This window comes from Aulostomus chinensis, chromosome 3, assembly GCF_037954235.1.
Source record: "Aulostomus chinensis isolate RoL2024-O1b breed Wild chromosome 3, RoL_Achi_v1.0, whole genome shotgun sequence".
NCBI lineage: Eukaryota > Metazoa > Chordata > Actinopteri > Syngnathiformes > Aulostomidae > Aulostomus > Aulostomus chinensis.
This window is the reverse complement of record NC_141322.1, coordinates 4,109,671-4,181,759: the sequence shown is the minus strand read 5'-3', so window position 1 is coordinate 4,181,759 and position 72,089 is coordinate 4,109,671. Positions and strand designations below refer to the sequence as shown.

Genomic DNA, 72,089 nt, shown 5'->3' with positions numbered 1-72,089 from the left:
TACACAGGAGCAAACAAGACGCAGATGGTGCAATCAAACAGGTGAGACACAAGAGGTAATCACAGGAGGGAGCACAGGAAGACAGGACATGACAACACAGGAAACAAGACAGGGTTCATGAATGTGACTCTGGTATCTGTCTAACAAACCCTGCCTGACTAGCATTAAAATAGCTAAGAGCGTTGCCATGCCTACATGTAATGATTCAACCATCAATGAAGATGCTGGGTCGTACCGTCTGAGGTTCCTGGACATTCCTGCGCATCTTGACTGGGTCTTTTCATCCCTTTAGTATATATAGTATGGCTCAATAAAGTTCATGTATATAGAGTTTTGTGCCAATTCAGTTAGGTTATAAATAAAAACATTTCTTAGCACACTGACCAACTTTTGTCTGTGAGTGGATGAGGGGCTGCTCTTCATCAGGCTCACTGTCTTCACTTTACCCAGAATCACTCAGATTATTTCATCTGACAAAAAATCAATAAAATAAACATCAAATGAGTTAAACATAGCAAATGTTCATTTAGTTACAACCATAACACATCATGAATAATCATTAAGTTCAATGAAGATTAGCTTGTTACAATTAGAGGGGTTGATCAGTTGTTTTTTGGGGGGTTGGGTGAAGGACAAATGTGTGGAGGTTTAGTTGCTGAGCATAATATTTTAGAAGTTCAATTATATTTTGCTACAGTAAAAATGTCTGTTAGCAACTCCTGTAAACCTAACTTTGATAGCAATCTACAAAATACAAATGATAACAATAGCAATACCTTGAATGTCAATCTCTTCAAGTAATTTGCCTTGAAGATTTGTCAGGCACCCTCTCTCAATGGCAAGTAGCTTTGATACTTTGGCCAGCTGGGTTGTAGCTTCTGGAAGCCTGTAATATTCTCTATGGATTTCATATCCGAATTCTGCAACTTGGTCCAACTCGTGATTTTTGAGGTTCAGGATCTGTGACAAAGTTGCAACACTCTTGTGTCAACCTGAGGAGTTCAGGCTTCTGTGCGCCACACTCATTTCCATAAAACCTCAAACAATCTTGTCCTCTGTAAGAAGACAAATAATGGGGTGATTCTCCTCAGGAACTCCACACTCTGTTCTTTTGCTTATAAGATGTGTGAAGGCATCAACCATGTCTGGCGACAGCAGCACAGCAACTTTGCACCCTCTTTTGCCCCTAATTTCCACATGACTGAAGTGGTTACAAAGTTTTTGTTTGAATTTTGTAAGGCCACTAGCAACATCTTCCTGCAAGGCAGTAGTGTCTCTTTCAAGGAAGCCTTGGAGTCGCATTTTTGCAACTTCTCCACCGCGTCGACGGTATTATTTTTGCAAGAGTTGCTTTCAAAGTCCACCATAGAAGACCGGTGATGGTGTCTTTCCCAAGTTTTCAGATGCTACATCGGCAGTTTTTTCAAGATGTCGGTGAAGACGTTGCACGTCCTCTGTGAAAGGCAGAGTAGATGGCTTGTTAAAGTGTCCCTCAGTCAAAGGTTGTTAAAGCTGTGTGTGAGATGAGTTCAGACCACTTTTTGGGACACAATGTCTTGAAGGTCTGGGTTGATCGTATCAGTTGACTGTCCTCTGCTATCAGAGCCCTGCAGTGTATGATGTCGCAAATCTTTTGCAGTGAGTGACCAATTTTGAGTGCAAAGCTCTGAGTTTGGTAGCTGTTCTTTTCTTCATCAAACCCAGACACCTTCTTAACAGCTTTGATAACCACATGGAAATTTGCGGGTTTTACAGCATCTTCAAAAGTATATACTGCAGAGTCTTTGCACAGTGCCAGCAGAAGTCTTCAAACTTCGCAGAGTTTCTGGCGAATGTATTCATATTTAGCTGGATCCTGTCCAAGTCTATTAAAAATGACTGGGCAAGCTGAAGTATGGAGAAGTCACTGCACAAGCAGCAGAAATGTCATCATCTTTCATGGCAGTTAAAAGCTTCCAAACACCTTTCGATATCTGTTGACATACCGTTGACTCCGACATTCTGGCCAAAGACAAGACCCAAGTTCTTCCAGACTCTGCATTGGCCTCCACTGGCTTTGAGAGACATTTTCAAACATGTCGCCACAGATCCCTGCGAAGATACAGAGCCTGGCAATCTTTTGAATGAAAAATTTTCTTTGGTTGGCATCCAAGTTACAGTTATCCAGTCCCACTCGTTATAACCTCAGTGTTGTGTTCATAGTTCCCTTTATTCCCCAGCTAGTCCAGCATTTTTTTGCAATCACTGGAATCATGTGGGAGAGCCAAAAGTTGTGCAACCTCCACAATTGTCTTCTCGTGGGTTTTCAAGTGACGTGTAAATTTTGATTGTGGTTTTCCACAAATGTAACAAAATGTTTTTCTCCTTAGTGAGGAGGATGTATTTGAAGAATCTATGCACTGATCTTCCACTGGTTCCTTAGAACAGGTGTGCCTTCAGCATTGACATTGCTAACCTTTGCCTATTTGTCTTTCCTACTCGTCCTTTGACACTGTTATGGTGATTGTAGAGTCACTGCAGGGTACAAGACTGTATTCTGCATTTCTGAGAGTTGTTTAACATGCATATATTTTGAAGGCCCTGCTGTGCTCCTGTCTGAATCACTGTGAGAGTCAGGTACATATTCCTCCTCTGGTGATATCTCGTCGCTTGAATTTGTTTCTTCAAAAAGCTGTTTCAAAAAAAAGGAAGAAATTACAACATTGTACTTTTCACTTATACTTATTATTTACACGAATACACTTACCGGTACTTGGGGTTCCAAGCCAATCCTCTGACTTTTCAAATAACAACTTTTGTGCCAGGAGAAATAACAAACTAGACAAAAGATAAGGCGGCACGGTGGTGCAGTGGTCAGCACTGTTGCCTCACAGTAAGAAGGTTCCAGGTTTGAGTCCTGGCTCGGGCACGGGCTCTTTCTATGTGGAGATTGCATGTTCTCCCTGTTCCTGCGTGGGTTCTCTCTGGTACTCCAGCTTCCTCCCACAGTACAAAGACATCAAGAGGGACCAGGTTAATCCAGACTCTAAATTGACCGTACGCGTGGCTGGGAGAGCCAATGGTTGTCTGTCTATATGTGTTGGCCCTGCTATGGACTGGTGACTCGTCCAGGGTAAACCCCACCTCTCGCCCGAAAGCCGCTGGGATAGGCTCCACCCCCCCTGTGACCCTTAACAGGATAAGTGGAAGAAAATGGATGCATGGATGGACAGAGGATAAAGACAATTTATGAATAAAGTTGATGCATGTATGCCACTTTAAATAAAACAAAACATTACTCTATTCAAAAGTTTAAATTATGCATGAGAAGAGAACTACACTGTGTGTTCATTAAAGGATAAATTTACAACCTGGAGATGATTTCTGGCATAAATTTCGGTCGTTTAATCACCCATATAACTTGTCATTCATGTCATTCAGAGTCCATCGGTGTCAAACTGGTCCAGTAAAGGGCCGTGTGGCTGCAGGTTTTCATTCCAACCAAGCAAAAGCAACACCTGATCCAACAAATGAGCTGTGTGGACACAGCTTTGTTTATTTAATTCGAGTCCCTTTTGCTTGTTTGGAATGACAACCTGCAGCCACACGGCCCTTTACTGGACCAGTTTGACACCCCTGGCTTAAAGCAAGGAAGATTTCTGTGCCTGAGTTTTTGTGGGCTGGGTAGGGATGACATAATAACATAAATGTAAGCCATAATAACTGATGCTTGTGGGTATTGATCCATCACCACTTCATGCAGCCATGCACAGTTAAAATACCATTTAGATTTTTTTTCATGACTGCTAACTGACTAACGATGGCATTAGAATGTCACATTTTGTCACAGTTATATTGTCACATTTTAACACTTTTTGTGCAACTAAACACTAGGCGAGGTGCAGGGGAGACAGCTGGAGAGTAGCGTCATCCTTTGTTTTTTTCATTAATAGCAGCGCCGTCATCACTGGTGACGCACATGCAGATGTCCGTGTACGCTGTCATCTAACCCTCCTTCACGGTTACTGCATTGCACTATTGGCACATGAATGTCCGTGTACAAGACTGTATGTCTGCAACCATACCTGTCTCCCTGTGGAACTTTCTCCTGCCAGTGTCTGCACGTTATTTTTATTGTAAAATGGTTAATCACATGGATCCCTAAACTGCACAACCTTCACTTTTGACAGGCCCATCATTTCTTATTTGTGGTGTTTAAGTTATCAGATGAGCTAGGGGCGGGGCATTGCATATGACCCTGGTGTGTCTATGAGTTGTATACTGAGTGAGGGGGTGGAATAAAAAGAAGCAGTGGCTGAAAAAAACTCATGCCGACTCAGCGCCACGTCAGAAACCCGGTGCCATCCTGGAGAACTTTACACCCTGGTATGCTGTAGCTTCCGTCCACATTCAGGGTGCAAACATGCAAACAACGAGACAGGACTTTTTTAAATCATCACTTATTTACCTCATAAATGCTGCTGGTCGGAGTGGCAGATGGGACAGGATCTGTCTCCTGCGGACCTTTCTGGGGACAAAAATGGACAAAGTTTTATCACTAAACATCCACTGTTGAACATTCTAAGTGTAGCTGCTTATGTTGTGAAATAACAACACAACCATGCACTGAGGGAATAACAGACGTGACATCTTGTCCATAGAAAGTCAAACATTTGTTTGTTCTTTCTCCACATGTTGCAGCTTGACTTTGCTGTGAAATATTGTTAAATGATAGTAGACTGACAAGTGTTGAATCTTTGTGAAAATTAAGCTCCATGTATGTAAATACTTTTTGTCTCCATGGCCAATCAGGATCTCCATAGTTATATGGGATCTCTTCTGATGTCCTTTAGTGCAAATAAACATAGATGGGGCTTTCCATCCACTTTGATTGTTGTCATTTTGCTGTTCAGGTTCACATGCTCATCATTGACAAGTCTCCCTCGGGAGCCGTCCTCTCTGGCAGCATCAACACTGAAACGGCAAGAACATAATTGTCATGACAAACTTCGTTTTTCTCTTATTTCCTGTATGGGTTATGTCTCTTGCCATGTTTCCTTCCACATTTTTGTTCACATTAACCAATAATGAATCAAAAAAGCCTCATGCAAACAGTCAAATTCGATTAAATGTCATAAATATTGATAAAAAGTCAATACAGTCGATTTCATCGGATTTTCTCTTGATGGATGCAACGTTTACGTGACAAATTCTGATGGAAACAGTTCTTTGCTGGATAAATGAGAGCTCATGTTTTATGTCAGTTCCACTTCATATTCCCAGCTGTTAAAGACACAGTGGGAGTAAACAAAGAACGATGCTGGTGAACAGGCAATAGACTGGCTTTGTGTTAAGTGTCCCCATCTCCTGGAACAGTTTGCTGTTCACAAACCACAGGTGACAAGTCCCTCCGCTGTCTGTAGGATTTCACATCTGTGGTGCATCTGTATTAACATGGTGTTTACATATTAACATGGTGTTTACATGCCACTGTCTTCTGATGACATGCATGTTGCATGTGTAACAGCCTTTTTACCAACTTAACTTGGTGGGTGCATAGCTCAGTGGTTTCCAGGAAACGACTCCAGCAGGTCTTCACACTTTTCTGGTGCGCAGCCCAAACTCAGACAACCGTTTAAAGATGAAGTATAGATGTCCTTCTGTTTTGTGATTCACAATTCGACACAGCGATATGATCGCAAAACAGCACCAGACATCATTAGGTATGGCTTTTTATTCAATTTAAAGGTCTTAGATGGACACACACTTGAACCGGCATTATTCGCATTGATATTTTCAATCGATCTTCAGATAATTTGATTGACAAGTGGATGGAAATGGTTTCTGTTTCCATATCATTCACTGCTACTACCTTTGCTAACACTTATCGGGTGAGAAACATTTTCTATTCCTGGATGAATTTAGAAAAGGCACAAACTTAATTACATACCAGAACTGTTTTCCATTAAATTGAAATTCAAACATGAAAACCTTCAGTGAATCATGATAGATTTGTAGCCTGTTTTCATGTCCATGTCCTTGCTGCCATCTCTTACAAATGCCTGGTGATCACAGTCCAACATATGATACAATTTTTTTAATCACAGACATTTCATTATATCATAACATTTGTATATTATAACATATTTACACCTAAATGGAGACAGAGGTGATTGAGTGACTGCAGACTGCAACTAACAGCTTTCCAACTCTCTGAACGTGCATGTCAGCCCTTGAAAAAATTATTCTTATTAAAAGATTCTCCACAACACACAGATGCCCAGTCCGCCCCTGGTAAAACTGCACTTGCCGTTCAGCTTTTTGAGAGGAGAGACAATGCTGCTCTGATGTCTGCTTCCTCCGCATGCACATCGCAGAGCCACACTGATGGAGGCTGCCTCTTGGGAATTATGTCAGAGTCGCAACAAAATACTCGTGTAATAGTCTGTGCAAAGTGCCAATCAAGTACATTTAATTGTCCCAAGAAAAAAAAATGAAAACATTTTCATGAATTTATAAAACCCACCTGGAGGCTTCCGATGGGACGTACACAGTGGACATGCCCGTGCAAAAGAGGATGCTTGGTCACCCTACGTGAACGTTACCAGCAAACAAACCTGTTACTACTTACCGTTTGCGTTACATTTTGGCTGAATGTGATACAGTAAACACAATAGCTTTCACCAGCTAGCAATGCAAAATACAAACTTGGTAGGAGTAGTTTCTTTAACTGAAGTAGTGCTGTATTTTGAGTATTTACGCTGATTAGCCATACCAGGTGCGACCGGATGCGATGGATGAGTGGAGAGGAAGTCATGTTGCGAGATCTCACAAGAGAAATAAGCACTTGTCAGGTGGTGGTAAAATAAAATGAAATAAAATAAAATAAAATAAATAATAATGATAAAAACAAGTGATAAGAAAGAAAGAAAATTAAACTTTGCATACACACATAAATATCACTTCCTTTTTTCTTTTGGTTCCAAAAAATATAAACATGAATAAATAAATAAATAAACAATGTCTTGTGGAAAATGAGTATGTGGAGTACATTCTTCAATAGAGGCCCTTTAATTTTCTTTAACTGTTGAACCGATCCAGCTTTATTTAATTATCTATTCATTTTTGGGTTGCATTCTGGCTGAGAATTACTCATGGGTTCGAGCTTCCGCCCGACAGACTCAGGAGGGTGGTGGGGGTCTGGAGGAGGGACAAGGCAGAACAACACAAGAACATGAAAAAAAAAAAAACTAGACAAGAAAATACAACTCTTGAGGGAATCAGGAGCAGAGTGGCACTGAGACTCAGTCGGACAGCCCAGGGGCCGAGCAGAGGAACGTAGGGATTCTGGGGCTTGGCCTGGAGGCTGGGCAGACGAGCATAGAAAGTCTGGGGGATGGCCTGGAGGCCAGGCAGGAAGGCAACATTGCTTGCGTGTCCTGTCTCGGGGAAGGGCTGGGGTGGCAGCGCCACTTGGACCCGGACCTTGCCAGGTGGTTGACACCGTTTCCGGGACTGGAGACAAGGAGGCGGGCCAACCGCCCACTGTCAACACAGGGGGAGGTGGACAGCCCCCTGAAAAAGCCCATAGGGCACCTGTTCACCAACTGGAGTCCCAGGATAGATGTGGGCAGGCCTCTAGCTGGACGCTAGAGACAGGAGCCAGGCAGAAGGACATAGGGATTCGGGGGGGTCGGCCTGGAGGCTGAGCAGAAGAGCATGGAGAGTCTGGGGGACAGCCCAGAGGCCAGGAAGGAGTGCAACACTGCTTGCATGTCCTGTCTGGAGGAAGGGCTGGGGGGGTCCCACGGGTCCTCTCCGGAAGCCGGGCAGGTGGTCGACACCGTTTGCGGGACTGGTGACCAGGAGGGGGGCCAACAGCCCACTGACGACCCAGGGGGAGGCGGACAGCCCCCTGCAGTCCCAGATAGCACCTGTTCGCAGGCTTGAATCCCAGGATAGATGTGTGCATGCCTCTGGCTGGACGCTGGAGATGGGGGCTGGACAAAACTGTGCTTTGTATCACTTTGATATTCAGTAAAGGAGGAGCGAACACAGCGAATTGTTCTTTCTGTCATTAGAAGAGATTCAGATGTATGAACATGATGATAAACAGCACTGGTGATTAGAAGGGAACTTTAGCCAATAACAGGTCCCACCACTTTTTTTCTTTATCTCCGCGGGGTTGCGTTGCTCTGAACCCACCGCGTTCACCCTCTCACACTTCTTATCCCACTCACAAGGTTTATTGTTTATACTGACACCACTGGACAGGATGTCAAACAAACTCTGCTGTCTCTCCTCCACCTCTCCTACCAGCACCTCCAGCTCGCACGCTGTGAACCTCTTTTTCTTTGACATTGTTTTGGGAGTGTGGACATTGGAGACCCAATTTAAATGAATTTGCGTATTTATAGGTGGGCATAACGTGGGCGGGCCCGGTCGCTCCGACATCTTTGCTCAATTCTACGCTAATTGGGATGTATCAATGTGTATGTATCGGACATATTGATACATCCGGATTTTTTTTGTGTGTACACAACTTTCGCAATTCTTGCGACCGCAGTTTTTTAGTATGAGATCCATGCAAGTATTGATACATGAGGCCCCTGAGAACCAACATGATTGTGCTATAATTTTTCTAGTTCGGCTGTGACGATGCACGTGATTGGCTGTTCATGAAAGGATTTGGGATAGGATATGCGCCATCTTTGCCCCAGTCAATATAATCTGCATCTGTCTGTCTCTACAATATACAATGTCTCTGGTTAGGGTCCTTCCAATAGATCAATTGACCATATTCACAGCGTCGCTATCTTTCCAATTGGGTTGGGTAAAAAAACTTTGTAAGATGTGCTACTGTTGGGTCCCTGGCTGCAAGTCGCACAAATATCAGGGATCTGAGTCTAGAGTAATTAATTTGCTGCATATCTAGCTTCCTCACCATTAAAACCAATGTGTCTAATACATTTTATTGCTTGACAAGATATTTTTTATTTTATTTATTTATTTATATCCCCATTAGCTACTGCCTTAGCAGCAGCTATTCTTCCTGGGGTCTGCAAAAAAAATCATTACAATACATACATAAAAACATTTTCATGAGTGTAAGAGATAACAAAAAAAAAATAAGAAAAGAAAAGTTAAGTCAGTTAAAATGCACCCAATTGTAAAAAACAAAGAACTAGTAATAATAATACTAATAATCAATCTTAATTTAAAAGATGATTACATCAGTTACCTCACACACATCATTGTATAAGAACTACTATTAGGTTCGCCAATACAGTCAACATGACAGACATGATCAAAAGTGATTACTGCTGAGTGAAATATTTCTTTAATTTCTTTTTAAAGACAGATTTGCTCGTATTTGCTTGTATGAGTTGTTATGGTAGACTATTCATCTCTTTCATTGCTCTGTACATGACTGTGTTGCATTGCATGAGATCGTGATTTTGGAAGTATAAAGAGCCCCTGTACAGCATGTCTAGTGTTGTAGGTATGTTCGTTGGAGCTAAACTTGAGCTGACCATACAGGACAGTCGGAACTCTGGATGCAATGATGCCTCTGACAAATGACACAAGGGACGTACAAAGTTTGTCTTCCACCAACGGCCAACCCTAAATGGCATGCATTCTGTTGGTATTTGTCCTTTTTGAGCAGCACAGGGCAATACGTGCAGCTCTATTTTGGACCAATTGAAGTTTCATTAAATCCTTTTTGGCAGCACTAGACCAGACCATTGGACAATAATCCAAATGAGTGAGGGCTAATGTTTGCACAATTTGGGGAATACATTGCTGTGGCATATATTTACTGCATCTCTTGATGACAGCCAGACTTCTTCCCATTGCTGCAACAGTCTTGTCAATCTGTTTTGACCACGTTAACCCACTATCTAGTGTAATGCCTAACAATTTTGTCTCCTCTACCTATTCTATTTGCATTCCTTTTATACATATATTCAATTGTGGTTTATCTTTCAAAGCAAGTCTTGATCCAAATGCAATGCCTTTTGTTTTTTGAGAGCCAGTTTATTATTTTCGACACATGTTGAAACAGATTCTAATTCTGAGTTCATAGTTTCAGTTAAATAACCAAGTGATTTTGCTGGCATGTACAAGGTTGTATCATCAGCATACATTACTGGTGTTGTACGATTAAAAACTAATGGTAAGTCATTGGTAAAAATAGGAAAAAGAACTGGCCCTAGACAGCTGCTCTGTGGCACACCACACTGTAGATTCCCCACTTGTGAATAACTTCCATTATAAAAAAAACACAGTTTCCTGTTTGACAAATAGCTTTTAAACCATTCAATTGAATTATTTGTAAAATTGTAACATTTCAATTTGTTCAGTAATATGGTATGGTCTATAAGATCAAAAGCTGCACTAAAATCAAGTAATAATGCATCTACTACCTGTTTATTATTGATATGTCTCAGACAGTCATCTGTTATCTGTGTTTGTGCTGAACCAGTCGAGTGTCCTTCTCGGTAAGCATGTTGAAAATTTGAAAAAAGTTTATTCACCGTAAAAAAGTCTTGAATTTGTTCGATTACAATTTTTTCGAATAGTTTGCTGAGAATTGGTAACAAACTGATCGGACGACTGTTTTTTCCTCTGAAATTCTCATTCATATTTTTTGGAAGAGGAGTTACTTGAGCTTCTTTGCACCGCACAGGAAATACACCACTTGCTATACTGGTATTGAATATATGGCAGACAGGACCTGCCACATCACTGGCCACCATTTTTAGAAGTTTACCATCCAAGTCATCTTTACCCGCAGGTTTGTCATTATCGATGCTTAATAGTAACTCTTGCACTTTTCCCACATTGACTTTCTTTAACTCAAAATGACAGTTCTTATCTGTCATGATCTTTTGTTCTATATTAAAATATGATGATGCGTTTCTTGTGTATGTCACTTCACTTCCCAATTTATCTACCTTATTAATGAAATAACTGTTGAAGTAATCTCCTATTTCACTGGGCTTTGTTAAGAATGATTCACCAGTATCAATAAATGACGGAGCTGAATTGGGCTTTTGTCTCATTAACTCATTTAAAGTGCTCCACAGCTTTTTTCCCATCATATTTACATTCAGTTAATCTTGACTCAAAATGCATCCTTTTGTTTTTCCTATTTATATTGGGGACTTGATTTCTCAGTTTACAGTGGATTTGCCAGTCATCTTTGTTACCAGTCATCTTTGCCACATGTTTTGCTTCATCCCTTTTAACCATGCACTCTTTCAACCCTTGATCAATCCATGGCGCCCTAAATTTGTTCACTCAATTTTTTCACTTTTGCATGTTTAATAATAATTTCATAAAATATTTTTTCAAAAGCTTTAAGTGCCTCATCTGGATTCTTCTCCTCATATTCTTCCGACCAACAAATATAGCCTACATCTTTACAGAATGATTCTTGACAAAAACCCTTATATGATCTCTTACAGATCAGCTCAGGAGCCACTTTTGGTACTTTTGTTTTCCTTGCAGTGGCCACTATGTTGATTGTCTGTGTAGGTTCTCATTCATCCAGGTCATCGTAGATCGAAGCGAAGTAAAATCTGGTCAACTGGACGTAAGTTTATCTTGAAGACGTTTCACCTCTCATCCGAGAGGCTTCTTCAGTTCTAGTGAAGAGTGTGGAAACTCCAGCTTATAAACCTATGTGGGAGTGGTCAGTGCTATTGTGGTGGAAACGACCCTCCCGAGACTCACCTGGCCTCCCCAAACGACAGTGGTTGTGAGGTGTCAGGGAGTTTCAGGGGTGGTCGTTAGGGAGTTTCACCGACCACTCAGATGCTAATGGGCTGTGCTGGCATCAGCCGTTCCACATGGGTCTGTCAGCTGAGCTCTTTGGGGAAGCTTTGAAAGGACTTGGTTGTAAATAGGTGAAAGGAAATGTCGCAGTCCACCTCCTCTGTTCAAAGATGGTTTCTCTATCCTGACGTGGATGGCTTCTTTAACTCCTCTTTCAAACCATCTGTCCTCTCTGTCGAGGATTTGGACATGGTCGTCCTGGAAGGAGTGGCTTTCCTCCTTGAGGTGGAGGAAAACCGCTGAGTCCTGTCCTCCAGAGTTGGCTCTTCTATGTTGGGCCATGCGCTTGTTGAGGGGCTGTTTGGTTTCCCCTATGTAGAGATCCGTGCAGGCCTCACTGCATCTGACAGCATATACCAGATTGCTTTTCTGGCTGTGAGGGGTGGGGTCTTTGGGGTGAACCAGTCTTTGTCTCAGAGTGTTGTCTGGTTTAAAAGACACAGGGATGCGGTGCTTGTTATAGATTCTCCTTAATTTCTCAGAAACCCCTGCCACATAGGGGATCACTATGTTTTTTCTCCTGCCTCCTGCCTTCTTTATCTTCCCTCCTCCTGGAGCTCTCCTCCTTTCTGGACCTGGAAGAGGCCACTATGTTGATTGTTGTGATCGCTGCATCCAATAGGAACTGACACTCCCTTCGAGCAGAGGTCAACAGCATTAGTGAAAATGTGATCTATACATGTCGATGTCATTTTCCCAACACTATTTGTACATATGTGTGTATTTTGTGTTATAACTTGGGTTAAAGAACAGGCATTAGTTACAGACACAACTTTGTTTTTTAGTGGGCATTCATGAGATAGCCAATTTATATTCAGATCGCCCAACAAATAAACCTCATTTCCAGTGTCACACACATCAATCATCATTTCACACAATGTATTAGTCTCAGTTTAGCTGGAATGTGGCTCTGAATAAATAAAGGCAACCCCTCCCCCATATATACTCCTGTCTTTCCTGTAAATGCTATATCCCTGTATATTCACAGCATTATCAGACACTGTGTGATCAAAATGCATTTCAGATATAGCCAGAACATGTCTATTATTTGAAATTAATAAGTCATTTATTTCAATTAGCTTATTCCTTGTTAGGGATCCTCCCTCCCATGCTCTCCATGGCCCTCCTCAGGCTGATTCCAGCACAGGTGCTGCCTATCAGCAATCAGCCATGCCTGCAGGCAATCGCCGGGCCAGCTATGAAAGGAATCCAGGACCTTCAACCCGGGCTTGATCATACTAACCCCACGTGGTAACTTTGCCGACAAGCTCCTTTGCTTTCCTCGCAGTTTACTATTTCATTGTTCGCTTGCTTCTAGCCATTCGTTTGTCACTCATTCCGTTTGACTTTGTTTTTTTCCCAAGATTCCCCCTGGCTCCCAGCTGCCTCTGAGAACCCCTCCGTGATTTCTTCCTTTCCTCCGCGTCTCTCGTCTGCCTCCTCGACTCCTCGACCCTCCACGACTCCACGCCATAACCTGGACCATTCCCTATCCTCGACCCTCACCTTCAGCCCCATCTCTGTCTCCTGGACAAATCCCAACTCCCTGCCTTTGCCTTCCCTCCTCTGGACCCTCGTGCCTTCTGTCCCTAGCGGTAGGGTTCCCTTCCCCACGGACTGGTTAGTACACGCACACGCAACATTTCACAACGCACACCCACGCATACACATAATTAAATTACACATCTCAGTCTTACACAGCTACGCACCACATTCCCCCCATTTTTTAGGTCCCTAAGTTAGTGTAGATTTTGTTCCTTCCCCTTTTCTTCCATCCAATAAACAGCCTTCGGGTGGTTTAATCTTGCTCCCTGTGTTCTGTCTGTCTGTGGTTGTGCTCCCTGGGTCCAAACCCGTTTTGGGTCGCCTTATTCTGAGCGTAACATTCCTGAGACTACATATATCAATATGAGCTAATCTCAGTCCTTTCCTTGGTAATTTGTTTGATATTGACATGGTTTATGCATAAGACAGTATTTTCACGTTCTCAAAAAGAGAAAAAAAATATTATGACTCAAACCTATGCATGACGGTTCTGCCTATTGTTGCGAAGGGTTACCTCCACTTCTTCTTGGCTGTGATGGTGGGTGAGAGATAAGTTTATCATAACGAAGATAAGCTATATCCCCCCTCTCTCTGGCAGCTCTCAAGGCCGGCAGCAGCTCCTTTTGTTTCTGCCGCACAGCCTCTGGAAAGTCCCAATTCAAGTAGATGTTGGTCCCTTTCACGTGTTTTGCTCTCTTCAGTACAGCCTCCCTGTCCTTAAACCAGAGAAACTTCACCACAATTGAACATGGCCTGGTGTTGGTGTCCTTGGGTTTCCCAGTCCTATGCACTTTCTCCAGACAGATGTTACTCTGGGTTAGATGTAACTTTTCTTGAATCATCTGTCTCACTTTCTCTTCTGAATCTGACCATTTCTCATTGGGAGACTCGGGAATGCCATCCACAATCATGTTGTTTCGTCTGAGTTGGCTCTCTAGATAGTCTGATTTTGCGTCTATCATCAGTAAGGCCTCAGCCAGTTTGTGGGTATCCTTTTCATTAGACCCATATTCAGAGGAGAGCTTAGTGCAGGACAATTTCAATTCATCCACCTCCTTTTGAGTGAAATGGAGGTTGGATTTTAATTCATATACCTCCTTCATGAGTTCATCCAAATGTTGGTTTGCAGTATTCATAATCATTTGAGTGAAATTTTTATAGCTGATTTCCTGTTGCTGCATTAAATCTTTGTAGTAAATTTTTTGCTGTTCAAGCATTTCTCGCAACTGCTGTGTAGAGACCATGTCTTCATTGGTATTGATATTGCTCTGATTCTTGCCAGCAGGCATGGTGGCTGCCTGGTGGTAACTTGCTACTGCCTGAAGGTAGCTTGCCGCCTGGAGGTAGCCTGTTGCCAGGCGTAGCCTGCTGGCCTGGCAGCTGCTTGCTGCTGCCTGGAGGTAGCCTGCTGGGCTAGTGGTAGCTTGCTGCTGCCTGAAGGTAGCCTGCCACCTGAATGTAGCCTGCTGGCCTATGTTTGTGGCTCTTGCTGCTCTCTTTCTGCAGCCAACATGCACAGGAGAACATAGTCAGGGTCACATAGAATGATATTCCTCTATACCGACACTGGGCAGATCTAACAACATGATGGACCCACCACCCATTTCTCTGGCACTTTATCTGTTAGATGCTGTGGGCAATCACAGAGCAAAAAGTCAGTTGTGGCTTCTACAGCGTAAATGTGCAGCAGCATGGTAGAATGTGTCACAGTGAGAGTGCCCGATTCTCTGTAAGTAGTGAAATGAAAAAAAAAAGCAAATGACCATGCTGCTTTTGTTTTGTCCTTTTACCCCACTTGTTGTGATGTGATCTGCTGATGTGTTTGGCAGGTGAGCGAATTTGCGTTTTTGTGCGAATGACACAAATGGACACTAAAATGATCCGGCATCAAATTTGCGCGAATAACGCGACGCGAAATTCGCATTCGCGTTTGGTGTGAACACACAGTTATTGGCCAATGAAACAGTGCTGTGTCACAGTGATAATGAGACTGTGAGCCCTATGAGTGTTGCTATGATGCACCTGGGATGTGATCTCCAGAGTCCAGTTACTGTGTCAGTGGTGGCGACTGGTCATTAGGGGCAGGTGGGTCAGTTCCCCGCCGGTTATCAAGAGAAAAAAAAAAGGGCAAACAAGCTTATGACATGGGATATTAGAGTCTTTATTTAGGCTTGTTTGCTCCAATGCATGGATCTGTGACAAATCAATAAAAAAAGAAAGCACTGTAGTTTTTTTTCCGGTGTGCAGCCTATGAAATTCTAGTACACCCAACATATACCATGTATGTATATGTACCAATGAAGTTTTTCAATCAGTGGATTCCGTGACGCAAGGTCATATGGATTAGAAGAGGCACACAACAGGAACAAGAGGCTTTGAGGAAGTTTTTTTGTTCACCAGGAATTCCAAAAGCTGACATGATACCTATTAGTAATGGCTAGGCCAGATTAAGTATACGGGTAACAGGGTACCGGATCAGGGTACAGGTCCTGCACAGGGCCTTGGGATGAGTCAAAGGATTATATTTGATGGCAGTCAAATGGGGCTGTGTCCACCAAACATGCTTTTCCGACTCACAAAATAAATCCGAGGACTTGCTCAGCACCCTTAGTGGCAAAAATGCTCCCAGTGGTGATTATATGTTGTTGCTATGATCACCATGGTCTCTCTTTACATCCTTCCAAATCAAAAAGGTAAAACATTGTCAACAACAAATAATAATAAACAGAGCAACACTTTGAAAGGGAAGTAAATTTATCCTGGTTCCATTCCTTACAACAAAGCTGAGGATGTGTCTGTCCGTCTTTGCAGTAAAAGTTGTGTTAAAGTTGTCATATCTGAGGTTTTTAGGATACACGGATAATTCTCTGTAGAAATTCATATAACTGCATTTGGGGGACTGTGTATGAATTAGGCAGACTGTATATCCGTCAGCCAATCAAAGCCTGAGAAATATACTGCTTGAATATATTAATGAGGTGGTGCAATACCCTGACATCCCAACAGGGGTGCTGTGGCAATACACAGAAATACACAAAATCTGGTAAATATGTACTAAAGGGATGTCTGTGTAGGTTCTCATTCATCCAGGTCATCGTAGATCGAAGCGAAGTAAAATCGTACTAAAGGGACTTTGGCTGAAAATTGGTATTTCAGATTTATAAGCCAATAGAAACACTTCTGCACTTTTAGAGTAGGTCAACAATGGCCCTGTCCTGCTAATGCAAATGTCTGCCTAGTGTGATTGTGTCCTCAGGTCAAATTTCTACCTAATTCACACAAACACACACACACACACACCCTTGTCTTTGCTGCAATGTAAGCACACAAGACTAGACAATTCATTGTAAGAACCACACCCCAACAGGAGTTAGGAAAATAGAACACACTCTCCCACTTTAGCTTCTCTCCACTGGCTTCCTGTAGGATCTAGAATAGACTTCAAAATCCTTCTGTGACTTATAAGGCTCTCAATGATAAAACACCATCCTATCTGAAAGAACTCATTAGTCCCTACTGTCCTACCAGAGCACTCCGCTCCCAGAATGCAGGTCTGTTAGTGACTCCCAGTATCTCTAAAAACAGACTGGGAGGTAGAGCCTTTAGTTACCAGGCTCCTTTACTGTGGAACCAGCTCTCTCCATGGGTCAGAGAGGCAGACACTTTAACTACGTTTAAGTCCAGGCTTAAGACCTTCCCTTATGACAGAGCTTTCAGTTAGGACTGGTTCAGGTAGCTCTGAACCATTGATAGCTATGCTGCTTTGGTTGAGACTGCTGGGGGACACATCTGGTTACATGGAGCCCTCCCCTCCTCTCCTCTCCTCTCCTCCACACATTTTGGAACTGTCATTACCATTACCTGTTGCACTTTGTAGTTTGGCCTTGGTGTCTCGCAGTCTCTCTGTGTTTCCATAGATCCACTGGAGCTCCATTGCTATGCACCAACCGCTGCCTGCATTGCCCCCCTACCCCCTTTTCCCCTGCTGTTAAACCAGCCTGAGCTCCCCTCCCATGAACCAGTCTGCCATCCAGTCCTCCCATTAAGCTGGCCCACTCTCCCTGCCTCCCTTGCCTAGAAGAAGCTTCCTTCTTCAACTGTTATTAGCATTTCCATGTTTCCCACATTTTGTATTGTAAACTGTTTTCTTGTCTGTAACAACATCTACTGCACGTCTGTCCGTCCTGGGTGAGGGATCCCTCCTCTGTTGCTCACCCTGAGGTTTCTCAGATTTTTCCCTGTTAAAAGGGTTTTCTATGGAGGTTTTTCCTCAGTCGATGTGAGGGTCGAAGGGCAGAGGATGATGTTATGATGCCATGTGAAGCCCTTTGAGACAAACTGTTTGTGAAAATGGGCGATACAAACAAAATTGCCTTGCCTTGCCTTGCCTAGAACAATGTGTAAACAAATATAACAAAAAGAGGACTCCTTAAAATGAAAGGCGTTAACTGTCTAATGACTAAATTGATACATGAACAAATCAAATATTCCTATAAAAGCCTAACTGACTACTCTAGTTATCTCTCTCTCTCTCTCTCACACACACACACACACACACACACACACACACACACACACACACACGTTATCCTGCTCTAAACCAAAGGCGACACAATATTCAGGATATCTACTCTCTCTTGGTTTTTGGCTGTGTCTGTTGTGTGCACTGATACTAGTCTGTCCTTGAGCTGCTGCTCTCCCATTGGTGGGGCCCTGCACCAATCAGCTGCTGGGGATCTAGAGGGACCAGAAAGGGTGGAGATGGATGGTCCTCTGTAAGGCAAGAGAAACACAAGGGAAGGGAGAAACAAGCCTTATGGCTCAAGGCTGTAACATGGACATAAACAGGGTTGTCACTTTAAATCATCAATCAGACAAAGTAGAGCTCCCTGACCAGACTAGGAACAATTTTCTAAGGACCTGTCAGCTATTTAGTAATATGTTAGGTGTATGCATATACACACATAGTTCAAATTCAACATTAAAACCATAAGGAACCACAGTGTTTAGAAAATGAATGCATTCTTAATGATGTGTCAATTTTCATCAACTCCAGGTGTGTCACTTGTAATTAGTACCATCTGCACTATCCAGCTGTGTTTGTCATCACTTGTTGTAAAGACTTGGACAAAGACTAAGGCCGAAATGTCATCTCTACATTCAAACTTCAGCATCGAGAGATTGAGTGGGCACTTTTTTTATTACTTTTTACAGGCAAAGAATCTTGAAAAACTGTACATCATCATGAAATATTCTATTTAAGTACCTTACTTTTACACACCTGGTGCTGTATGAGCAGTACAATAGTGTATTTTTTTTTCTTGGTTGAATTTAACTTGCACATTGTGCCAAGTATAAGTACAACTGCACCAATACTGCTGTAAAAAAGGGACAATCTCTTCATCGTCTGTTCCAAACATTTGACTTTTCTGCTCCCTGTTGTCACTCCACCACTTGGAATTCTTGCTGTAAAGTGCAAGTGTAGTGGCAGTGGCTGGTTGTTAGTTTAGGAAGTGCTTGATTACACTTTAGGAGGTCAAAACTGTGATGGGGATTCATGTTTGATAAACTGTGCAGCCCTACCTACATGCTGTATAAGTCGCCACGACTCCTTTCATAACACATCAACAACCACGACCGCATATCTTTCTAATAAACAGAGAAATCTGTGTCGTTCTTCCCATCTGTCAGTCCTTTGATTTTGACAGCCACTTACCTATTTCGACATGACATGTGTATTGCTGTGGGCAGCACAGTGATGCAGTGGTAAGCACTGTTGCCGCACAGCAAGAAGGTTCCAAAGACATGCAGGTTAGGTTAACTGGCAACTCTTAACTGACCGTAAATGTGCCTGTTTGAGTGAATGGTTGTTTGTCTATATGTGTTGGACCTGTCAGCTGGGATAGGCTCCAGTACCTTGGAACCTGTAATTTCAATAAATGTTTTCCCATTTACCATCCCTAATTTGCATCATACCTAAAAATCACAAGCCTCCACTTAATTTGGCATCAGTTTGAAAGCACAAACACAAATCATTTTTTTATATAATTGTAAATGAATTCAGGTGTCAAGATTAATTATAATTGCTTACTAGCTGTGGATTCATAGTGGCCCAAGGCAGTGGCAATACAGTCAGGCCACCACAAGAGAATTAGGGTAAGAGAACCAAATGTACTGTTTTATGTGCTTTTCCTTTCTTTTTCCGTAGCCTTTACTAAACCCTTGAGTAGAGGCAAGCTCTGAGAGAACTATAATATATCAAAACTAAAGTACAATGAAAACACAACGTACCTTTAAAAGAGGTGATGTACTTTATTTCCAACTGTGCTGCCTTGTTAATGGCCTTTGCTGCATATTCTGTTGCATCTGTTTAAGGAGCTCCCCTGCACCTTGGAGGCATTGATAATCCTATGATCAAATAGATTTCAGTTCTAACAAAAACAAACAGCCACATAAAACTTAAACTTTCCAAATATTATTGATATATTCATATATTATACCACAGGTTCCTTCAAACGTCCTTCACACCATCACACCTGCTTCATCCTCTGCCTCTTCAGGACCTGATGCTCCTCACGACTAACATGGAGCTCTTTGGATAAGGTGTGATCCCATATCTGCAGGATGCGAAGGCGCGGTAGAATTTATTCACCAGTATCACTGACAGATGACTCAGATCTGCAGCAAGAACATGAGTGGCAAATACTCTGCAGGATTGAGAGGACAGTGCTTTAGATTCTCAAATGTCAAAAATGGAATTGTGTCCTTGCTTTAAAGCTCCCAAAGTCCCAGTAACCATCTGGCTGGTTCTGTACTATATTTTATTCTAAATCATGAACTCAAATATGAACTTATTGGAAAATGTTTTTACTTAGTTTCTGTTTAAGAGCCAAAGGCTTTTCAGGCTGTCAGTGGTGTGGGATGACAGTGTTGACAGTTCAACTGAATTTGAAGACTTTGACATCATTTTAATGCAATTTGATTTCAAGTCTTAGAAGGCAAATAAGTAACAATGTGCAAATGATTACTTGCAAATTCAAATAAGTGAATGTGTAACCTTTTGTGTACAAAGTGCAGACTAAACACTTAACCCTTAACCTTTCTCACTAATTTGTCATGCGGTCAGAAAAAAGGAATGTCTGCAAAAACTGAAACTTAAAAGGTGAAGCTGAACTAAATTAATGGGAGTGAATTGTTTCTCTTACCTGTGAAGAGCTGGAAATTAACTAGTAGGATCTAAATCAGGACCTGTTTTAAATTTGATCAAATTTGCTGTCAGTCTTATTGGACTCAGGGGTTTTCTGAACTCTTCACCGACTGCCAACAAGTCCATAAAAATTAAGAAAATGTGGCTCTTCAGTGGCACCATGGGTGTATTGTTAGCTTCTGTGTTTGTGTGTGTCACCACGCAGCGCTCGCTTCATTCAGGGAGAATATTTCTAGTCTCTGCTGCCTACAAAAGTACTGTTCATGTTGTTGTTGGAGGCTGCTGAACAAAAAGCAAGGATGTGAAAAAAAATCGAATTATTGAATTTTAATTTAACAACCAGTGAACTTGCTTTTTAAGTTAACCAGCAACAGGAGTTTTTGTCTTTGAATACTGTTCACACCAAAATCTTTAATTTTTTTCAAAGAACTATGACAATAAAAAAAAAAATACTCACCTATTGTGTCCTTATGTGAGTTTCCTCAGCAGCTGATACTTTGAAGTCCACAGCGTCTGATTTGATTGACAGGTGTGTTGGTGTCCAGTCATTGTTAGAACCAAAGGCTTAAGGTCATCTTCTTAGTAACAACACAAACCAGGTTGACGTGTGTTCACTAGTGAAGCTGAGGCTGCTCTTATAAACCAATCAAGACTGGGTTTCTTTAATCTGAGATCGAAGACAGAATTCTATGTAAAAGTGGGAGCCCCTGATGACATCATCAGGAATTCTGACTTTGATCTGGAGGTTCTTGCTTTAATCTTGACTTTGGTCCCCGGCTGATTTAATTTTCCAGCACATGTGAACAATATCATGATAATATCAATGATTTCGGTAACAATAATCATGATATGAATCACATCATAACACCTCAGACCAAAGAAAGTACAACCAAATAAAATTTCAAAAAATGACCATCATCAATGATTAATTTCATTTATAACAATATCTGCTAATTCGGAACCATTTCAGTTTTCCTCACTTTGGTTTAGGCCTAGCAAATTGTTACATTTACAATTTTGTAGAACAACTCCTGTTGTATGTGATAATGTTTTTTTCTCTTGTTATCAACATTTTCCAGAGGGTTTACCACAGCAGTCTAATCTGGCTAATCTAATCTAATCAGTCCTGCTGGGTAAGAGGGCGAAAGGATGTGCATGACGGTGGTGATAGTAATTCTACTGCTTTCTCCTCAGTTACAGCTTCTGGATATTTGACAGAAAATCACTAAACTGGGTTTCTGTTTCCTTCTGAGGAAATGGAACAATATTGAAAAGCAGTTTTAAACTCCCTTAATATGTGATTGATTTGGGGGAGTGAAGAGGTAATAAGTCTGAGAGATGGTCAACATCCAAGGCCTCCATGGACTCCAGCTCATAGAAGTTGGATGCAAACATACGACTGCAGTTTCTGATCGCATGCTGATTGAATCGTATGATTCAGTGGTTACGTTCAGAGCTTCCAGTTAACACGGAATGTTCACCTCTGTGCACTCATGTCTTCCTCAGGAAGACAGTCAGGAAGTCTCCCCTTCATTCTCACCTCTGAAATGAGTTGGCCGGCCGGGTTCTCTGAAGCTTGTAGTGAGGGGTCCTGAGGTTCCAGCCTGATTGCTGTTGGAACGCCAGACAAATGTTGACATTCTACTCCAGCCGTTCACTGTGTATACTTGTCTTTGTGTGGTTGTTCTCCTGGACTCAACACCCTTTTTATTGTCTCTGAGATAATGACTCTGGTTCAGAAATGTTCACTGAGCATAACTTCACCCGTACTGACATGTACTGTGGGATCCAGTTCCTCATCAGAAGCGCTACTAAATCATGAGTGCTGCATGTTGTATTCCTGTGTCAGCTTCTAAATTGTGGGTCTTGGTTCAGCAGGAGGGAAGCTTCTCCAGAACATTGTTTCACCAGTAGTCTCTTAGGAAATTAAAGTATTCCCATCCAAAAAAAAGGGAAGATTAAAAAAGCCAGGATATTATATTAAATTATATAATATAATATTATATATAATCATTAACAAAATGATTACTTTCAGCACCTACCATTTTGGAAGCGCGTTTGTGTGAGTTACTAATTTTTTCAAGGGAAAAACCTTCTGACTTAGTTTCTTTTATCGTGGATCATCTGTGGAAGTCTTGAGGTTTTGAACAGCACAGCATGGACGACACGACAGATTTACCAACTGTATTTATAACAAAAAAGCTAATATCTTCATGATGAAATTAAATTCCTTTTTTGAGAGTCTTTAAACAAAGTTGGCAGTTCCTGTCTGACAAATGGACCTCAACTGGCCTCATGGCTGAAAGCACAACACTCCTTCACCTGGTTATATTCGTCCAGGTTTCCATGGCAACAAAAGTTTTGTATGTTGATAGCTTCACATGCATCTGACATCTATTAAACTGAGAGCCTTCAGTAGATTTGAGGTTCGGGTTTTGAGTCTGTCCAATTTGTGATGGACGTTATGTTGCTTTTGCAAATTAGCCAAATGCTGCTCGTTAACTGGCCACAGAAACGTTCAGAAGTCGTCGTGACTGGAGGAGGGTTCCAAGGGTTACTTCCCTCTGAATCATCACAACCATCCAGAAGCTCCACTGCTGGTGCGGGGAAGCCAAGACAAACGAGTTCTAGCACTGACAGCAACCGGCTACGGCCCATAATCTTGACTTCAATCAAATACTCAGGATTGTTTCAGGGTTTTTTGTTGGCCCCATGCAAGATGCTGTTTGGGGGCCCCTATTTTATAGAGCTATGATTCCATCGGACATTTTTAAAAGCAACTAGTTACAAAACTAGCGACTTTTTTCTGGTCTTTGGGAGGATTTTTGTGCTGACACCAGAGTGCCGCATTCACCACTTACATCAGAAACCCAGCACACTGGATACAATTACAAAGAAGCCAGATGTGATTTTGCAGATTCTAATGTGGTTACTGTTATAATTGCAGACTGTGTCTTGGCTTTAGAAGTTTTTATTTGTTTATAATGAACTCCATGACCTTGCAGCAAACTACATCTTGGACAAGCTTTCAGTTTATGAACCAGGAAGACCCCTGGATCTGCCAGCTCTTCTTTTTATCCCCCGCAGAGCAGAAGTAAAACATTTGGTGGCTCTGCTTTCAATCACTGTGCTCCAGAACAGCTGGCCAGAGGATCTGAGATGAGCTGGAAGTGCTGATACTTTTAAATGAGAGCTAAGACCCAATTTCTTTTTAGTCTGGATGTTATGAGGAGTTTTACTGTCGCAGTTTTATACTTTTTTTTCCTTTTTATTATTTTTTTAATCTATTTGATCTGTTTTAACTATGTTATCTTTATTTATTCATTTATTTTAATTATATATATATATATATGTGTGTGTTTGTGTGTGTATCTATTTTTTGCTCAGTTTGCATTGACCTCCATGTCCATTTTTGCTTATTTCAATCTGTTAAGCACTTTTAATTGTTTGAAAGGTGACTGCTATTTTATTGAAGTCAGACCAACTCTTTGAGGGTGGCATTCAGAGTTTCTCGATGTTCCACATCTTTGATTGTTAACACTTGAGAGTGTGATAATGACTCCGCGTCGGTGCTGATGACGGAGATGTTACGAACGCAGCAAACCTCACCACTCCTCTACGGTTTGGAAAAGTTCTGACACGTTTTCTGCCTTGTGCAGCAACATAGTAGAATGTGGCATTTGCCTCCCAGACACAGTGACACTTGCCGTGTATTTCTGTTCCCTGAAGATGTCTTCAGTCACGTTAGTTGTTTGACTGAAGGTCTTAATAGGAAGCAGCCATCTCATAAAATAGCTTGTGTATGTGTCACATGTCCAGCTGCGAACCAAAGCAGTCATTTCGTGCCTTCATGTTCAACTGTCACATGTGAAGACAATTTAAACACTTAAGTTTCTAATAATTTGGGTTTTGCCTCTTTAACAAAATGTACCAAAACTCACCATGTGAAGAGTTCAAAGCTAGCAAATTACAACATGTACCAGATCATAGCAACGAAGAAGAACAAAGCACAAAATCTCAGGAAACAATATTCCAGCAAGGACATTGAAACATTATGTTTCAGAAGTTAATTCAGATGTTGGGATTATTAATGATGCAATAAAAAATGCCAAAAATGAGCGGAATGGCTGGTGTTTATTTCAGGCCACCAACTGGAAATGATGTTGAACACAATGCTGAGGGGTGTGTTATTCAGTGTTCCAGATTATCATATGTTAAACATCTGCACTACAAATCAAGGTATCATCAAATCGTCTGGGAATACATACTGTATACGTGATGGTTCACTGAGTCGGCTCCTTCAAGTGAACAATGTGAGTCGGCTCCTGTCTGAGGGCTGAATTCTCTTCTTTTTTCCTATTAATTCAAGACAGGTTAGTCAGACGAGCCCACACTCGCTCACTGACTGGATGCTTGCTTTCTTGACGTACTGAGTGTCACAGAGAGGTTACAGAGCTTTGATAGCACAAAAATGAGTGACAGTCACAAAAGAGGTCGAATTTAGATGGTAAGAAAGGATTTAAAGGTTCTGTATGGTTGCTGAGATGGGCCAAATGAGCTGGCTCACCAAAAAGAGCTACAAGGTGCATGACTGTGTTGATTTATAATCATTCAAGCATTGAAACATGGTTGCAGTATCAAACTGTTGTGTAAACACAGCATCTTTGTTGAAAACCCAAATGTTTAGCCACACATTACTTGACAGGTTGTGTTCAGCAGCCTGAACTGTTGCTGTTGTGCAAAATAAGCCAGAGAAATCGAAGATAAGACGAATGAACCTGAGTCAGAACACTCAAGTCCATGCAGGGTTTTGCACTTCGTCAACTGGAGCGAGCTGCTGGTCGTAGATTTGATGGTTACATCATTTCGATTTTTTTTTTTTTTTTTGCAGTTATAAAGAGAGAGCCATTCTGACAACATTTCATTTTTGAAATATGATATCATTGTCATTTTCATACACAGAGCAAATTGATAGATTGCACATACGAGTATGAAGATGGACGACCGACCTCTGCAGCCTTTCAGGAGGCTGACAGTCGTCCGCCTCCAGTAGCCTCCATGACACAACCTGCGAGACGCACTCTATGCTGTCTTTGGTATGGAACCGGATCAAACAATTCAGGTACCACTGCCTTGGCGTTGCGTTCATGGTGAATGAAACCGTGGGATCTACTTACAGGGAGACGACAGAAAGTCACCATGACAACACAGAAACAGAAGGAATGTGACATTGACTTGAAATGTCGTGGGTTCTTGAAGTGATTTTGCCATTTAATAGGGGCCTTTAGTAACTTCATGTTATGCAACAATCTTTGAAATATTTTAGCGCCATGCTGTCGCTTCATGATGTCACGTGATGAAAGCACAGTCGGATTCTGACAGCTCCGCTGTTGCCTTTCCCATCTCCTCTTGTGTTCTCCTGCCCAACTTACCATGAAACGTCTTTTCCATCAGGACCAAGCAAAAGTGTCTGGAACAAGGACACCAGAGGGACTTTTCACCCTGTGTGTCAGCCTCCGTGATGCTGATGCACGCACTCGCAGGCTGGCGTTGAGCCTGAGGTCATTGTCAGGTGATTAATTCAAGGTGAATGCAGTGAACGACCTCTCTTGGCGGCATGAGCTTTTCTCCAATCAATGGCTGTTGATTTATTGAAATATTAGGCATGAATCTGTTGTTGCAGCACAGCATGTGTTTCATAGGGGTGTAAAGGCCTCTTACATGTTCAATCTTTCTACCTGGGTGATTCATAATCATGTCAAATACATACATTTCTGTTTCTCTGAGCTCCAAACACCACTAGACTTTTCCCTCCAGCAGATGGCAGTGTGGCATCACTGGAAAGGACAGGTAGAAGATGCTGTTTATTGATTTGTTACTACACTAAAATTCATATTACAATAAATTATAATCCAACCTTCTGCTGGTGCCAGGACTTTGCCTGATAATACCAGCAGTGGACGTCACAGAAACCAGTCGGTCCAGGCCATTTTGAAACTGTTGTTCCTGCTGTTGTTTTTTCTATTTTCTTTAAGTAACCAAACTTTTTATGTGACGTCCTTTGTGGGATTCTTTTAACCTGGTGGTCTGGAGTGTTCTGGACCTGTACTGGACCGTCACCTTGGCCCCTCATCTGTGCTCTGTGCTGGTTCTGAGTTCAAAGTTTAAAAAAAAAAAAAAAATTCATCGGTCTAAAACACATGCGGATTTATCCAGAATAAAAAGTTAGATTGCTAAATTTTATGCCAGATTTTTTTATTTAATGGCTGATTTCAGAGGAAAATAAATAATTTTCAATTAATATGGAAAAAAATTGTCAAAATGGATGCAGACAATAAAGCTGTCTATTTGCAAAAGTTTGTTCCAGGTGATTGAAGGATCAGGTTGAGAAACGTCCCAGTTTTTCTTCATGAAAAGGGTTCGTGCTGGTTAATGAACATTTGCATCACATTTAAATATGCCAGATTGTAGCGCAGCGTTAATTTACAGCAGGCTGACGTAACCACACTTAAAAATAAAGCCCACAAAACTCAATCGCTGCACAGAGAAATCAAACGCCAGACATTTTGGATACACATATAACAATGAAATATGTGAAGATAAAATATTGCTCAAGTCAGGTCAGACAAGCGAAACTATGGATAACACAGTTTATTGCACATTGTTCCCTGCCGCTGAGATGTGATCAAGCCAAAGTTAGAGAGACCTGGTTCATAAATTCTATGAGATCAGATAAGAATCACAGATTTGAACCAAAAGTGAGGCGAGCATATTCTGTGTTTCAAGTGACCCAAATCCCCTCCTTTTCTGTCTCAAGGACGAAATGCAGTCAGCCCAAGAGTGTAAAGGGGAAAAGAGGCTTGTGGGGTCGGAGTCTGTCTCAGCTGTTTCAATAAAATGTGCAAAACCAGATCTGAATCTCCCCTCTGCCAGCGGCTGTCATCTAAATGGTTTGGTGGTGAAAAGGTCACTGTGACCTCTCATTTAAGGCCATAACTCAAGAATTTACATGGCAATTATGTAACAAATTCTCCTAATAAGATTTGCTCGGTTCTGATTCATATTAGGTGGACCTGTGGCAGGTTTTAGGCAGCCGATGAGCTGAGTCGATGCCGTCGTTTAAAGCCTAAGAGGACGGAACTGAGAACAGATGTGGGCCACATTTGGGCCAAATATTTATTGCCTCTTGGATGAATGTGAGCTGCAACTAGACTGGTTGGCGGAGGCACACAACCACAGGGAGGTAATTCTACTTGCATCCATTTGAGTGGAGTGTGGTTTTGAAGGCTGTAATTTGTGCTGCTGTTATACTGAAAGTTGTTTCCTATATGTTGCCCAGCCCATTTAAATGATTAAGAATTAAGTTTGACAACATATAAGAAACTAAGTATAACAGCAAAATGCTTCCTGCCTCATCTCAGAGGTCAGCATCGCCTCGCTCCCGTCACAGAGGCACTACGACACCAGGCGCTCAATCGCAGCTGCCTAGAGAACCTTAGTGGTGTGTCTGGAAATAACAGTGATATTATCACTAAAAAGTTTGTCTTCACAAATAGTTGTCTTGAGCTCACAGAGATGTTTTCTTCCTGCGTTACTTCCTTGTCTCTAGAATGCAGAGAACCAGCTACATATATTTTTCTTTAGGCTAAAAGCAGCCCTCTCGACCAACGACTGCAAGCAGCACACTGAGCCAACCGTCCCCTTCATACCAACTAACACTTCTGACACAATGTCACTGAATTTAGGCCCATTTATGCTCAGTATTAAATAGGCATACAGATCCGGATGGAGCCTTGTGTCCGTACTCTGCGTTCGTTTCATCCGTATTTCTGCATGTTTCTATGAAACTTATGGATTCGGACCAAAAGGAGCAGTACCACTGGACATCATGGGGACAGTGTTGCTGGCAGTACCTGATATGTAGCTCTAGTGAGACACAAAGAGGAAATAGCAACGGCGGGACTTTTTGAGGGGAGATTGCGCGACTTGTTGTGCCGGATGTGGGGGGCCACCCGGCAAAGCCGGTTATCAAATGATCCGGCGGACATCCAAAAGTGGCGCTTGCCATCAACTTCTCTCATCGGCAGTACTTGAGAAAAGAATTCTCCGTCCTCCTCGGCCTCGGCCTCTCCAACCCCCACCTGTTTATGTTGTATGTGCAAGATTTACATTATCAATACCTCCTCCACAGTCACCATGTTTCTTTTTGAGTTTGTTGTTGTTGTAAACTTTTCAGTGGAGGCTGCCCCCTGGTGGATGTATTGGTTAACATCCATGCTGAAATAAATGACGCATGGAAGTGTGTGAGCAGTGACGGTGACATCTTATGAAACAGACACATACATCTTCCTATGTATGTTGAGCATAAATGAGCCTTCATCTTGCCATGAGATGAGAGGGTTGCTTTGAGCTTCAAGCTAAATATAGCCGTTGAGCTTTGCCTGCATTTCAGAGCCACAAAGAAGCTGTGTCCCTTGAAAGGTTCCACCTCTTCCTGCTGGACATACCCAGAGGACCCGCCCACAGCCCTGCTCTGCCTCTGATTGGCCATTGATTTCACAGAGGTGTTGTGGAACAAGAACCACATGCAGAGGCAAGGAGAAAAGCAAGACTTGATGACGTGCAGGTTTAATGAAACACAAAATCAAATCAAGACCTAAACTGAGCATGTGAGCAGATAATCCGAAAACTCAAGGAGGCAAAGAGCCCTGGAGGAGCAGCAAGGTCACGTGGAGGCGTAACAGACCACCTGACGACAAGTGAAACAGGAAGCCCACACAGACCACGCAAGAAGCTGATTGGGCAAGAAGCTCTAAAAGGGAAGGCTGTGGCTGACAAGGACCGATTAGCTGACCAGACACAGATAACTATTAGAAAAGAAAGACAGAAACTGACATCGACAGGAAATGTCAAGCACAAACAGACACAGGTGGAGCTTTCAAAATAAAACAGGAACTGACCGGACCAAACTAAAACACCAAAAACACAAACTAGAGACACAACCATGAAAAATAAGAAACACAATTTAGAGTTCAAGCTAGATGTCCGTAATTACAAGTGCACATGACCCAAACAGGACTGTAACACAAGAGTGTTTTGATGGTGCATTCTGAGAGGATACAGTGTGTGTGTGTGTGTGTGTGTGTGTGTGTGTGTGTGTGTGTGTGTGTGTGTGTGTGTGTGTGTGTGTGTGTGTGTGTGTGCGTCTGACTGTCTTACTCAGTGAGCTCAAGTTTTTACAGTGTGTGTATATCATATATTCACTGGGAGCTCTAAAGCCAGGAGACAGACAAAGAGTAATGTTTGCTAGTTTGGGGATGTAAAAGGTCAAAGGTCGTGTAGATGGCCCACATTAAAGGTCTTTTGAAGAGGCTGATTGATGTTGCGCTCTGTTTTCAGTCACGTGAACAAATTATGTATGCCTTCAGTGTTGAAAAATGAATTGAAGCAACTTGCAGCATGTGTTGGTGATGTTGTTGAACATTGTAAGCTCAGAGATTTTCAGATCCTTGGAGATGGTTTTATGTTTCCAACACTTTTTGACATAATTACTCTGATTTCCCAAATTCTGGACCACAACAGTTCACTTTCCCCTTGCTTCTGTGTCTCACGTGACCTCACACTCATCCATTACTACTACAACTACCCCAAAGCCAGTCGTATCACCTTGACTACAGCTGAACTGGGCTCAACTGGAAGTGCAGATGCCAAATTACAAAGTCACAGTTGTTTATGCGTTACGTTTCAGCTACCAAGCTTTTGAATTCATGATTTATTTCTTTTAGATCTTTTTTTTCCTGTTTCTTTTTTTCCTCTGTCTGTCCCTCCTTCTACTTGTCTGAGGAAGGAGGCAGTGTCACGGCCAGCTCAGTTTTGTGTGGACTTTTAGTTCTGGACTCTTATTGTGTATTGTCGTCAACTATTTGGTTGTTGTATTTGTGGCATTCCTTGTTGTCTTGTGTGATCCTGCTTGACTGATTAGTATTTAGTCAGATGACCAGTTTATTGAGTAGTATTTGTTTTCGCACCCCTGGTTTGTTTTGTCAGAACAAATCAATGAATGGGTCCTCACTTCCGGCCCGCCGTGGTTCATCTCTGTGTCATGAGAGGATGCGCATGCTGGGTATTGGAGATCTTCAACTTCTTTCTAGGGATGAATCAGTTACCCCGGCGAAATGACCTCCGATAACTTTTACCTCACATTCTGATGTCAGAGGCTGCTATCAAAGCACCCGAGCAGAACCTCTGGAGCAGTTCAGTGTTCTGCTCACTTACACGCGATGATGCAGTTGTGTGCTCTCTCACAGGTCTGTCGGTGCAGAGGGAACCAGTTCCGCCTCCTCTGTTCCCTGCCAGACCTTATCTGGTACCTATACTTAATCTTCAGTAAAGCTGAAGAACAGGGAGGGTATTGGGTTTTCTGCTGTGCCATCATGAATATCGTGATGGGTCCCTGTGAAATGCTTTTATTTTTGTAACAATGAGGGTTTTTTTGGTGCTTGTAGCAATGCTGTTGATCCCTCCTGTAATATCCCTGGAGGCTCAGGGTGTTACTGAACAAAGTATAATAATGTTGTGGATGAAGACTTACGGTCTGAACTCAGGTGTGAACCATCGAACACTTGGCTTAGAAATGAGCGTCTGTCGTCACAGAACCCAGAGTCACAGCATGTGGTTAGTGGGGTGTTTCTGACTGAGACAAGGCTGAACCACAGGGACACACACACACACACACACACACACACACACACACACACGCTGAAGCAGGATCATTAAATACACTCTCATAAACTTCATTGAGGCTGAATGTATTTGTTTAGATGAGTGCTGCTCAAGTCAAGTTTGAGGTTGAATTTTGCGCATCATGTACATATACTGTATATGTTTACACCGGGTAAAGGTAGATATATTTCTAAAGGTGCTACTGACATGAAATTTTCACCAGATGTTGGTAACAATCCATGCAACCCCCACGTGCACAGAAATCAAACCTTAGATGTCCATAAATTAAGTTATGTGTTAACGAATGGAACAACACAGGGAAAAAGTATTGCCCACATGAAGAAATGGAGGTGCAAAAAGGCACAGGAAGCCAAGATAACAGCTAAATCCATCAGTCATTAGAATCCTGCCCCTCGTCAGCGCACACTCATGTCAGCTGGTTCAGTTTCAACCAATGGCCTATAAAAGGGATTGCCAAGGTGTCATACAAGAAACATCTCATGATGGTAAAAGAAAAGCGCTCTGAAGACCTTCACAGACTTATTGTTGCATAACATGCTGATGGCAGTGGTTACAGAAGGCTTTCTAAACTTCGGAATGTTCCAGTGAGCGCTGTGCAGTCCATACAGGAGGGGCTTGAAGCTGTTATTACCAATAAAGGCTTTTGTACAAAGCATTCAATACATTCAAGTGTGTTCACCACTTTATCCATATGTCATTCTATCCAGCCAGCCATCCATTTTCTACCTGTTATCCTGTTAAGGGTTGCAGGGGGTGGAGCCTATCCCAGCAGGGTTCACCCTGGACAGGTCACCAGTCCATGGCAGGGCCAACACATATAGACAGACAACCATTGGCTCTCCCAGCCACGCCTACGGTCAATTTAGAGTCTGGATTAACCTAGTCCCCTCTTGATGTCTTTGGACTGTGGAGGAAGCTGTAGTACCAGAGAGAACCCAGCAGGAACAGGGAGAACATGCAGACTCACCCAGAAAGATCCCGTGTTCCAGCCAGGGCTCCACCCACAACCTTCTTGCTGTGAGGTGACAGTGCTGACCACTGCTGCACCGGGCTGCCAGGACCACTCCCATCTTCTGAATTCTGACTCTTGACACAATACAGAATCCCTAATATTCGGACTCCTGTAGAATCCACTTTGATACAAAAGAGACAAACCTCCCACGGTGGAAGTGACTCTCTGTGAGTATTCCTTCATATCCTTGAAGTTAAATCAAGAATACCTGGAATGATCTGAAGGATATTTCTCTGATTTTAAACCCAGCATCCTTCTGCAGACAGAAGCTCACATATCCTTCTACACTACTACAACTAACGCCTGACCTTGTGGCAGATCTTACAAAAAACATTAAACAACTTGATGTTTGAGGCAGTTTAAGAATAAAAGTTGGCTTTTGCTCCAGCCGGGGCTCCAACCCGGAACCTTCTTGCTGGGGGGCCACAGTGCTGACCACAGCACCACCGTGTCGCCCCCTGTATCATTCCATTTTTTTCACACAACTTAATTTATAGACGTCTTATTTATACTTATACTTTTCAATACTTATTTTACCTGCTGTGTGTGTGCGTATACATTTATGTGCACACACATATATGTGAGTATATATGTATGTGTGCATATATATGTATTTATATATATATATATACATATATACATATATATGTATATATATATATACATATATATATATACATATATATATATACACACACACACAAAATTTTGGACTCACCTTCTCATTTAACTTTTGCTTTCTTTATTTTCATGTCTATTTACAGTGTAGATTCTCTCTAAGGCATCCAAACTATGAACCCATGGACCCATGGACCCTAACCCTAACCCTTCTGTAGTTAACAAAAAAGTGTGAAACTACACAAAACATGTTTCATATTTAGATCCTTCAACATAACCACCCTTTGCTTTGACTCCTGCTCTGCTCGCTCTTGGCGTTCTCTCCATGAGCTTCATGAGGTCCTCATCTGAAACAGTTCTCCAACAGTCTTGAAGGAGATCCTAGAGGTGCTGATCACTTGTTGGCTCTTTGGCCTTGACTATGTGGTGCGTTTCATCCCAAACCATCTCAGTTGGGTTTAGGTCAGGTGACTGTGGAGGCCAGGTCATCTGGTGCAGCCCTCCATCACTCTCCTTCTTAGTCAAACAGCCCCCACACAGCCTGGGGGTGTGTTTGGGGTCGTTGTCCTGTTGAACAATCAATGATGGTCCAACTAAACACAGACAGGATGGGATGGCGTGTTGCTGCAGGACGCTGTGGTAGCCATGCTGGTTCAGTGTGCCCTCAATTTTGAATAAATCCCCACCAGTGTCACCAGCAAACCCCCCCACACCATCACACCTCCTCCTCAATGCTTCACAGTGGGAATGCATGTAGAGACCATCTGTTCACCTTTCCTGTGTCGCACAAAGACACATCAGGTAGAACCATAGATCTCAAATTTGGACTCATCAGACCAAAGCCCAGATCTCCACTGGTCTGATGTCCATTCCTTGAGCTTCTTGGCCCAAACAAATCTCTTCTGCTTGTTGGGTTTCCTTAGCAGGGGTTTCTTAGCAGCTACTCAACCTTAAAGGCCTGATTGGCACCGTCTCCTCTGAATAGTTGATGTAGAGACGTGTCTGCACTCTGCTTGGTATTAACTGGGCTCTAATCTGAGGTGCTGTCAACCTGTGATTTCTTAGGCTGGTGACTCAGACGAACTTGGCCTTCCTTTCCTGGGGAGGTCCTCATGTGAGCCAGTTACATCCTAGCACTTGATGGTTTTTCTGCTTTCATCGCTCCATCATCCTATCTCACCTTTGTGTTTTAGCTGCTTTAATGCAGATTTTGAACCCTTATGTCATCATCCTTCTTCTGCATTTAGCACTTCTATTTTATCCCTGCTTTTACCAATTTGCCTCATTTTATCACACTGTCTATATTCTGAGTCACATCACTGTGACCACACAAGCATTGTATCGGGCAGGTGCAATAAATCGAAGGCCAAACGACTTCCCTTCCTGGTCTGGGGATATTATTCTCTTACAAGTTATTTAGTGCCGGACTGTGTCTATGTTTCTGTGGATGTCACTTCCTGAGTATGTGTGAGTCATAATGTTGACCGAGACAAATGTTCCTTAGGGGTTCATAAAATGTATCTTGATGTAAAAGAATTCAATTTACTTCAGAGATGTGACCCTGCTCTGTTATTGTTCTGTCCACTTCGCAGCTGATAAAACTGTAGCTGGAAACTGAGAATAACATCGACCGTATTTGTTGTCAGTGAGTCCAGGAGTCAAGTAGACAACCGTGGCTTTGGTGGGCTGGAGCTTCTGGGGGACCACTGAGGGACTGGGTTTGTTTTCTCACTGAAATCATATATCAAAAGTTTCTCTTCAATATGTCATGGACCCACCTAAATTCTAAATGGGAAACCATCCATCCATCCATCCATCCATCAATCTAGTTTCTACCTCTTATCCTGTTAAGGGCTGTGAGGGGGCTGGAGCCTATCCCAGCAGCCTTCGGATGAGAGGTTGGGCTCACCCTGGATGGGTCATGAGAAACCATAAAAACCATAAAATTGACCATATTAGGTAAGATCTTAAATCATCCTATCAGTGTGTTTCATTTGGATTCATACATGCCTTCATCACCTCCAGTAATAGACATTTGCCTGTGAGCAGTAGATGAGGCTGATAAATAGTTCTCAAGAAACATTGAAAAAACTTTCAAATTTTTTTTAAACATCCTACAAAACATATTTATCAGTGACCAAATAACAGCAACATTCTCTTGAAAATCCAACTGTATATAGTAACATAGAAAATGCATGTTTATACAGAAATTATATCATAGCTACCTGGACAGAAAAAACAGAGCTCTGAGGGTTTTAACAGTAGAAAGGTGAGTTAAGAAAATTAACTGTGTGCTTGACATGAAACTCTCTGGATTAGAACGGCCTTCAAATCCTTCAGCACCTACACTACCAATATTCACACCAAACACGAACAGCAGTAGGAGACTTGTGGAGCAGTCGGAGGGTGTCGTCAGCGACTCCCTACGGGCAGGCGAGGCAGGCAGATGTAGGCCTCAGCAAACAGGTTGATGTTCAGGGGGTTGCCGTCCAGACGGATATCCTCCAGGTTGTGCCGGATGAAGTTGCGGTCGTGGCTGTCACAGAAGGTGTCCTCATGAAGAGACTGGATGTTGTTGTTCTAATCAGAGAGGAAGATACGACTTTATAATTTCAAATTTGACTGTTGATACGCTAATGACATATTTCTTCAGTTACAGGTTTCAATAAGAATTTATCTTAGAGAAACATCTGATTTAAGTAAGAGTGCGCGTGTGTGTACACTTTAAAAAAAAAAGTCCCTACGAGGGAAAATTGAATGTTTGGATCTTTGTAGATTGATTCACTGGAATACGTGATGATGAGAATGATGACGTCTGTACTGGTACCTGCAAGTGTAGAACTCTGAGGCTCAACGGCAGAGGTGCAGGAACATAATCCAGTTTATTATTGGACAGGTAGAGGAATTTCAGTTGGCTCATGTCCTGCACAGAGACAGCACACTCATACATCCACTAGAGGGAGCTCCACACCCAGTCAACGTCAACCGACTTCAGGGGGAGATGTCTCTGCACTCACAGGTTTGGCTTTACATCCTGACTGACACATTTTGGAGAAATAAAATAATTTCCTGTGAGAGCAGAGAGCCATATGTTATCAAATGACCAAAATGTGGTCCCATCTCCCACCACAGATGATGATGACGATGATGACAGACATTTGTTAGAACCCTAAGTCACTTTTGTTGCTGCAGCTTTTCTCCTCCCGTGTGTGTGTGTGTGTGTGTAGGTGTGTGTGTATGTGTGTGTGAGTGAACACCCTCTCTCCTGAAGTGACTGAACAGGTGGTGCCTAGCAATTGGTCTACCCAGCTGCCAATCTAGCCAATTGCATGGATTGCTCAGTAGGAGGAAGGTAGGCCTTTAAACCTTCATCTGGCAGCACTGTCTCCCTTCACCTCCCAAGAAAACAGCAAATCTTTGTGTCATAAACTTCAAGGGTGTATTGAAATAAAGTGTTGATCTTCTCAGTTGGAAACTAGTAACTTTAGCCAGTATAATATGCTTTTGTAAATAGAAGCAGATAGGAGGGAGAAGCCATGTTGATTCTGAAACATCCTTTTCCCCTGTTTTTTCCTGCGTTACATTAGATCACTTGTCATTTATTTACCTCATTTTTTCTTAACAGGAAAAGTCGGCTACTTTAAAGAATTTTGTTGGCGCAGGAACAGTTGTCCCTCAGAGGTAAATAAAAGCTGCTTTGTTGAACACTTCAAAGTTGTGCTTCTGGCCTTCCTTTAGAGTGGGAAGAATGGAGGAGCTACCTATCATGTTGTTTCAAAGGTCCCCCCAAGACTTCATTCATTCATTCATCTTCTTCCACTTATCCTGTTAAGGGTCCGGCTCGAGGGCAAGAGGTAGGGTTTCCCCTGGATGGGTCACCAGTCCATGGCAGGGCCAACACACGCCTACAGTCAATTTAGAGTCTGGATTAACCTGGTCCCCTCTTGATGTCTTTGGACTGTGGGAGGAAGCTGGAGTACCAGAGAGAACCCTCGCATGCACAAGGAGAACATGCAGACTCCACACAGAAAGATCCCGTGCTCCAGCCAGGGCTCCACCCACAACCTTCTTGCTGGGGGGCGACAGTGAGGACCACTGTACCACTGTGCCGCCTTAGAAACCATAAAGTAAAAGGTGCCCAAGACTCACAACCGCCATTTTCCATAGAGCTAGTTTGAGCATCCAAACACACACTCATACAAACACACACACACACACACACACACACACACACACACACACACACTCCTTTGTTAAAAGAATATTAATGGTTCTTTAAATTTAATATGACTCCAAGTTAGGCGGCACAGTGGAGCAGTGGTTAGCACCGTCACCTCACAGCAAGAAGGTTTTGGGTTTGAGTCCTGGCTCGGACACGGGATCTTGCTGTAAATCCTCTTGCTGCCCCCCCCATCAAATATCCAGTGCGTGTACCTTGAATGTCTCTGCATGCATTCCCCGGCTGACCAGCCTGTTGTTGCGTAGATCAACACGCTTCATGGTGACGGGCAACTCGGACATGGCCTGCAGAGAGTTCTCAGCCAGCAGTAACTCCTGGAGCTGGGGTAGGGAGCGAAACACATCCTCATCCATTTCTGAGATCTGGTTTCCAGTGAGGTCAATGGACTGGAGCTTATCTGTGACACAAACAAATATTTTCTACATCTGCAAGGGCTTTAGCTTGCAACAGTAGGTGTGTTTGTCTCCAAAATGGTGTCTCACTAAGATTTAAGAAGTCAGTGTTCTTGATGTGTCGGATCTTGTTGAAACGTCCGTAAAAATGGGTGGTGTCTTTGGGCAGAGGAGGGATCTGTTCCAGGCCTGTGTCATCACAATACACACTTCCTCCAATACATACACACAGCAGGCAGGTAGGCATCCCTGCACAAAGTAGGAAGACACAATCAATGGTGAAGCATAGACAGATAAAGGATAACTTAAGGAACTTTTTTATTTTCTAGGAAATACACTTATTGTCCATCCTCACACAGAGGCAGACTGTAACAGGTGGACCCAAATGCACCACAGTGCCAGGCAGATGTAGTTGGGAATTAAGACTTTTAATATATAGATGATCAGAACACAGAGCAGCGAAGCAAATCAGGAAACAGTTCAGCGAAAGCTACAAACAGTGAGTCTTCAGAATCTCTGAACCTGGTGGTAGTCCCGTTATTGAACTAACCAGAGATGCAATCAAATGGAGCTTTAGTCCAAAATTAGAAGAACTGCTGACGTGGTGGAAGGTAGGAAGGAGCAAGGCAGTTTTGACCTGACATCCATGGGGTTGATAACCTTTGGATATTTAGAAGTGGGTGATGAACCTGGGTACCAACTTCCTGAATTACACCCACAGAGGTAAGTCTTGGGTGAAGAGCCACTCCTTATGACCCTCTTGGTATGTGGGGACCTAGGTTAGTACCTAGTTAGTAGCAGCAGAGAAAGTATCGGCAGTCCAGAGGAGCATGGGTCTGGCCTGCAACCAGGTCCTGTGGCGTGGATGAAGGCTTGAACTTATGGGCAAGAAATGTCCTCTTTCAGAACAGGGAACAGAGAAGGCTGGTACCCATTGACACTGGAAGGGGGATCAGTGGCAGAAGTGGTCAAGGTGTTGTTGGCATACTCCACCCACAGGAGTTGCTGTTTCAGAGCTGATTGTAGGAATCCAGGACAGGCGAGGTCGTGACAGCAGATACCTTAGCAGGATCCATCTGAATGTTTCCCCTTCTTATGACATACACCAGGAAGGAGACAAGAGAGCGTAATTTACATTTCTCAACTTTAACAAAAAGTGAGTTGTCCAGGATCCTTGAAGAACCACCTGGACATGACGGACATGTTCTTTCTTGTCTTTAGAAAAGAGCAGGATGTCATCCAGTTAGATGAAGGTGCATGTAATCATTAAAATTTCTTCTAGCTCATCGTTGACCAGTGCCTGGAACACAGCTGGGGCATTGCTGGGGCCAAAAGGTATTATGAGGTATTCATAATGTCCAGTTTGTTAAAGGCCATCTTACATTCATCTCCCTCACTTATTCAGACCAGATGATATGTATTGCGTAGATCAAGCTTACTGAAGACAGTGTCTCCCTTGAGGAGCTCCAAGACTTAAGAGATGAGAGAAGGGGGTTGCAGTTCTTGCTCATGATGTCATTCAGGCCTTGGTAGTCAGTGAAGAGACATGATTTGTCTTTCTACTCCAGAAAAAAACCCAGAACGTGCAGGATAAGAACAGGGATGGCTGATGACTGCTGCCAAAGATTGATTAATATGTATCCATAGCCTGACTTTTGGGAGCAGACAGGGAATACAGGTGGCACCCGGGTGGAGTCAAACCGAGCTGTAGGTCAGTGGCAGAGAGGTGGCTTTGGATTTGCTGTAGTCCTTCCTGAAATCCTGGTACTTGCCAGGAACCCCCCCCCCCCCCCCCTCTGATCTGGTGCTGGCCTGGTAAGGTTGGGGGGCTTGATTACTTCAAACAAACTTTGTGAAAGGAAGTATTTCACCCGACAGAACCGTTTGTCCAGTCAATGTTGGGGCTGTGGCAGCCAAACCAGGGGTAGCTCAAGATTAGCAGGAAAAGAGGAGACTTTAGGATGTGTTGAAACTAGATTGTTTCATTATGTTTACTGGACAGAAGCATCTGGACTGATTGTGTCTAGTCTAGTGGGTAACAGTCCCCAGGAAATTTCAGTCAAGGGTGCTAGACAACAACAATAGATGACATGGAGGCAATGTGATGCCTCGGTCAGTGGTTTTTGCTTGAAGAGACTTTACCAAACGATCAACCAATATCCCGCCAGAGCTAAGATGATACAAAGTAGGCGACGTAAGCGGGTAAGTTACCAAATCAGTGCCCTGCAATGTGTTCACGTCACATTTTAGTCCCCGCTCGGCTCGCTTGGAACCTCAGCAGAGCAGGGACCAAAATGGTAAGGGTAAGTACTGTGTCGGGGCCAGTGGAAAGGGGGCCAAACTGACCCAAGCCAAAGTAAGCCGGTGGAAATGCGCTCATAGTGTGGCAAGGGTTTAGAAACCCTGACACAGGAGCAGATGGGCATGGCACTAAGGACACGTGTTGGAGGACAGGGGAGATTCCCGACTCTTGAGTCACTAAGCCAGGTGCAGTCTTGAAAAGGAACAAACCAAAGTTGTAGTCAAACAGAGCTTGAGTCAAGAACCAGAAGAGCCGATGATTGCTAAACTCATGGAACCCCCATGACACACATGCTCGTTAGCTTAGCACAGTGAATTATAGTGGGTAGGGTGTATTAGCATACCTCCATCAAAAGTCATCAAAAACTTTTCTTAATGGTTCATGCACAGCTTAAATCATAGCTGGATGAACATGATATTCTGGAGGTCTTTCAGTCAGGTTTTAAAATCCTGCACAGCACCGAGTCTGCTTGTCTAATTTGGAGTCATATTAAATTTAAAGTACCAAGTGTTTTTAATGGCATCCTCTGGCAAATGATTCTGGGGATTATGTGATTCTTGTCCTATTGGACTTAACTGCAGCATTTGATATAGTTGGCCGCAATATTTTAGTAACTGCAGCACCTTGTGGGCATTTGTGGTAGTGCTCTGGAGTGGTTTAGGTCATATCTGGCATACAGAACTATATGTGTAAGCCTTGCTGGTTCTGAGTCCTGCCCCACTCCTCTGTCTTATGGGGCTCCTCAGGGCTCAATCCTAGGGCCCTTGCTGTTCTCCTTGTATCCACTTCCCCTGGGTTCCATTCTTAGAAAGCACAGTATCTCCTTCCATTGTTATGCTGACGACAGCCAAATATATGTGCCACTGAAAAAGAAAGATGCCTTTTCTTTGAAACCGCTTCTAGCATGCCTCGACGATATTAAAGCCTGGATGGCTTTAAACTTCTTCAGCTTAAAAAAAAACAGAAGTGATGGTGTTTGGTCCCAATGGCCCTTTTGATCCCCCTCCTGTTGATTTGGGACCCAGGCATTGTATGTGAAGCCAACAATTTCTGAACTGGGTTTTAAGATGGACAATAATTTTAAACTAGACCGACAGGTAAGTGAGGTTGTTAAGTCCAGCTTTTTCCACCTTAGGCAGCTGGCAAAGGTGAAGCCACCTCTTGAACGAGAGCACTTTGAGACAGTAATCCATGCCTTCATCACGTCTCGGCTGGATTACTGTAACACACTTCATAATGGAGTCAGTCAGTCTTCCGTTACACGTCTCCAGTTGGTCCAGAATGTGGCCGCTCATCTTTTAACTGGAACACGTAAGAGGGAGCACATCACTCCCATTCTGGCTTCCCTTCAATGGTTGCCCGTGCATTTTAGAGTTCATTTTAAGATTCTTTTGTTTTTAAATCCTTAAATGGTCAGGCCCCACCTTACCTCTCTGAGCTGCTTCACCCCCTAGGCTCCTGGCCGGTGCCTCAGGTCAGCTGACTAGCTGCTCCTGGAGGTACCAAGGTCCAAGCGGAAGCTCAGAAGAGACAGAGGTTTTTCTGTTGCTGCTCCCACTTTGTGAAATGATATACCTCTCCACATTAGACAAGCGCCCTTACTGTCGATTTTTAAAACTCGTCTTAAAACCCAGTTTTATTCCTTGGTTTTTGACCAAGCACGGGACTGCATTTGTTTATTGCTTTTATTGTTTTTATTTACTATTTATTGATGCTCTTATGTTTTTATGTTATGTAGGCTACAGCACTTTGTGTCAGCTGTGGTTGTATTTAAAGTGCTCTATAAATAAAGTCGAGTTGAGTTGAGTTAATACAACTGGGTTTGTGTTTTACAGTTGGGATTTTTCCAATTTTGAAAAAAAATTAAAATCAAGAGACGTTGTATTTTGTAATTGATCTCTTGGTCTGCCCCCCCCCCCCCATTTTACCTCAATGCACCTACAGTATTCACCTTCCTTCCCCATCATTATCGCATCCCTTTCATCAACCTCTCTGATTCTATCCTGTTGCTCATATCTCTCAGCTCAGGTGGAAATCGTGCCAAGACGGAATCCTCACTCAGATTCTCCCTCAGCCTGGTCATCAGCCTGTCTTCCCAGGTCAGAGGCCACATCATATTTAAGAAATGAAATCTTTAATTGACATGTTGGTGAGGTGTGGTCCTTGAAGGGGCACTGTCTGGGTTCATAAGAGCAGCCTCAGCTTCTCTAGTGAACACATGTCAACCTGGTTTGTTACTAAGAAGACGACCTCAAGCCTTTGGTTCTAACAATGACTGGACACCAACACACCTGTCAATCAAATCAGATTGACTTCAAAGTATCAGTTGCTGAGGAAACTCACACAAGGACACAAGTAGTAAGTCACCACTTTAGGTTAACTTAAATAGCAAGTTCACTGATGTTGCATTGAAATTCAATTATTAGATTTTTCCACTTCCTAGCTTGTTGTTTAGCAGCGTCACAAAAAAAAAGAAGAAGGAAAGAGGGAACAGCTCAGTACTCCTGCATGAGGCAGAGACTGGAAATGTTCTCCCTGAAGGAAGTGAGGTCTAGGAGGGGAACAAATGATCACCTGAGAAAATGGTGAATGTGCATCCAAAGAAAACAGACAAGTTGGTTCAAATCGTGCTTCAGTTCACTCCCAGTACACACACACACACACATATATATATATATATATATATGTGTGTGTGTGTGTGTGTGTGTGTGTGTGTGTGTGTGTGTGTGTGTGTGTACATATGAGATATTTTCATGAAGGATTACTTTCACTGTAGAAATGTATTGTAAACCCCCCACTTGTGTGAAAGGGTGTTATCACATTTAAATCACACCCCTCTTGTCATCGCAGCCTACATTCCTCCCCTTGCCACCTCTCCTCACATCTTAATCCACTCAAGATGTGAGTGGAGGAGGTGAGCAAAAGGCATCCTGAGTCTGATGGGACCTGATGGGGTTTTTGTTTAAATGCCTGAGAAAAAGGTTTGCGGTTAACATTAGCTGATGTTATTTTGATGCGGGACGTTTAACAGAACGAGCCATCACTTTCAAGGGACTTAAATATGACATGTGGCACAGCGGCATCATCTGCTCTGTATTTTAGGAGCCTACCGCTGCAGCTGCTATGGTCTCTGCCAGATGTGTGGCAGTGTTCATGACAACTTATTCAACACTGTTTCTATTTTGTTTCATTCATAAAATGTCAAAATGTGACAAGAATGTGTGGATGTCATATAGGGTTGTCATTGTGTGTGTGTGTGTGTGTGTGTGTGTGTGTGTGTGTGTGTGTGTGTGTGTGTGTGTGTGTGTGTGTGGGGAGGGGGGGGTTTAAACTCACAGGTCCAAGCCGCGTTTGCAAGAGAAAGTTCCTGATACAACAGTTCGGTTAGCAGATGTTTCCACTTGCAAGCATCATGATTATGGCCATTGAATTGGGTGGAGCCTCATCAACCATAGAAACATAAATATGTTTCATGTCATGGAGGACGGCGTTTTGAGAGCCTCACCAGGCATCACACAAATGCAAATAATACAAACGCTTCTTCAATGTCACTGCATATTTTCATTCATATGTTCTTCATGTCTGCATGTTACAATTTGAAGTATAAGGTACATATTTTTACATCGTCAAGTATGAGGCACATACTTCTACATCTCATTTTATATATTTCTACTATATTTAGATTTTTGTCATGCTGTGCAATGAATATATTGTCTCATTGTTATATCCTGTCCTAATATTCTTTGTGGATGTGAAGATTCTACCACAGCAGAGCAGGAATGAGCCGTGAAACCCTAACCTGACGTTATTGAATTTCCAGTTGCAACGTCTCAAAGACAACAGTGTTTGTGTTCAAATGCCTGAAATAAGGTTTGTGTTCAGCATGAGCTGAATATATTTTAATGTTTGACAAATTCTAACACATCAGTAAATGTCGAAGCTTTTCACAATTCTAAACACGGAGGTTGCCGACCAGAGCCTAAACAGACTACGGAGGCTGTTGTGGACACTCAGCATCATCAAGGCAAACGCAGACGAAACAGTGTTGGAAGTCACACGAATGCAGCAAAGTTCATGCAAAGCTTTGCACCTCTGACCGCATTTCTGCCCCAAACATCATCCATTCGTGGCAGTCGTCTTGCTGAACAGAACTGGCGTCCACAAGTACGGCTGCAGCTGCAGGTGGAACGATGTTCATGGCTTATGCTGCTGTTAAAGTATTAATCATACTCGTGTAGCCTACACTGTTTTTGGAAACATATTGTTTGGCTATGAATTGAAGTTGGTTTTATTGAGGCTATGCAGCAGTTGTGGGATGGTTTGGTTTGTGCAGTAAAATGCAACTAGCTGAACGCTGCTGTGTATTCCAGCCGTGTATTCCAGCTGTTTCTCGCCTCTACAATGCATAGCTGCCTGTCGCCTCTTTTCCAGATGCACGTCAGGAAATTAGATATCCTTGAAGAGAAAGCACTATTATTATTGATTAAACCACCATTATTTCAGACATCCACTCCAGTTACGATTAATAAATGTTACTTTACAGTTGTTATAAAATGCCCTGACCATTCCAGTCCCCGACCCGTCCTCCATAGCCCGCCTGATTCATTTGGAAAATATGCCTGATTTTTTTGGGGCTCATTTGCAATTGTGATATGATTCACAGTGTCAGAGGGAATTATTGTTCTGGTATCATTCTTCATCAATGATAATTCTGTGGTTTTTGCCAAACATTAGAATACCACGTGCATGCTGGGATTTTCTGCAGCAACACAATGCTTCATTTACAAAGTTGCTGTAACTCAAATCTTATCTTCAGCAAATACTGCACCTCCTCTGATTCATAGGACGATGGAGGGAGAGAGGAAACAGTCGATATCTTTAATGTTCTCAAGAGGGTAAATGTACGGGGTGGCGTGGCTCAGGGGTGGAGTGGCTGTCTAGCAACTGATAAGCTACGGATAAGCAGTATGGAAAATAGATGGATGGGAGAAGGTAAATGAGAACAAAATCATACAAAATATTCATGGATGGAGTACGTGTGCAGGAATATTCAAGATAACTGCACTCTTTGGTCAGTTAAAGAATGCTCACTGTTAGCTGGGACCTACCCAATCCAGTCTCAGGCCCAAATAAACCTGGACCCTTGAAGTCCAGGGTGACAGGGGCTGGGGGCAGGCTGGGGGGGGTCGCCTCCTCTCCAGGTCCATCTGTAGGCTGGTTGGCTGGTTGGAGGGTGTCTGGTGCTACAGTACCCACTTCAATCTGTCAGTCGGAGGTACAGGATTATCATTCATATCATATATCATGGTATCAATTATCATCATTATCACTGTTATCATTATTTCCACAGTCTCATCACTCGTTGGTTAATGGTTGACTTTCTTCCCCCAGAGCAGAAGATCTGCTGTTACAAAGGTCCAACAGTAAATCAACAGGGCTGCAGGACTTTCCAAAAAAAAATTCTGATTGTGATTACGTTGAAAGGAATGATTGATATGATTTGTGACATTATAGGGGATGTTTATCTTCATTGAAATGTTTACGGCATGATGTTTATGGGGATCTGTATCAAACAAAGAGGTTTTCTGAAGTCTGTGGTAGCAGAAGATCTCTGCAGCAGCACAATACGTCCCTCCTATCGCCACACAGGAGCAGCCTTCAACAAACACTGCACCTTTCTCCATTTGGAAATGGCAGTCGGCCATTGAGCAGTTTCGCTGCTCCTGTTGAGCCCGTGTAGGACAGACAGTGTTTTTATGTTTTTCTCTGGACTTGTTTGTATGCCTCCTTGAATTGAAACCACCCCCCCCCCCCCCCCCCGCCTGTGCTAGTGATGCTGTGGAGGCGAGAGCGGGAGGGGAAGCGGGTCCAGCTCTGAGGGTCGGGCCTGCATTCTTTCTTGAGGTTGTGGTAATTAAATCCACCAGACCTAACAAGTAAACATGTTATTAGCTAGAACAAACGGAACAAAACACTGAGCTGGAGTACTTGTGTTTAACTTAAAGGTATAAAGAAAATGTCAAAACAAATCACATGTATTTGTTGTGTGTGTGTGTGTGTGTGTGTGTTTTTCAAGCCTGTTATTTTGCTCTGGAGTGTTCACCACGGCATGTAAACCTCTGGCTACAGTCCCAATTTTCATGTCAAGTTATGATTTTAAAAGAAGCAAAAACACACAAGTGGGGAGTGGCATGCTTTTGTAACTCTGCGTGGGTGTGACCTTCTACAGTCGCTGGTCACATGTGAACTCTGCTTTTCAGAGTCTTTGAGGTCACATAAGTCATTGTCATTGTCCTGGCCCGTATTCACGTGGGTTCTTCAGACCAGGGGGATCCAAGTGTGAAGAGGTGTTGTGTTTCCCAGGGAGGGGCTCAGGACCCTGTTGTAGGTGGGGGGCAGGTGGGGGACAGGAGGGGGCGATGGCCACCTCCTCTGATGATCAGTAATGCCATAAATGGAAAATCCTGTTGTACACGGGTCAGTCTCCTAGTTGGTTCCAAGATCATGACACAAAACTCAACTTTGTTATTTTCCAAACTTCCAGTAGCGTTTTCTTACCTAAAGTAAATCAAGCATGTTTTACATCTTGAGGTTTCAGACACATTCTATTAGAATTTTCTGCATTTTTCCATAATAATCACTTACAATGAAGCATTAGCGATTATGGATGCATCAGTACTGTATGTGCCTCACTTTACTTACAGTGATAACTTATGATACTGCAGTGTGTTGTATCATATTGAGAGTCATTGCTTGTTGATTGATGAGTGTGTGTATAGACTGCTAATGCACTATACCACACCAGTTAACCTCTACCTCATAACCACTCAAGAGAATTTGACCTTGAACACTTACACTTTGTACTGCATGATAAGCAAAATCTATAATGTTTTACAACTGTTAATATAATGCGTCATAATAGATTATGTGTTTATGAGTGTAGTCTTAATGCATCAGTAATGCCCTTTTAATACACAATAGATGATGTACCCATAGAAAATGTTACCAAACTTCCTGTTGTGCTTTCAACATGGCAACATGGTGGTGCTGTCGTTCAGGGCTGCTTCAGTGTGGGGTTGTTATGCTTGTCAAACATGTTAAATAGGGCTGTGGGTCTCTGCGTCGTCTCAACAGGCAGAAAACGATGACAAGCTATGAGTTCTACCTCCGCGGCACGCCATGTTTGTCGTTGTCATTGACTGCACGCACCTGTGTTCCAGCGACATCTGTTCCCACATGCAGATGTGAAGGAACAAAGAGAAATCAGCTGACGTATACATGCGCCTAACAAAACAGTGGGAGAAAGGCTAGGTGTGTTTCCTGGATTTTCTTAATCCGATAATGGCTTTTATCCTATCAAGGATATTGTGTTATGCTGTTTAGATGACCACTTGAATAATCCGATATAAATAACTCCATAAATCAGATAATAATCGGCTTATTAGTGTCTACGTAAATGTGCTCAGTCACACGGGAGGAAAAAGCCAGAGAGAGACAGAAGACGAGGAACGCACCAGGAACTAGTTTGGGAAATTATTCTACTGATAACGTGTTCTTTGCAGATTCATACACATTTTAGGTTACTTTTGAAATACAAATTCTAATTGTATTTGTATATTTTGTTGACATTTTTATCAATCCTCGCTTTGTTAAACATTTTACTGATTTTACTGAAGGATTGGGTGGGAAGTTATATTTCATTCATGGATATTTGCATCAATCCCTGTTTAAATCAGAGAAAGTGTGAGTGTGCAACAGAGGCTTGCTTTGAGACTGGAAGAGATAGAGTAGAAAATGATTGTATGTAATTGAGTATACATTCAAACTCTAGCAGTGATAGAGTACTTTTATTGCATCCTGTTCGATGTGTTTGCATAATAAATGACATAAAGCTTACATATATTGATTGTCTGTAATCTCAACTGTGAAAATATTCATTTCTCTGGTGGCAGTATGAAGAGCAGCCCAGGCAGAGAGAGGGAAAGACGGGACATTCCTGCAGTTAAAAAAGGCACCAAACTGGGTGATTGGAGAGTGAGAGATGTCGCGTGTAGATGTCGCATGTGTAGCAGTGCGGCTCCAGCTGACTGCCTGTACTAGCAAAATTTAGCTCGCTCCATTTTGGCTGCATATCCAGTGAGATCGAGACAGATTTTTGTTGTGGGAAAAAAACAAAGAAACAAACAAAACGTCTTTGTTATCTCTCGAAAAATAGCTTTAAAGCTCAAAGTTTTTCCTCATCCTGTGAAACTTAAACTACAGTTTTGATTTGCCGGTTAAATGCCCCTTGATATTTGCAACCACTGGAAGAAGTATCTCGAATACTCAAAGTACAGTACATAGACAGGACATTGCTCAAATGCAAAAGCACATGGAAAGGGATGATATTATGCTGCTGTGTGTGGTGCTTCAATGTGCCTCAGTGCGGAGGGAGCAGCAGGTGAAGCAGACCGGATCTCCCCAGTAATAACCCTTCATGTTGGAATGTTTTTGTTGTGATTCTGCCTGATTGCTGCCTGCATGTATCAGTGTGTTGGTGCAAGATTTGGGACAACTTGAGGAATAACTATCTGACCACGCCTCTTTTTGAGACAAATGAAGTTACGCAACAAAAATGATAGCACCAATGACACCTGCGCTGCACACACACTGATCAAATTCAACAACACCAGCCGAGGGAGGACACCAGAATCCCCAGGATTCTCCACAGATGTGCGAGGGTGCCAGGGTGTACCTCACCTTTTAAAGCATGCTCACTAACATTCCTTTCAATATAGGCTTTGTCCTCTAAAAGCTGCCACTCAGAAGAAAACTGATGTTCTCAATGCAGTAACACACATGGGCAGTGAGCATGTGTGATGTCACAGTGCCACAGTATCAAGTGTAAAGATGCAAAGAGGCAGTTCTGTGTCCCCATAAACACCAACCAGACAAAAAGGGCCACTCCCTCCCCGCAGCCTTGTTGCTGCATCAGGAAGAGGCCTAACACACAGAAGAATGCACCTCCACTCCCTAAACCACCCAGATGTGGAGAGCGGAGCCCTGTCTGGCACGTGGATAAAATGTCACACTTCACTGAGGCCTCATCTGTCATTTAAAAGTGAATGAGAGAAGGAGGCAGGCAAGACAGATGGCAGGACATGGATGCAGTCCAAGATGTCAGTCACTGCTGTCCTTCTGAGAGAGAGATATGGATGAAGATAAGGATGACAGATGAAGATGAGGTGGTGCCAGTAGTGCCTCCCTGTCTCCTTTACGCCCTCTATAAACAGTTTTATGTTTATGTGTGCTGGAAACACATGGTAGTGTCAGTGTCTGGCTGTGTGAGTTCAACAATCTGCGTTGAAATATGGCCCTCGACTCGCCCCAGCTGCTGGGCGGAGGGACATTACTCTTTATACTCAGCAATGCACACTTCAGGAGAGGATTCATCACACATGAAAGCACGAGGGAGGAACCGGGCTGCGCCAGCACTGGAGATGTGTGTGGTTGTCTGCTGCTGTGTGAGGATATAAAGTGTGTGTCTGTGAAAAGTAGACTGGCTGCAATGCAACAACTTTGCAGATGACCGCAGTTGTCTCCACGAAGGAGGCATTGTGACGCTTCTGCTCAGCTGGTGGGACACACATGTTCAACTTCTTTATTACTGTTGCTGTTGTTAGCGGAAATCCTGGCCAGGAGGTCTGCAGCCATAGTTAGATGCTGAGGAGGAGGGGTCCTGGATCAGGTCCCCTGTCAGGTGCAGGATCTTGCCTGATCTCGACATTGGCTCTGACACTAAAAACAGAAGGGCGGAAGCTGGTGATGTGAATCCATCCCAAACACAGTCAGCACCAGGTTGTGAGGGGGTGGCAGTCGGGGCTGAGTATGGGACATGCTCTGGGGGGACAACACAGCCAGCAGAGAGCAGTAATGAAATCTCCTGGTGTGTTCGTGAGTGTGGCACAGGCGGAAAGCTGGACTACATCATTTTCCCTGAAATTCCCATGTCAACTACTTAGGTCAGGTCGCACACTGACTTTACACTGCAGGTGCTGAGCAGAGGGGGAGCCCATGCTGACTCCTCAAAGTTGAACCCAGAAGTGTCAGCTCTTAGAGATCAAAGTCTTTATCATAAAGAAAGGCTTAAACTGACAGTGGGCGGGGCCAGTTGTGGCCATGACTGATCGAGCATCTGCTGAAATAATGGTAGAAACGTTAAAACATGAGTTCTCTGCTGTCTACTCCTTCACTAAATCAGTCGCCACTGTGCTGAGGAGCAACTCTGGGTTCAGGAGCGTCTTTCCTGTGTTCAGTGGATTCACTACTACAGTTGTCACTGCCCCTCCGCTGCGAGTGTATCAATGCCCAAAGTTCTGCTGTTACTGAAAAGTTAAAGGAAATGACAACATATTTGGAACGCAGCTTGGCATTGCCACAGTGTGTAGGTGCAGTTGATGGATTACACATCCCCGTTCTTGGACCAGGGGAATACCACACACAGCACTGAAACCGCAAGGCCTGGCACACATCATCCTCCAGCCTATCCATTGAAGTCTGGCTGATGAAACCTTTCATTGACATGGACGACTAATATCCCAGCTTGTGTCCAGCCACAGAACAAGCAGAGCCAGGACCGTGGTGGGTGAGAATGTTTTTGGCAGACTGGAGGGCAGATGGAGGTGCTCGCTAAAGTGAAACAAATGCCACGTGTGGGAGGTCGGAACCGCGGCGATGGCATGATTTGTTCCGCATAACCTGAGTGAAACAAATGATGACGAGAGAGAAGATGAGGTGCAAAGCAGTAAAGCAACCTGACGAGGCACCGACAGGCCGAGGGCCTCGATGCAGGTATGGGCCTGAAGACATCAGAGGACTTGAATGCAGGAAGCTAGGAAAAGTTTAAGAGGCTTTTGTTCAGTGACATCATTTTTACTAAAGAAAACGTCTTTTATCATCTTTGAAGCAAAAATTCAAACATTATTTTTGCAACGCTGACATTATGCTATGAATGTACCACACCATGGATGCATGACTTTTTGGCCACTTGTTAGTAACTACTAGTGTTAAGACTCGTTAAAAGCAAAAACATTTTTATTTTATAATTTATTTTTCATGCTGTAGAACAAAGAGAGACAGTATCCTAAGCTTGTGTTACCCACTGAGTGTATTTCAGGCATTTAAACACCAACTCATGAATAAATTCAAATTATTTCCAGGGTAAGAGACTACAGCTGTACAGAAGATATAACAGAATTCCCTGCATAATCTCACCTCAGCAACATAGTAAAAGTTCCCACTGAGCAATTGTATCCCCTCTGTATTTTATGATTCGTTTTTGGATGAATTGTCCTGCTACATTCATACATAGCCTATACTGCAGTCGGTGTGTTCGTCTTTAAGTAGGGACACACGAAAAGCAACAACTATGAGGTGGGTTCTCACTAGACTTAGTGGAGCAGACTAGTGTGGACCAAGGAAGAACTCATGACATTCTAGGAGAGATTAGTCATTGCGCCACCTGGTGGAAACAGAATGACTTCCCCACAACGGGCCAATGCAGAGTCTGCATCACTGTTAATGCCGCACCAATACGCCTATTGATCTCACGATCCATCTTTCCCTTGCTCATGAACAAGACCCCAAAGTACTGAAACTCCTCCATCGGGGCAAAATGGCACTCCACCCTTTTCTGGGTGAGAACCATGGACTCGGACTTGGAGGTATTGATTCTCATCCCAGCTGCTTCTCACCCTGCTGCAAACTGAGAGCTGAAGGTCACGGCCTGATGAAGCCAGCAGGACCACATCATCTACAAAAAGCAGAGATCCAATCCTGAAGCCACCAAACCGGATTCTCTCAACACCCTGCCTGCACCTAGAAATTCTGTCCATAAAAGCTGGACAGAATTGGTGACAAATGGCAGCCCGAGGTGAGTCCAACCCTCACTGGAAATGAGTCCAACTTACTGCAAGCCTGAATCGGGCTGTCCGATAACCCCATACTCCCGGAGCACTCCCCACAGGATTCCTCCAGGCACAAAGTCGAATGCCTTCTCCAAGTCCACAAAACACATGTAGACTGGTTGGGCAAACTCCCATTCACCCTCGAGGACCCTGCCAAGAGTGTAGAATTGGTCCACAGTTCCACAACCAGGACAAAAACCACACTGTTGCCTTTGGATCCGAGGTTCAACTATCCGGTGCACCCTCCTCCCCAGGACCCTGAAAAGACCTTACAAGGAAGCCTGAGGAGTGTGATCCCACGACAGTTGAAACACATCCTCCGGTCCCCCTTCTTAATAAGGGGAACCACCACCCCCGTCTGCCAATCTTTTGAGCAACTCTTTGTCTGGTCCCTTCCTTAGGATCTGTTTGTCTTGGGTGGCCCTGCCAAGGGCATAATAGCCCCAGACAGCTTAGGTCCTGGGATCACTGGGACACGTGAACTTCTCCACCGCAATAAGGTGGTAGCTCAAAGAGGATCCATGTTTGATATTTAACCATAGAAAAGGAAATTGTAGTAACCAGACTCCACACAGTCAGATCTTTTCCAAACATCTCATATTTAAGTCATAGTGCCACCTAGTGATACTTACACCTCAGTGCTCCTTCATGCAAAATTCAAATGTTATGTTTCACTGTGCGGAGCACAGGATGCAAGTCCTCTGGTTGCTTTTTATTTTCAGGGTTTGGCTTGTCTTTGCACTCTCTGAGTCTCCTGACATCTGAAATCTATTGTTGGTTTGTTTAATGTGCAGTGTCATTTCAATAACTAAACTTGTCATGAGTTCAGAATTTAAACAAAGCCCCTTTTTTCGACATTGTGCCTATTTCTTTTTCTACTTATCCAAGAGGTTCCTTGACTAAATGTGATTGCGTGTAAATGAGATGGTGATCTGCTTGTTAGATTCACACTGCAATTATTGTGCAAAGAAAAAAAAATCCAAAAGATGAATCTGCAATTAATAGGTAAAATTCAAAAAAGGCAAAAACTTTGAATGGGGGCAGTCTCATGAAAGGGTGGAGTAGTGTGGCTCCAGGTTTGGCTCTACAACTGTGGAAGCTGAGGAAGAACAGAGAGAAACTCTTCCTGGAAATCCCTCTTGGGACGTCTGGTTTCTTCTGCATCGGACTGGAGGAATGCCAACTCCAGGCTCCTCATCTCTGTCTTCAGCCTGGCTTTCCAGCAGCAGCAGCTACGTATACTGGTGCTTGATGTCTGCTGACAGTCGAGAGAGTGAGCTACATCTATGACCCGCCACATCTCAGACAGCTCTTGGTCACCTGTCCTCTTTACTAAGATACTCCAAAATACATCAATATGCAGTTTAAAATAGAAACACACGTGTCCAAGCCACCACTGAAATGTTGTGATGTTCATTGTAGCGTGTACAATAAACTTTATTTATATTGCACTCTTCAAATTGCAACAAAGCACTTTACAAGGCAATAAAAACTCACAATCAGACTTGAAGAATAATTACTAAGGCAGAACAGCATGATGGTAAAGTGCAGTTGGTAATTATCGTGTACCTCTGTGTTCTCTAGCTGACGACACAGGCTGGACGCTGCTGGTGGTCACCGGGTTCTGTGTTTGGAAGAATTAAAGTTAGCAATGCGTCACTGTAATGACATCAGCACAATAACACTATCGCAGACTGTTGACGCCAAAACTTTCCTCACCATCACCAGTCACTGTGTTAATAACTTTTTGCAAGGTAGCAGTATCGACACATCATGAAGTCAGTTTCCATGTAATTGTCAAGTGACAAATACAAGAGCCCCGTGTGTGTATCCATCAACTGGATTTGGAGCAATTAAAAGACACTGGAAGATGTTGCCACATGCAAGGTTATGCATGCTTGTGTCGGTAGCAAACAGCGTCAGAGAAGTTGTAATCGTTCTTATGTACCAACTTGCATCAGAGATGTTGCTGCCGTCTGGAGACAAAGAACGTTTAGGAAAATCTATGAAGCTGAACAGCTGCTCAGTCGCTTGCCATAACGATTCAGTGCATCTGAATGAACGATTCAGTGCATCTGAATGAAAGATTCAGTGCATCTGAATGAAAGATTCAGTGCATCTGGATGAACGATTCAGTGCATCTGAATGAAAGATTCAGTGCATCTGCACTTTTTTTTTAAAAAAGTTTTCAATGTCTTTTTACTTGCATTTATCGTTTATGGAGGAAGTGAAACAAATACCTCAAGCAAGCACAACATTGGTTTTTTGGGGATTTTTTTTTTTGGCAGGAGCTGGAGGACCTTTTCAAATTTTGCAGTTTAAATCAACCTCTTCAAATGTGATACTTGAAATTTTCCCGTAAGTACAATGCTGAAAACCCGACTATATAAAATTAATATCAAATGTGCTGCGTGTGATTTACCTTCAACTGACTGCATGTCCATTTCTGTGTCTTCCACCCTGGCCTCTCAGACGGCAGAATCTGAATCCATAGAAGGCTGATATGAGATCCTGCTTGATGTCCAAGTGGCCGAAGCATGAGTTGGTCTGCCGGTGGTTATAGTTACTGCACCTCCAGCTCTGAGCCAACTCCACCAGCACAGTCTAGATCGATTTGCTTTTCCACAAATGAGATGAGCAGTGAAGGAGGCCGTAGTCAAAATACTGTATGAGTCCTAGAGAGCATGAGGTCAGTTGCTCAGTTGTGCCCACCAAACATACAGAACTCCTTCTCCAGGGGCGCAACACCATCTACTGACTAGAGGAGCTGCTCTGCTCAGTGGCGAGCCAGGACGAGCACAGGAACCTCCTTGTGTTCAAGTCACACAGTTGACTGAGTGGGTTTACGTGAACAAAGTGCAGTTAAAATTGTATCCTGATTAGATCTTTAAACTGTAAGGGCAGAGTCTCAATATAAAAGCGGAAGAAGGGATTTTGTTCACGGAAGTTTGTCACTCACACTGAATTTCAATCAGCATATCCATCCATCCATCATCTCCTCTGCTTGTTCCTGTTAAGGGTCACGGGGGGGGGGTGGAGCCTATCCCAGCAGCCTTCATGTGAGAGGCGGGGTTCACCCTGGACGGGTCACCAGTCCCTGGCAGGGCCAACACATAGAGACAGACAACCATTGGCTCTCCCAGCCACGCCTACGGTCAATTTAGAGTCTGGATTAACCTGGTCCCCTCTTTATGTCTTTGGACTGTGGGAGGAAGCTGGAGTACCAGAGAGAACCCAGCAGGAACAGGGAGAACATGGAGACTCACCCAGAAAGACCCCGTGCTGCAGCCGGGGCTTGAACCCTGAACCTTCTTGCTGTGAGGTGACAGTGAGGACCACTGCAGCACCTGAGTCAAATTCAAGGACTACTAAAGTAACACAGACTTCTTAAACTGAGATAGTACAACGTTCTTTGCAGTAGTTTTGCCACCATGATGATGAATATATGATATATTTACTTTGAAAGAAATGACAATATTAACACCAGAATAGATATGGTTGAGTTTACAGCTCAACGACGTGTTCTCGTTGGCATAATCTCATTAATTTTCTTTTAATTCGGTTTTAACTTTTTTCTCATGCTCGTTTTTTTGGACACATAAGGTTTGCTTGCTTAAGCAGCAGCGTATTTTCCCTCAGACACATTCGGACCCTCCACACGTCGGGTATGAACACTGTATAAAGGCATCTGAAATGTCTCTGACGTGAATCATGATGGAACTTCAAGGGCTTGCTAATCTTACAGCAAACAGCAGACTTCAGATTTATGGACATAATAGATGAATCACGATAAAACTTCCTGGTTGAGCAACATATTGGCTTGTCGTGGTGCGACAGAATGAATGGATGGAACGCCGTCTGGCTTCAATATGAGTGAACCCATCTGTTTCTGTTGACTTCTCGGTTGAGTCCCTGAGAAACTGGCTTCTGACATCTGTAAACTCATTTCTCATATTTTTGGATCCTTCCTTTACAAATGAAGTCTCGCCATTTCTTGCAACTTTGCAACCTAAAAACAATCTTTCACTGCCACACGATGGGTTCCTTTGGAATGTGACTTTTTTTTCTCAAAGCAGTCCTTGAGACTCTGGGGTTTAATACCAGAAATGCTGAGTCATGGCGCCAACTGCTTGTTGTGCTTCTAATATGTTTTAAGGCATTTGGAGAACTCCACGCTGACATGTCTGGGTAATATTAGAGTGACACAGGGCAAAAATATGGGCCAGAAAACAAAGGGCAATCAAGGAAAAACACATTTACTAATGGCAACAAGGCAAATCTCTTTAGTTACACCTTGACAGAGTTTTGGTACGTGGGCCACAAAGGGTAGGTCCAATATTTGGATATCAACCCTGACATCAAGGTTTGTACACATTTCTCCATAATTTTCATTTTCTCCCACATGACTTTCCCATGCGTTTGAAGTTCCTTTTCTGAAAAAAGATATCTTTACACAAGAAAAATAAATGTGTACTGGTTTTCTTGAACTACAATTAAAGATAATCAACATGAAATATGACGAGTGAACCAATATTTAGAGACAGAAATTGCTCTTATTCTCAGGTCTTCAGAAAGCAAATTTCCATGTTTCCGAAATTCTCTGGCTGTATTTCGTTTTGTCCAATTGCTTCAGTCACAAAATTGCCATTTTGAAAATGCAAGCCCGTATGAACCCTGGAACATGGTTTGATGCAGCTGATGAGCTGCTCCCTTCAATCTGATCACATGCTTTATTTGATTTTTCTGTTAAATTAAATTTAAAGTTGAATGATATTTTGGCAGAAGAATCACCATAAACACTTGTGGTGTTTTGAGTCGTAATAAAGAAAAAGGCTAATCATCTGTAATTATTATGAGTTGAATATTGGTACAAATATTTGCAGTTGTTATTTCAGCGGTACTGGACCAGCTCAAGCAGTAGCAGCTCCCGCAGTAGCAGCTACAGCGGCGCATCCATGGTGAATGTTCTGCGTTCTCTGGGAGCTCAGCACTGATACTCAGAGACTCAAGTCCACACTCTCACGTGACGAGTTTACTCACTTTCATGGCAATGGATTATGAACCTGTTACAAGCTTCAGACATTACACAGATCCATTTAGGCGATAACAAGCTATTACCTGGTCATTACCTGTTTAATAACTAACTATTGCCTCTTTATTAACAGCAACCTAACTCACAATTACAATACTGTTATGATGAAGGTATGGTGCTCCCTCCCAATCCAGGGGGGCATTTTCTGAACCCTGTCATTGAGTTGCTGGAGGTAACATGTTCCTTCACGACCATGCGTGCGTGCGCTCACACACACACACACACACACACACACACACACACACACACGCTACTCTGTTTCTCATATGAGACAGAACAATGTGCAAGCCTTTCATCATTACTAACAACAGTGCCAAACACACTTGTTGCGTGTTATCTGAGCCTTACCAGGCAGACCAAATTCCCCCCAGTTCCCCATGAACATGGGCCCCCACCAGAGGAGGCACTATTGCAGCGACCAGGACACCCTTATCCATCTTCCCACCTGCTAGCTGTGTCTGTTAAGACACCCACTTAAGCAAAGCGTCCTCTGTTGCTAGTCATGATCCATCCTGTCAGCCCTCTTACCTCTTGGTCTGAGTCCTCATAGTCATAGCTGCCTCCATACACGTTTAAATCCAGGTCACTGGTGAGATCGTAGTTCTCCAGGTCAAACACATCATCATCTGGCTCTACTAGGGGTACCGCCATGCCAGGGTGGGGGTCCATGGAGGCCAGGAGCAAGGCCAGAGCCACTATCAGAGACTGCGAGGTCATCCTCAGCTGCATCGAGAGAGGGAGTCGTGATTTACTGAGGTTCACTCGTGCAACACCTCCATCGTGTCTCTGTGGCTTATTTTACATCCTTACACATCGGCTCATTCTCTATCCACACACGCGTTGAGCCGCAGAAAAGAAGAATAAAAAAAATTCTTGTCAGAAATGTAAAATCCAAACTGCAAAAAGACAACAAAAATATAGTTCTCATAAAATAAGGAATTTGTTATACTCTGTCTGAATATTTCATATAGGACAGAGCTGGGAAACTAGAATGTATGTATTAGAATACATTAGAATGTAAAACGTAAAGCTTTCTTTTGATAATTATTGATGACTAATAGTTTTTCAAATGGAAACCAACACATGAATATTTGAGTGTTATCATTTTGTCAGTCAGACTTACGGGCTGGGATGACTCTTTCATCTCTGTTTCCTTTGTAGGATAAATCAAAAATGAATGAATGGATTCATGAGATTTGCTGAAATTAGGAACAATGATTCACTTTGGAAGTGATCAGCATCAAATTGTAAACCCCCGAAAACTGTTCTAGTTTGGTTCTGGACATGTTAGAGATTACTAATGATCACGTTACTTAAGTCCAGATGAAACGATCAAACAAGGGCTTTGGCTTCTGGCAACGTAACCTGGATTGAGATTGAGATACTTGAATTAGAGATTAGTGTATTAAACTCCTGAAGGTGATGTGGATCGTCTTCAGGGTCAGTGTTCTGGCAGAGGCAAGAATTCTCTGTCGTGCAGTCCCGTCTGGTTACTGATCTTGAAAACAGCAGTTCAGGAGACGTTGGTAGGTTCACGTGCTCAGGTGCGTCTAGCAGCAGCTGGAGCGGATGAGGCCTTTGAACCGCGCTGCCGTCACTGTCCCGCTGTACGTGAACGGGGGAGAACTGGGGGGGCCTGCATCACTCACTCGTTTTTATCCAAACTTTAGGTAATCTACTCCTGTTGATATGACTGAGCGCTCCAGAGCAGCTACTAAATCCATCGGTTTATCATCTGGTTTACTTTAGGGCGGTCTTGGCATTTGTATATTTTCAAAAGTGGATGGTGTTTTCATACGATCTGCATTGGAGAGCTTTTGTCACTGCTGATGACAGTATTCAGTTAACGTGTTTACACAAGACCTAAGATGTATGAGTGCATGATTACCGCTAGCATTAGATCATTAACGGTTCCACTTGGACATCCTGAACTCATTGTATTAGACAAATGATTTCATCAGTTATCAGCGTCATTTGTAATATCTGTTTGTCTTTAGTGATTAAGAGCCCGTGTCTCCCAGGTCCGTCCCTGATGAGTTTAGCGAAGGAGCATTTTTGGCAGTTTGGTCAGAATGTCAGAGGAATGTTTATTTAGAAAGCTGACAAGACTCTGTGAGTGTTGGCCCGCCAGAGGCCTTTACAGTCCTTAGATGCTGGAGAGAAGAGAGAGCAGGCTTAGCTGTCGGATATCCTGTCAGAAATGGACACATCAGCCAGGGTTACACACACAGATACTCTAACAACAGCTCAGCATCCTTGACACTCACCCTGCAGACCACAAATACACCTTTTAAAACTTTGGATTTTGCGTGTAAATAGCAGGACGGACTGGGTGTGCGAGTCTTTCATTAACTTTTGTGGAACGATTGTGAAAACTGGCCAGTTGTTAATCCTGTAAACTGCCTGCACACAGGAAGAATTAAGAATTCCAGTAGTGATTATACCAGTGACACTAATTAATCAAATGTCTAAAATGGAGAATATTGAAATTCTCCCTTTCCCCACAAACCCACAAACAATGCATTAATTGGACATTAGTGGAGGATTAAGTGTTAGTCACCTGCCTCAATAACATCAGGAAACAAAACGACGAGCAATAATGAGAGAACTTACAGCTTTGTGTCTGCTCGACGGTCTTCAAGAGTTCACAACCTTCAGTTCTTCTTCTGTTGCTGTTCTTTGCTGCTTCCTCCCCTGGGGGCTCTCAGACTAGTCCCAGAGGTCTGACCGGGCCCTGTTATTCACTTGGCCTCAGTGTGGTGTCTGGACAATGCGTCATTATGAGGGGAGAGGAGGGGAGGGAGGAGGGTGACAGGGTTGAAAGAAAGGGGGGTTGTGCCGGTCATTTCAGTCAACGTGTACTCAGCTGTCAACACAGACGGATGCACACAAGACAGCTACTAAATAACTGCTGGGAAGGCATTGGGCTTAACACCATTCTTAAACAAAAAATGAAAATGTAAACCAGTTAAACATTTAGCCAATCATGCTTCCACTGGCCTTGAAAGTAACCTTCGCTCTGTGCCAAGCTTTCTTCTTTGTTGGAGGTGAGATGTACAGCGTTAAATCTGATAGGTTTCCTCTGACTTGCTCAGCATTCTTACGCAAAACCTTGACATGATTTCAGGGAAGAAAAATCCTGAGAGAGCAAGAGCTGATGATGCTAAACCTCCAGGCCACAACCCTTTAATCCAGCATCATATGGCGGTAGTACGATGTGTTACGTTTGAAACAAAGTGTATTCATCCGACTAAATTAAGAAGAGAAGAGAACTTTGGACCAATCATTGGAGACAGAAAAGCACTCAATCAAATAAAATATCCTCGCTCATCTCATGGATTAAAAGAATAGGTTTTGCCCTAAATTTGCAAACTGGATTAAGGCTTTGTATCATGCTTCATCTGTAAGAGCTGGAACTCATGACGCAGTCTCAGAACAGTTCTCTCTACAACAGGGGGGACAGCAGGAACGTCCTGGTAACCCCCGGCTCTTTGTCCTCCCCTTGGACCACTCACAGCCTTTGATACAGTCCTCATACCTACAGTTCTTAATATCATCAGATTATTTGGCTATTTTTCAAATAAATTATAAGAAAAGGAAGGAAATTATATTTAATCCACCCACATCATAACATGACCTAATTGGCATCTTTTTTATCTGGAAAACAAATGGAATGAGGTAGCATCGACATCCAATCCTCCGTTGCTCAAATGTCCGGCGGGAAGTGTCCACTAGGATGATATTAGCAGCTGGGTGGCCTTCATGGGAAAGAGGGAGCGAGCAGAAATACCAGGACTTACTCATATTAGCTTGTCTATCCCTCTTAAATTAAAGCTGGTTCAGAAATTCAAATACTTTACTTATTAAGTTTCTCAATAACAAAAACACAGAAATGCTTACAAGAAATTAATTACTCCCAGAGCATATGGATCCAAGAAGTTCCAGACTTATTATGGTATTATCTCTCAGAAGTATCTGTTGTGACTTTCTCCTGGAGATTAATAAAGTATCTATCTATCTATCTATCTATCTATCTATCTATCTATCTATCTATCTATCTATCTATCTATCTATCTATCTATCTATCTGTTGTTCTGGGCCTATAAATCAGACCTTCCTGTTGGAAAAGCTGTCAGGAGATGTCCGGAGCATCACTATGGCACGGGCCAAGACCACCACCCTTACTAAACAACACAATTAGTAAAATGTCATGCTCTAATGTGAAGCAGCTCACACTGACACCCCGCCGCAGGACCAAGCACTCTGACTAACACAAGAGAAAATCCTCATATTGCAGTGGCTCCATCCTAATTTTGGAGTCTTCCGTTTGAAAAGCTGCACAAATATCATATTTCTTGGGTGGTGTGTACTGCACCCCTGGGTGATTTTGTAGTTGTGAAGCTTTATAGAAGCACTGTATTGTCATGGTGGGCTGGCAAATTTCAGTGGTTTTCCTTCAAAGACAGATGGTGTTAGAACTCCTCCCCGCATTGTTGGATCTGCTTCAGACCTCCCGCCCGAGGACATGGACAGGTCAGTATGGTATGGTGTGGTGTGTAGTGTGGGGTCCTGCACCTTGACCCCTTGACCCCTGATCCACACCTTTGTCCTTTTGTTTTCTTGTGTCATATTTGGTTTTCTAGTAATTTCCTCTTAGTTCTAGCACCTGGCCATCGTGTAAGGAAACAGAATGACAGTTAAAAGCTACTAGTACCACAACAGGTGCTAATAAATGGATGAATATTGCTAATACTACTGGAAGTGTCCCACACCTCCCTCAGGACAGGCGAAGACACTCAGGCCTATGGATTTCTTCAGGGAGGAACAATAAACAACATGTTTGTCTATCATTATCTTTCACTTTACTTTCCTCCTCCTCCTCCTTTCCCCCACTGAAAGACGAAAAATGTGAAATGGTAAAAGGTGTTGTCTCTCATTCATCTACTCTTGCTTGCTGCACACAGGGGCTTCTCTTGTTCCCCTTCAAATTCCATTTCCTCTTCTTAACTGTCACATTTGTTTCTCCCACGCCTCCCCATCCTGCTCACGCCAGGTTGACCATCATGGTGCCTGAGAACAGAGCAGGATAATGGAGCTTGTTAGCCTTGGATTCTCTCGCTCTGCTGTGATTGGATGTTTGTGCCAGGCCTGCTGAGTCTGCACTTTCTGAAACCATGTCCAACCGTTTTAGATTTGTATCATGTGTTGGTGCTGAGTTTATAAACTTTGCAGCACTGATCTGTCATTCCTGTCACACTGAGCAGGAGATGACACAGAGCTGTTGTTCTTTTAAAGAGATTTGAGGTTTTTGGAAAAAAACAATAGAATCTGGAGCCTTGGAAATCTCCTGTCATTTTGCTGGTTGTATTTCACATTTGATTTCTGTAATATGTCCAAACAACAATCCATGGGTACCAGCAAAAGAATGTCTCAATAGAAACAAAAAAAATCTTGTTTTACACAGGAAAACAGTTGTCTCCAAATCCATGACCTGGGCTGCTGGAGCTGGCAAACACCAATGGAATGTAGCATCTATTGCTCTTTTTAAGAAGCCACCTCTTCTTATTCTGCTGTCACGCATCAAAGTTCTGCTGGTAAAGACATTTCATACCGCTGTAATAATGTGATAAATCTGTCCAGTCGCTGTGGCACAGCATCAAGGCTCTGTCTGAACCTGAGCAGTGACAATGACTGGGAAGTTATTACACCTGAAGGTTCGTGATTTACAGTCACCAGATGCTTGGAATTCTCCTGTTTGTTAATGCCTCCCGTGGCAGTGTGTGTGTGTGTGTGTGTGTGTGTGTGTGTGTGTGTGTGTGTGTGTGTGTGTGTGTGTTTGAGTCTCAGAGGCTCTAGGCCTGGATGAATTATTGCTGTATTAATTCTTATTATGGGAACAGTTTTTGAGGGGTGAGCCAGGCACCCTTTGAAAGTTGTGTAAGATCTTTGTGGAGGAATTTCGTGTGATGAAGGAATTCGTCAGACCCAGTAAACAGGCTGGAGATATGGCTGACACTGGACCACTTTACTGGAGGTCCATGACAGATGTACAAGGTTGGCTGTGAGATGAGGCTGAGTCCAACCCTGGTAAACAGTCACGCTTCTTATGTTGGGCACGACCCAGTAGTACTGAACGACAGATGAGACCTTCAGGTAGTCTGGACACAGTGAGCTAGGATGTCCTGGTGCCACGTGCACTGATGGGCATCCTTATGTTCAAATATGGTGTTAGTTATGGACAAATTGCGACTCGCATTGAAGTCCAATAAGTGAACACCACTTGGGTTCAGGTAAGGCCTGACGTTCCTCCCAATCACGCCCCTCCAGGTCACGCTGTCATTCATATTGGTCAGTTTGTGCTGTATAGCAGACACGTGCAGCCATGACTGAGATGGCTGTTCATGTGAGTGTGGCTTTTCACGCCATGAACCAGGTCACACGGTAAACGCAAACTCAAGACTCCATCTTTTTTGGCTTTTAATTGATTTATTGTCCCTCATATTTTTTTGTGTTACCTCTAGAGTTTCCTCACCAATCTGAATTGAGAGTGATGATGGTAGCGTTTCCTTACTTCCACTTAATTTTTTATTGTTTAGCTTTTCGTGAGTTTTGGGATTGAGTGTGAATGTGGGAGGACAGTCATTCTCGACCCCCAGCGACTGCTGCAGCTGCTGCTGCTGCTGCTGCTGCTGCTAATGATGATGATGTGTGTGTGTGTGTGTGTGTGTGTGTGTGTGTGTTTGTGTGTTCTTGTGTGTGGTGTAAGGGGGTTGGGGGATATTGTTTTTGCTGTTTTTATTCTGAAGCACTTTGTGTTACTTTTTTGTATAAAAAGTACTATACAAATAAAGTTTAATTGATTGACTTTGACTTTTTTGTCTGGACAGTGAATAAATAATCATCATGGTGGGGGAATGTACGTCAAACAAAGGCATTTCTGGATAATGGGACAACCAACCTGTTTTTTCAGTTTAAGTTATTCATCGTTCAGTTTTACTCCACCGTTCCAAACGCTGGTTAAGCTGTCGTGTGACGAAAAGGTGAATCGGGAGGAAGTCTGACTGCAAAGAGCTGTGAGGGGACAAGCCGCTACCCTGCCGCTGGAGATCCAGAGGTGAACAAAATTTGGTGCACAAATTGATGGTTCCATGTATATTAATAATGATGTCATCAGGCTGTAGCTAGCTCGACTGGAGCTGTGCACGTAAACCCAGTAGCGCTACAGATTTCCTCACCAGCCTCTCGGGTTCTCAGCTTGCTGTAGGCTCATAAGGGGGTTAAGCGGATCATGAAGGAATTACGCACACGGCTTTACAAGGCTGCATTGTGGTCACCTAAGGGGTGAAACTGAACGCACTCACTGGTGCAGATATGACCTGGTTTTGTAAGATGCTTCAACTGAATGCTCCAGCTGGTCCCACACGGTGCCACCGTGAATCACCTCTGAACTGCCTTAGTTAGCATTTAGCTCTGATAAAAAGGATTTGTGGATTACTGAGCATATAGCTGGGTGGAGAAGACATGGATGATACCAGATGATGCACTCTAGAGCTTGTCAGTTTTTGAACATTTTTACTGTTGTTAGCCATAACAACAGTGGCTTGGTGGCGCGGCCCTGCTGCGACGCCTCACTCTCACTTGCCTCCATTGGGTCAACGGACTGCTCAAGTTTAGCGTACATACACAACAAATGTATATGTGCTGTTGTTAAATTTCTGAAATGTACCATCATTTCTTTCAATCTGTAATAATTGCGACCGCTTGTGATAGTTGTATCAGGCTTTGAGTTGTGTAATGCAATTTTTGGGCTCGATCCCTCGGTGACAATAAAACACTCTCTCTCTCCAAGTCTCCATTAGCTTCAAGCAAAATATATGTGGCTGACTGCATTCTGGAGTCACAGAGAACCACCTACACATCCTGAAAAGTATCATATTAATGTTGTTTTTTATTGCTGGCAACCTGCATGTTATCACTCAGACTTATTTAAAAGGATTGAAATATTGGAGTAATAAACCTACAGTAATTAAACCATTTTAAAAACATATAAATTGATCAACCCCGACAGTGACACTTTGTAGCTAATCAGTAGCATTATAAGGAAAAGCTAACTTTCTTTGCATGAGATGAGGAGGAAACTCTTAATTTGGCATTCAAGTTACATTCCAACAGTAAATTCTGGTCACAAGCTTTGTTTTTTGACTGAAAGAATGAGATTGCTGCCGCCAGAATCAGCCTGACTACTGACCCAATTTCCCCCATCACTCCAGCTCCACGGGGGGGGGTATGATTAACTCCATGAGTGCAGAGAGAGAGGAGGGAGCACAGCTCAACTCACTGCTGCCAGTTCAGGTACAAAGTCTTACTTTTAAAGCGGTACTATGACACCTAAAAAGTAGTTTTGGATTTTCAAGTACTCAGTTATCGCACAGCGAAGTTTGTCCCTCCTGCATGACTTGTCACGTGTGACTCCAGAACTCTAAAAATTCCAGCCACATATTTTTACTTGAAGCTAATGGAGGCCGACAACTAACAAAAGCAAAACCGTCCGAGTAGGTTTGTAAACAGATGAATCAGACGGTTATTGCTCTTATTCGTGGTCAGCCTCCATTAGTTTCATACTAAAGATATGTTTCTGGAACATTCTGCATGCTAAAGTCACCATGAAGGCACGTGGGGGGTAAAGTGGTTTGGTTCTGAGATGAAATGCCTCAAATTCCCTCTCTGTAAAGTCTTCTCTTTATGTTGAATGTTGATGACATTTATGACTGAGTGCATCCATCACAGGAAAAAAAAGACCTTAGTAAAAGTTGGTACATCGATAGTTACATTTACAGCACTGCCGAAAAACATTGCAATGACCAGCTGACATCCTTCAGACAATAAGAATAAATCTTTATTGTCCACGAAGGTGTGAAAGTGTTGTTTTTGGTTCTGCTGCTGTTTTAACCCATGAATGGGCTCACACACGTGTTTTCTGACTGTTAATCAAGGATGTTGAATTCTGCGTTTTGTTCCTCACCCTGGTGCCACTCTCCAGGAGCTTACACACCTGTTCTGTTCTCGCCAAAGTCCTGTCTGGGTTGCAGGTGTGAGACAGGTGTGAGACAGCTGTGCAGACGCATGCAACACGAATATTATTTGTGAACACATCTTGGTAGATACAAGCAGATGCTGCTTTACTTTCATTCCATTTTTACAAATACTATATATTATTTATTATTTTAGAAATAATAGAAAAGTTCCTCCAAATTCCCTTTGTGTACGTGACTTTTTTTTTTTTTTTTTTAGTAAGGACAAAATGAAACTGTAATATCAGCTTGTTTTTAAATCAGCATCTGTAAAAATCTGCCATCAATCAAATCTCTTCAAAACAAAAAATCAGCATATCAATTTCAACAAAAAATGTAATATCGCACATCCCCCTGAGTGGAGGACGCAACGGTTCAGCTAAAACTGGTGAAAACCTGGGCGGCTTTGAGCCACAGAACCTTGGTTCTTTAGACAAGTTTGAACAGCACTGCTTTGAACACTCACAATACTTTTAACGAGTTAACTCAATTCCACATATGCTTTTGATCAGCAGGAACATAGAGTTAACAAAATGTCATAAAATAGCTATGAATAACAATTTCAACTCTCCAGGGCCTGCAAAGGCACGTTCTGGTCACAGCACAGCAGCTGCTGCCTGGCAAGTGTTACATTTACTGAAGTTAATCAGTGATGAAATAAGCACCTTTTTTTTTAATAGCTGAAAGAAAAACGACTGAGACGTGCGCACACACGCAGGCACACACACACGACATTAGGGCTACATCAAAACTTTAATCCAGATTATTCTCTGTTGCCTCGACTTTGGTTTGTTGCAAGTGCCTGGACTGGAAGTTCTTGATGAGGTCCACAGCAGCCTGAATGATTTTGGTGATCTCAGCAGGGGGCGGAGGGACAAGTTCCACTCGTGTGGAGAGCCGGAGGGTTGCTCGCCGAGGTCTTGAGCATGTGACCGTGGCTAATGGGTTGTGATGTAACACAAACTTGCTTGCAATAGCAGTCGCCAATAAGTGGGAGAGTCAAAAGCCAGTGAACCTTGATGACTCACACCAAGCAAATGGATGATTCACAGCTGTATGAACGTTTTGAGCAGAGAGTGAAGGATTCGCTCCCCACAGCAGAGGACAGACTGCAGTTAAGCAGCTGCCAACAGGCTTCTAACAAGCTGGAATAAAGTGATACACTGAAATTGACCATGTTGCTTCAAAACCTTTCAGTCTTACAGTACGACTGATTGAAGTTGATATTTTGGTAATAAGGAAAATTCCCACAATTCTATTTGTCACAAGAAACAACACAGTCGGTCCACTACTGCCTGCTTTCCCTGAGTTCTCTGACAAGTACTGTAGTAATTTCCTATCCTTTCTGGATCAAGTATATCTCCTCCACTTCCCCTCTTCCCACCTGTCCTGGTCAATCCTGGAACGTCTCCCTGCAACTTTCACTGAGTTAGTCAGCAGTATGAAACGCTTCTCCAGCCCCTTAGACAGTATCCCAAGCTCTCTGAAGATGTGACTTTAATCAGTCACTGGTTTGTGGATGCGTCTCCTCCTATGTTATCTGCCATAGTCCAGTGGTGCCTCCTCATTTCTTTGCTATTCCCTCTCTTTTCCCCTCCCCCTTTTGTGTCTTGTTTGTCCTCTCTGACAGGGAGTGGCCATCCTCCTAATCACCATTGCCAACCTGACTCACCTGTATCCCATCCACAAATCAGCTCAAGCAGTATATCTACCCCTACACTTCATCCAGCGTTCACTAGATTGTTGTCTCTACTACAGTGGTAGTTACGTTCAGGCGGTCTGAAAGTCTGTGAATCTGCAAGTTTGTCTCGCTCTCTGTGCTAAGTTGTTTGTTTGTGCTCAGGGCCATCACCACCTGCCAGTAACCTGCCTGCTCGTCCTCCTGTTCTCCAGCCATCTCATCACCCTCTGCTTCAGCTCTGCACTGTTCTATCCTCATACAGCTTGATCTCAATGCAGCGTTTGGAATTGTGGCTCACCATAGCTTGGTTCAAATGTTGGTGTGCATCTAAGGGAGGGCCCTTGACTGGTTTAGCACTGGTGGTGTTTTTTTGTTGTTGTTTTTTTGCATAGAAAATTCTGTGTGGCTGTCAGCCCTACCAGTCTCAGTTCACTCCTTAATCCCGTGGCATGCCTCAGGGTTGCTTTTGAGCCCACGTCTGTTCAGTGCGGAGATGCCTCCTTTAGGACTTCAGCAAATTCAGAGGCTTTTCTTCTACTTCAAATGACTGCTGAAAGACCAGGTCCAGTAAACATTGTCACCTACCTCCTCTCTTGGCCTCCGTGCACTGGGGGCCCATAACTTTCAGGAATGAGTCCAAGGTTCTGGTGGTCACCTCTCGAGCCCTGCATTGTCAGGCACTTATATGCTTGTCTGACTTGCTCCACATTTATAGTCCTAGCAGGCCCCTGAGGCCTATTAGTTGACCTCCTTACCAGGCTCAATGGTAAAGGGGACGGAGCATTTGAGACAGTGGCACCTCGATGGTGAATCGCGCTTCCACCGCAATTGACATCTGTGCTTCTCAGGACATTTTTAGGAATGAGCGAGCAATGTTAGGGGGCAGGTTTGGGCAGTGTCTAATTCCACCAGTGGGTCAATATATTTACTCTATATGGCTGGGATTGTTTGCAGTCCTGGAATTCTGTGTTTAATTATTGCTTTCATCTCAAATTTTACTTCACTTTACTGTTTATGACTTTTTCCTGTGTGAAGCAGTTTGACTTCTCTCTGTGATATATAAATTATATTTACATAATTAAATGTATTTACTTACCATAAATCTTAAGACCTTAAAGTGTATATTTAAAAGAGACTGTTCTCCCTATTAACCATAAAGTCATAAATCTGCCTTTTATTTATTGCAGCAGTTTGATCTGAGCCAGCAGCACATAAAATTAATGACAAGTTAAATCATGCAAATCATGTTTAAACATATTTGGAAAGAAAATAGGCCTTATATGACTGACCTTTTATTAGATCACAGTATTATTTTTCTGTGAGGATATCAGTGTACTTTTTCTGGTCTGTTTGGAGCAATAAACCATCCATGCATTTTCTACCTCTTACCCTGTTAAGGGTGGTGGTGGTGGGGGGGTGGAGCCCATTCAATGAATTCAAGTGTGTTCACCACTTCCATCATGTCATTCCATCCATCCATTTTCTACTGCTAATTCTGTTAAGGGTTGTGGGGGGTGGAGCCTATCCCAGCAGCCTTCCCCCTGGACAGGTCACCAGTCCATGGCAGGGCCAACACATAGAGACAGACAACCATTGGCTCTCCCAGCCACGCCTACGGTCGATTTAGAGTCTGGATTAACCTGGTCCCCTCTTGATGTCTTTGGACTGTGGAGGAAGCTGGAGTACCAGAGAGAACCCACACAGGAACAGGGAGAACATGCAAGTCAAGTCAATTTTATTTGTACGGCACCAAATCACAAAAAAAATTATCTCATGACATTTTACTAGTAGAGCAGGTCCAGTACCTCACTCCTATGAATTCACACCCAACAATTCTCCATCAGCAAGCACATCCTGCAACAGCGACAACGAAAACCTTCCTTTTAACAGGCAGGAATGTGGAGCAGATCCAGGCTCAGTGGGGACGGCCTTCTGCTTTGGCCGGTTGGGGGGAAAGAGCAGGAGATATACATATAGGAGGACAGAGAGGAGGAGAGGGAAACCCAGTGCACCATGGGAGATCCCCCGGCAGTCTAAGCCTATAGCAGCATATCTAAGGGCCAGCCTAAGCAGTCCTGACTATAAGCCTGATCAAAAAGGAAGGTCTTAAGTCTGCTCTTAAAGGTAGAGAGGGGGTCTGCATCCCGGACTGAGACTGTGAGACGGTTCCACAGGAGGGGAGCCTGATAGCTGAAGGCTCTTACTCCCATTCTACTTTTAGAACAATAGGAACCACAAGTAACCCTGCATCCTGGGAGTGAAGAGTTCTAGCTGGATCATAGGGGACTATGAGCTCTGTCAGATATGAAGGTGCCTGATTGTTGAGGACTTTGTATGTTAGAAGGAGAAATTTGAATTCTCTTCTGAATTTGACAGGGAGCCATGCAGAGAAGCAGTACAGGAGAGACATGGTCTCTTCTACCAGTAATAGTCAACACGCAGGCAGCAGCGTTCTGGACCAGCTGGAGAGTCTTTAGGGACTTATTAGTCCAGCCTGAAAGGAGGGAGTTGCAGTAATCCAGCCTGGAAGTGACAAAAGTATGGTCTAGTTTTTCTGAATCTTTTTAAGAGAGGATGTGTCTGATCTTAGTGATGTTACGTAGATGGAAGGAAGCAGTCCTGGAGATCTGCTTAATGTGGGAGTTATAGGACAGATCCTGGTCAAAGAGAACTCCTAGGTTCCTTACGGTCATGCTGGGGGCCAAGGTGCTGCCATCCAGGGTACCTGTCTCATTAGATATGGTGTCTCTAAGATGTTTTGGCCCCAGCACAATAACTTCAGTTTATCAGAGTTTAATAAAAGGTAATGATGGGTCCTCCATGTTTTTATGTCCTTTAGACAGGCCTCCAGTTCAGTCAGCTGGTTTGTTCCATGTGGATGCATGGATGAGTACAGTTGCGTATCGTCTGCATAGCAGTGAACATTAATGGAGTGTTTCCTTATCATGTGACCTAGAGGAAGCAGGTATAGGGTGAAGAGGGCTGGTCCAAGCACAGAGCCTTGTGGAACACCATAACTGACTACAGTGGTTTTAGAGGGTTTATCAATAGTGAGTACCAACTGAGATAGACCTGGTAAATATGACCTAAACCAGTTTAGTGCAGTTCCTTTGATGCTAATGACATGTTCTCCGTAGAAGGATATGGTGGTCAATGGTATCAAAGCTGCAGTGAGATCTAATAAGACCAGCACAGAGACCAGTCCCTCATCTGGTACCAGTAGGAGGTCACTGGTAACTTTGACTAGTCCTGCTTCTGTGCTATGATGAACCTGAAACCTGACTGGAAATCCTCTCCTAAACTGTTGCTGTGGAGAAGTCACAGAGCTGTTTAGCAACTGCTTTCTCCAGAATTTTGGAGAGAAAAGGAAGATTTGACATTGGTCTGTAGTTGGCCAGAACTTCTGGATCCAGGGTTGCTTTTTTGAGAAAGTGTCTAATTACTGCCACTTTAAAGGACTGTGGGACGTAACCAGATAACAGCGACACACTGATCATATCTAAGAGGGAGGTGCTAACGAGGGGTAGAGAGTCTTTAAGCAGCTTAGTTGGGATGGGGTCTAGAAGACAGGTGGAGGGTTTAGAGGAGGAAATTATTGTACTCAGCTCATGAAGGCTAAAAGGAGAAAAACTATCAGTGTGTGTCTGGTCCTACAGCCGCCTCTGAGGTTTCTGAGTTTATAGGTGCAGTGTTGTTGGCAGATGGCAGGAGAAGAATTTTCTCTCTAATAAAGAGAATTTTGTCATTGAAGAAGTCCATGAAGTCTTTGCTACCCAGGGAAACAGGAATACATGGTTCAATAGAGGTGTGGCTCTTTGTCATTCTGGCTACTGTATTGAAGAGGACCCTGGGGTTGTTCTTCTGCTCCTCGATTAGTGCCGAGTTGTAGGCTGCTCTAGCTTTTCATAGGGCTTTCTTATAGCTTTTAAGGCTATCTTGCCAGATTAAACGTGACTCCACACAGAAAGACCCTGTGCTTCAGCCGGGGCTGGAACCCAGAACCTTCTTGCTGTGAGGCAACAGTGCTGACCACTGCTCCACCATGCCGCCCGAGCAATAAACCATAAACTGAAAATGTGGTCACTCAACCAGCCTGATGTTGTGAAGTGTATTTCACTGAAGCAGCTCAAATGGCATCGCCATGGCAGCAGAGGATGAGAAATGCAACCTAGCTCAGGTGTCTGCCACTGTTTTCTTTGTTAAGCAGTCAAACCAGCTGGTAGGTCTTTCTGGGTTCGTCTTGGACTGGTTTTCATCCTATCTTGCTGATGGTTTTTGTCCAGTCTCTTGACAGACTTGCGATTAGGCCCACTGAGAAGATTTGGGTGTGGTTTAGGTTTCGCTATGAGAGGCTCCCAACAGCAATGGCTGCTCATGAAGCGGTGATGCTGCTACAGCAGCAGTTACATCAGAACTGGACA

The 72,089-nt window shown here is 43.2% G+C and overlaps 1 protein-coding gene and 1 long non-coding RNA gene across 6 annotated transcripts; both read right to left on the bottom strand.

The window, feature by feature from the left end:
• Positions 1-17,971: 17,971 nt before the first annotated feature.
• LOC147267404 (uncharacterized) lies at positions 17,972-21,166 on the bottom strand. Of its 5 annotated transcripts, XR_015112243.1 has the most exons (5): positions 21,030-21,166; positions 20,571-20,851; positions 19,866-20,072; positions 19,657-19,773; positions 17,972-18,138 (listed from the first exon to the last, which is right to left on the bottom strand). It is a non-coding gene; the product is annotated as an uncharacterized LOC147267404 (long non-coding RNA). The 5 variants fall into 5 exon arrangements; XR_015112241.1 differs by lacking the exon at positions 17,972-18,138 and having other exon boundaries at positions 19,555-19,773; XR_015112245.1 differs by lacking the exon at positions 17,972-18,138 and having other exon boundaries at positions 19,555-19,773; positions 19,866-19,982.
• Positions 21,167-33,681: 12,515 nt separating this feature from the next.
• optc (opticin) lies at positions 33,682-59,679 on the bottom strand. Its single transcript, XM_086200567.1, has 7 exons — positions 59,530-59,679; positions 57,445-57,639; positions 44,988-45,141; positions 37,668-37,826; positions 37,380-37,582; positions 35,773-35,868; positions 33,682-35,525 (listed from the first exon to the last, which is right to left on the bottom strand). The coding sequence occupies exons 2-7, from the start codon at positions 57,631-57,633 to the stop codon at positions 35,358-35,360; spliced, it is 969 nt and encodes a 322-aa protein (XP_086056693.1). The 5' UTR covers positions 57,634-57,639; positions 59,530-59,679; the 3' UTR covers positions 33,682-35,357.
• Between the last annotated feature and the right edge of the window lie 12,410 nt (positions 59,680-72,089).

What these genes read in the sequence shown, in the direction of transcription:
- optc (XM_086200567.1), bottom strand. Translation starts at nt 57,633, where the DNA reads ATGACCTCGCAGTCTCTGATAGTGGCTCTGGCCTTGCTCCTGGCCTCC. An exon ending in TGGGCCTGAGACTGGATTGG is followed by an intron (nt 37,827 to 44,987) that starts GTAGGTCCCAGC and finishes TACTTTGTGCAG; the next exon opens with GGATGCCTACCTGCCTGCTG. An exon ending in CACTGACTTCTTAAATCTTA is followed by an intron (nt 37,583 to 37,667) that starts GTGAGACACCAT and finishes TTTGTGTCACAG; the next exon opens with ATAAGCTCCAGTCCATTGAC.